Source organism: Porites lutea, chromosome 5 (genome assembly GCF_958299795.1).
Source record: "Porites lutea chromosome 5, jaPorLute2.1, whole genome shotgun sequence".
In the NCBI taxonomy this organism is placed as follows: domain Eukaryota; kingdom Metazoa; phylum Cnidaria; class Anthozoa; order Scleractinia; family Poritidae; genus Porites; species Porites lutea.
In genome coordinates, this window is record NC_133205.1 from 2,200,502 (window position 1) to 2,259,884 (window position 59,383).

At 38.2% G+C, this 59,383-nt stretch overlaps 6 protein-coding genes and 1 long non-coding RNA gene across 10 annotated transcripts in view; 5 read left to right on the forward strand and 2 right to left on the reverse strand.

Moving 5' to 3' along the window:
- Nucleotides 1-4,417, forward strand: part of LOC140936804 (uncharacterized) — a 6,186-nt gene extending 1,769 nt beyond the window's left edge. The window contains exons 4-5 of the mRNA XM_073386304.1: nucleotides 1,861-2,571; nucleotides 3,143-4,417. Coding sequence (XP_073242405.1) covers nucleotides 1,861-2,571; nucleotides 3,143-3,376 — 945 coding nt within the window. The 3' untranslated portion in view covers nucleotides 3,377-4,417. The remainder of the gene's footprint in view (nucleotides 1-1,860; nucleotides 2,572-3,142) is intronic.
- Nucleotides 4,418-6,015: 1,598 nt separating this feature from the next.
- Nucleotides 6,016-8,980, forward strand: LOC140936444 (uncharacterized). Of its 2 annotated transcripts, none has more exons than XM_073385918.1 (2): nucleotides 6,016-6,723; nucleotides 7,798-8,980. In XM_073385918.1, the coding sequence occupies exons 1-2, from the start codon at nucleotides 6,034-6,036 to the stop codon at nucleotides 7,942-7,944; spliced, it is 837 nt and encodes a 278-aa protein (XP_073242019.1). In that variant the 5' UTR covers nucleotides 6,016-6,033; the 3' UTR covers nucleotides 7,945-8,980. The 2 variants fall into 2 exon arrangements, with proteins under 2 accessions (XP_073242019.1, XP_073242020.1); XM_073385919.1 differs by having other exon boundaries at nucleotides 7,802-7,957.
- A 1,062-nt stretch (nucleotides 8,981-10,042) lies between these two features.
- LOC140936437 (prostaglandin E synthase 2-like) lies at nucleotides 10,043-40,309 on the reverse strand. Of its 2 annotated transcripts, none has more exons than XM_073385911.1 (5): nucleotides 39,828-40,309; nucleotides 38,497-38,690; nucleotides 37,590-37,790; nucleotides 37,194-37,308; nucleotides 10,043-10,295 (listed from the first exon to the last, which is right to left on the reverse strand). In XM_073385911.1, the coding sequence occupies exons 1-5, from the start codon at nucleotides 40,299-40,301 to the stop codon at nucleotides 10,161-10,163; spliced, it is 1,119 nt and encodes a 372-aa protein (XP_073242012.1). In that variant the 5' UTR covers nucleotides 40,302-40,309; the 3' UTR covers nucleotides 10,043-10,160. The 2 variants fall into 2 exon arrangements, with proteins under 2 accessions (XP_073242012.1, XP_073242011.1); XM_073385910.1 differs by lacking the exon at nucleotides 10,043-10,295 and adding an exon at nucleotides 35,438-36,216.
- Nucleotides 18,440-20,248, forward strand: LOC140936450 (uncharacterized). Of its 2 annotated transcripts, none has more exons than XM_073385926.1 (2): nucleotides 18,440-19,199; nucleotides 20,027-20,248. In XM_073385926.1, the coding sequence occupies exons 1-2, from the start codon at nucleotides 18,456-18,458 to the stop codon at nucleotides 20,042-20,044; spliced, it is 762 nt and encodes a 253-aa protein (XP_073242027.1). In that variant the 5' UTR covers nucleotides 18,440-18,455; the 3' UTR covers nucleotides 20,045-20,248. The 2 variants fall into 2 exon arrangements, with proteins under 2 accessions (XP_073242027.1, XP_073242028.1); XM_073385927.1 differs by lacking the exon at nucleotides 20,027-20,248 and adding an exon at nucleotides 19,587-19,972.
- On the forward strand, nucleotides 22,470-25,492 carry LOC140936465 (uncharacterized). The gene is made up of 2 exons (XR_012165385.1): nucleotides 22,470-23,219; nucleotides 24,273-25,492. It is a non-coding gene; the product is annotated as an uncharacterized lncRNA (long non-coding RNA).
- Nucleotides 29,104-33,375, forward strand: LOC140936445 (uncharacterized). Its single transcript, XM_073385921.1, has 2 exons — nucleotides 29,104-29,834; nucleotides 32,558-33,375. Exons 1-2 carry the CDS (start codon nucleotides 29,154-29,156, stop codon nucleotides 32,705-32,707), a joined length of 831 nt encoding a protein of 276 aa, XP_073242022.1. The 5' UTR covers nucleotides 29,104-29,153; the 3' UTR covers nucleotides 32,708-33,375.
- Nucleotides 40,310-40,522: 213 nt separating the features above from the next.
- On the reverse strand, nucleotides 40,523-51,191 carry LOC140936433 (dnaJ homolog subfamily A member 1-like). The gene is made up of 10 exons (XM_073385905.1): nucleotides 51,052-51,191; nucleotides 50,778-50,884; nucleotides 48,943-49,155; nucleotides 48,625-48,720; nucleotides 47,914-48,046; nucleotides 46,147-46,367; nucleotides 44,394-44,499; nucleotides 43,967-44,049; nucleotides 43,324-43,485; nucleotides 40,523-42,661 (listed from the first exon to the last, which is right to left on the reverse strand). Exons 1-10 carry the CDS (start codon nucleotides 51,074-51,076, stop codon nucleotides 42,593-42,595), a joined length of 1,215 nt encoding a protein of 404 aa, XP_073242006.1. The 5' UTR covers nucleotides 51,077-51,191; the 3' UTR covers nucleotides 40,523-42,592.
- Between the last annotated feature and the right edge of the window lie 8,192 nt (nucleotides 51,192-59,383).

Here is a 59,383-nt window from a genome sequence, read left to right on the forward strand (position 1 = left end):
GGTGGAGGGGCTTGAGTGTCTCCGTGATCCTGCGAACTCACCCGGCAGAGGCTTAGCCTCTGGCAGGTGCAACCAAGCCGGAAAGATCAATGGGGAGAGACCAGACAAAAGGGCAGCCAAAAATAATAGAACAAACAATCTAACAAAGAATCTTTTATAAATTCTTTTATATTTTTGTCTTGAAATAATTTCTCTGTTGAAATATGTAGGCCATTTGAATTTGCGTGGTACAAATGAATACCGATATTATACATTAAAACTAAATTACAATTCGTGAATTGTACTTATAACTGATAGGTCAATTTTGCACGGGCTGATAATATAATGTAGCGCTTTGTATTTTTCATCTACATAATCAGTTTACTTAAACGCCTATCTAAAGTTTGATATGACATTATTACCAGATGGCTTGGCTGGCAAATGATTTAATTAAAAAAAAGTCTGAGAAATAAGTAAAATCTAAAAACAAATTCAGTGAAACAAAGTACAATTAACTGGATAACGTAAATGAACAAAAGATGCAAAACAAAGAAAAACTAGGAACAATTAAAGAACACGAAAGTTAGAACTCAAACAGCCAATAATTTAAGGGCTTTGATTGTCAATAGTAAGAAGAAGATCTCTCTTACAAGAAAGTTGAAAGAATTAAAAAAAAAATAAAAGTTGCAAAAAGTTGCAAAAATAGGGAAAAAATGAAGAATTGAAAGAACGAAACAAACAAAGCAACACAAAGAATTTCCTCAAAAAATCCATGGCGGAATAATGGCAAAAAAAAGTCTGTCAAGAAGTTTATTCAAAATCGTGACTAAAAAAATGCAAAAAACAAATGAAAAAGAGAAAAATGATTTTAAAATAACATGAAAGAAAAGAAACTAGTTAACCTGTCTGAGGAAAATACTGTACATTAACGGTAAACAAAAATAGGAAAATAATTAAAAACAACCTAGAAATTCTATTGAGTCTCGCCTTTATTTGCTTACACCTCCCATCATATAAGCCATTGGCATTGATCTGTGTTCACACACACTAAAAGACTAGTGTGACCATGGCAATTCAATGTGGTAGTGAACGGTCTAACACGTTAATGCGACACAGCTTATTGCTTGTAACTTTTAGATTTAAAGGCACAGTCTAGTCTATACCTCGGTTAAAAGGATACTAACTGGATGAGTCTTTTTTTCGCGTTTAATTAGTAACAGGGAATATAAAACCCTCGACATGAACTGTGCAATTTTGTTATAGCATTCCGTAGTGCTAGATAAAGAAGAAAGCACTTGGCTCGGTCACGACTATCGTGCTTGACAAAGAAGAAAACATATCTAAATCTTTCACACTTCTATGAGAAATCAAAATATTTTCAGGGGCTTTTTGCTTAGGGTTTTTTGGGGGGGAGGAGACCGGGGGGTTGGCATTTTCGGTAATCCTGCACTAAGAATCACGTGAGTACTTTATCCCTGACTGCTGGGAAACCTGGGATGCTTACCATTTACACATAAACATAAAATTATAAAATTACATAAACTGTACAAAATTTGTCCAAATCAGCTGATTAGACTAAAAAGAGCGGGGAAATGGCCTCGCATCAAATAACAGCCCATACTTTTCGAAGCTTCCCAAACGGAACGGCGCGAACCCTTAACCGTTTTATTTTCCAAAAAGAAATGCGTCAAGTTCCCCTGGTTCCCCTCCCTAACGTCTGACTAATACGTACTATTGCTGCTAGTTGGTCATCAGGCTGGCCAAATGTCATAAGTATATTTTGCTGTTGGCGAAACGCCACTTGACTCACTTCCTTTTCATGTCTATTTTGTTGTATGTTATTGGTTGGTATCCCGCCAAATTGAAATGAAGGTATAAAAGGTCAGGTGTCTTCCATTCGCTTTCTTTCCAGCCGCCATGCAATCCGCCACGACCAAGACTTTGACAGACCAACTTCGACGAGATTATAGTTATGTTTTGTTCCAGATTTCCCAAAATCTGGGTCGAGAACATATAAACAAGTTTCGTCGCTTATGTACTGGACATATTTCGAACACTAACACTACTGAAATTACATCAATGTTTCATTGTTTTGAGCACGAAGGGCTAATTTCGTGGAAAGATATTAATTACTTGAAGGACTTGATGCGCAAAATTCGAAGGTTCGATATCGAAAGAGAAGTGACTGAATTTGAGATCAAAAGAGATCTAAAAATTCTTCTGGATTTTTATGCAAGGAAGAGGCAAGGTCAGGACCTAAGTTGTTGTTCCCAAAATGTTAGGAGAGTAGCAGGATATTTAACGAAGCTAACTGACAAAGTTCGGGATCGAGTTGATATCACCAACATTATTTCCTCCGTAAAATCGAGCAAAGACATTAGAAATGTTCTAGTCGAGTTTGAAGAGGAACTGGATTGTAGAAAGCAAAAATTTTCGTGGGATCCGGATGAATTCATGATGCTTGTTGTCATCGCTGGAGAACTCTTAGCTATTGCTTTAGCAAGCGAAACTCGTTCGGATCCTGTCATGGAGTTATATTCTACCGCAGCAGATGAACTCTGTCTCCGAATAATGGAACTCAAGGGAAATTGGGTACGTTTTAGTTAATCATCCTTATGAATTGCCCTTAATTCTCTTTTCTCCATGCTTGTCATTCTATATAATAACACTGTTAAATATCCAGTGTAGCCTCTTGCTCTATTTGGTTCGTACGTTCTTACCACACATACATACGAGAAACCGAAACACGCAGAAGTTGTTTGCATTTCCTATATGTCCTATTGTTATAGTGAATCAGACAGAAGGTAAACAAACTAGCAATTCATGCACTTTTATAATTAGTTACATCAGTTCAGTCTAGTTTAACTGGTATTCACAAAAATCAGGGGCACCCAACAGCTGTTTTCTGTAAAATATCTGTCAGAGACGCAAATATTGCGTAGAATTTTCTATCACTCGAGGAAGGCTAAAAATTTCTAGATGACCGTTTTGTTCATCGAGTCCTGCTAAATTCTCGACCCTTCTTACTGAAACTGTTTGCAGTCTAATAAGAAGAATATAGGTGTGCAAATGAAATGTTTCTAAGATTTCCAAACTTTCTTTTCAGGTTCTCTTACTTTAACTGCCAATTAATTATTGTTTCCTCATATCATTTATTTCGCAGAGAGAGTTCAGCCATCGAGTGGAGGAAAGGTATAATCAGTTTTACCGTCGACAGAAATTAGAGTCCAATCCTTGCTTGTCCATGCAAAGAAAAAGAGTGGAAATTCTTCAACATCTTTCAACGATCTTCTCACCACAGAAATTAGGTAGTTTAGTTAAAAACACTGGCTTGGTTCTACTCGCAGGAGCTAGCATTTCCTGCGGTCTTTTCCTGTTTCAATACACCCGTAAGTAAAGGACAAAATTGCGTGTCTGCTCTTGCAGAAAAAATGTACAGTTTTCATAAGAGATATAGTTGCTTTTTAAAAGAATAGCATATCATATATGATTCAAGTTTCCTTCCTCATAACGAGGCTCCTTTTATGGCCCTGACTGTATCTGTGTTTTGGCAGGTTCATATATTACGCTCGAGTCGTGACTGTGGTTAACGGACGGACAACTACTGTACACAAACTACAATATAAAAGGAAAAAATGAAAAAAAAAATGAAAAAATTTTGCTGAACGGAAGGAAGATCTAAAGATCTTATCAAAGGTTTATTAGGTAGCATCAACTTTTTACATCTATTGTTGATGCTTGCCGGTTGGAATAAGAATATGGCTCAAACGACCTCTTTAGCTTGTATGTTTTGTTTTCCCACTACAGCAGGTCATGTGATGATACTCTAGGAAACTGTTTCTGTTAAATTTCGTCTTATTCACATGCATATCTAGGCATAATTTATGAAAAGACGAATGGGAAAGTTCTTCTGGGACCTCTATTGGGAGAACATGTCATACAAATTAAATAAGTCTATTATGTTACGACTGTGAAAAGTAAAGACATCAACGCCATATGGAAATCTCGAAATCTGAGTAAAACGAAAAAAAATATAGATTTCGTGTTTAAAGAGGTCTAACAGAATTCACGAACCGTTTCACAAAAAGTGAGTCCATTTTCGTAACATGAGGTGACTGAGTTACTATTGTATTCGTGAGCGAATGGTAGGACAGAAATGACTTACTAGCAATAAAAAAATGTAATGAAAAAAAAAATACAAGAAAGAAAAAAGAAACACAAAAGTTGAAAACTTAACAAGAGGAATAAAAACCCGACATACACGAACGAAAAGTGCAAATCTGTGTGGCGGCCTGGATTTGCACACAAAAAAAAGAAGAAGACTGAAAAAAATCCAAAAAAAGGATTGTCATTAGTTATATGCTCAGAAGTTTTCTAGCTAGAGCATTATAAGTTCAAGGCTGACTGTAGTCAATAAAGGTTATGACGTTTTTAGAAATTGTGCTGGTTGTTTGTTATAATTAACACTTGTATTTGCTTCTGTTTTGGGGTTTGAGTCATAGTACTCAATGTTATTATACATGGCTACTTTAAATTTAAGACCAAAAAAGTTGACCCTGGTCATTTCTGGCCAGTTCTAAACTCCAGTGTGAAACAAGCAAAAAAATATGAAATTTTTTTTGTCCAGGAGCAAGGATCGGAAAATTCTATTCCACATTGAACAATTGAGTGTTTCTCAATCTCGGGAGGTACTCAACAAAGTTTTATAGGGGGAGGCTCCACCCCAAGGTCCAATCCCTTATTCTTTCGTATACCATTTTGGACAAGAGGCACCCTTTTCGTATACTTCTATTGACAAATGGTTCCCCTTTAACTTACTTAGTTTAGAACTTTGCATCCAATTTAACTGTTGTAAATGCATTGTATTTTAAATTTGAATGAAACCAGAACGTTTTCTCTACTATGCGTCTGTTGTCTAAAGTGTTTTTGTAATCACTAGTCTATTACAAGACCTACAACATGGTAACACTCTACGATCGGAGTTGATCACGACGTACATGTCTCTGTATGTGCTCATGAAATGCAACCTCATAACCTTCTATTTTCTGCGCCCGAATGCAAGTACAGAGAGGCCTTTCTTGAGCCGATACCCACCTTGTCCTCTTAGTAGAGGTATATACATCACTTGCATATATGCCGAATACGGGTTACCAAATCTCCCGGATAAAATGGACTTTTGAGCTTTTCTGTGCTTTTAATAGTTTGAAATTTAGCTCATTTATCTCAAAATTCGAACTTTTTTTATTCGGTGTACGGCTTCTGGGACATTTTTGCACGTATTTAGTCACTGACCAAGATCATCAAGATTATGATTATTTCGTCATTTTTACAAAGCGACTTTGATAGTATGTACTTCATGTAATACTTCATGTAATATCCTAAGCCGTTCCCATGTCAAAAAAGGCCACTACTCTGAAAATGACGCAAAGTGCGCAGCCTTTCTTGTGAAAATGAGTTTTATTTGTATGAAAATGAAAAATCATTTCCATTAATCAAAGGCTGAGCACTTAACCTCGTTGTGATACAGAGGCCCGTTGGAACTCGGACAATTTGTTGGCGGGGGAGTGCGTTGACATGGGAGGTGGGGGTAGGGTAGTGCAATAGAGAGAGTCTCCAGGTTTTAGATCTCCGGAGGTTGGCATCTCTGCACTCCTGGGAAAATAAACAAAGATCACAGTCCCGACGACTTCGACTCCGAACATTGCAACATCGCCTTCCTTTTAGGCTCACTTATGTCTCGCGTTTAACTAAAGATTGATTGATTGAGAAACTAAAAGCCACTCGCTGTTCCCGCCCCAATCTCCTCGCGGCTTCACCGCTCACTTAGCTTCGTTTTTCCCGCTCGCTAAACAATGACACCAGCTACGCAGGCTAGTCTGACCGGAGGCAAGGCGAGAGACTACTCACAGGCTAGTAATTCCACCCTACACATACGGTAATAACCCTTGATGACGTCAGGGAATTTCCCTGTTTAAAATAAATTAGTATTCCAAGATATAAAAGGACGGGATTAGTTCTTATTCCGAATCGCCGCCCGTTCGTGTTGACACCGCCATGTCTTCACGAACTAATTATAACACCACAATCAAAATTCTCCAACGAGCTTTCAAAGCTGTTCTTCTCCAGATTGTTCACAGTTTAGAGAAAGATCAGCAAGAGGAGCTAAGTTTTCTTTTCAACGAGTTTATTAGTACGACAAAACCTGATGATGCTTTAAACATTATATCTTCGTTAGAAAACGCGGGGAAGATCTCTTGGAGCGATGTATCTTTTCTAAAGGAAGGTTTGGAGGACGTAAAGAGGCTGGATCTTGTAGAGAAGTTGACGGTCTTCGAGGTCAAGAGAAATTTGACAGTTCTTCTTGATTTTTATGCAAGAAAGAGGCAAGGAATGGAATCATGCTGCCAATCTGTTCCGGATCCCATGGAAAGGGTCGCAGGATATTTGTTGAAAATTACTAGAGAGGTCTTTCAAGACGGATTCGATGTTAGTGAGAGGGTCAGATCTTTATTGGTGGAGTCGAGAGAAGATATCAAAAATCTCATGCTTGTGCTTAAAGAGAAGTGTGACCAAAAACTGTCTGACCCATGGAGTAAGCTAACTCTGTGTATCGTCATCAGCGGTGAAATTCTTGCCGTGGCTTTGGCGAATCATGAAGAGCCACACCAGAAGCAGGAAGTCATGAAGCTGCTCTTCACAGCAGCTGAAGATCTCTGCTCTCGAATATTGAAACTGGGAAATTGGGTAAGTTAAAGTGAAATTTACTAGTTGAGTACTCAACGATTTATACTATTTTACTGATTTCAGGTCTAGTTTTATAATAAATGGCAGTTTCATATTGTTTTTGTGAAGGATGTTATAAATCTTGGCCTATGAATAATTAAAACACATCCCTTGCTTTGAGGTGATTGGTTTTAATGAAACACGTGATGTGAATCGAAATTCGAAAGTAGATATGGAAAGCGGAACTCGTTACGACCTGCATGAGGATACAACACTACTATAATACTTATGTTTTTCCCTCACCTTTTGACGAGTTTATGATGAAAAGGAAGCTTTGACGGCACGTCCGTGAGTTAAAAAGAAAGCGGCTAAAATTGCGTCTCCCATGAACAGCTGAAACAGGAAGACGCTTGGTGTACTTTAATCCAGAGGTGTCGATCGTTACCCAGGGATCTGTCTTGCTTGTGACAGCCGAGCGTTCTTAGCGACGTTTCATCGCGAAGCACGCAGAATTCACAAAGGAATAGATTGTTCACCCACATCAAAGATCAAAACACTCCTTTTTTAAAAAGCTTTCTATTAGGATATTCAATATTTTATCTCGGTACATGTGAAATTCGACGTTTGAACCGGGCGGGCCGGCCTTAATTGATTTAAAAACATCTATTGTCAAGCGCCATTGAGCTCATAGAAATGGCGCTATATAAGACCCGGTTCAAACGTCGAATTTCACATGTGCTGATTTTAATGCGAGAGTTAAATGCATGTGAAGTGCGACGGTTTGAATCAATGAAATTCGACTCTTCAAGTTAAATGCGCCTTTCGCCGTATCTGCGACTGAAACAGTCGAAGATTCCACTTAAGTTCGACTTTTGATTTCAAACGTTGCATTTCACATGTGCCGAACTTAATGCATGAATTTTAGTAAATTATTATGATTCATTTAGAGACACTGGGAATATTGACGGCGAACAGATTATTGTCATTTTTATGAATGTCATTATTATCATGTTTATTATTGTTATTATTATAACTTAAATGTAAGATATGGCTGGAAATTCTTTTTGACCTACGTTTTGGTTTGCTTTTTTTTAGGAAGATTTTTGCAAGCATGTGACAAAACGGTACCATCTTGCTTATAACCAGAATGCAGTGTCAGATACAGAAGCCACCAACCTAACCATCGAAGAGCAGATAGAGGATATACTCCAACACTTGAAGCAGAACAACGTCTTCTCTTAGAAAGTCTGTTAAATCCTAGTGTTCATAAGTGACGGGGTTGGAGTCGTTTAAGTGCTTATGACATAGCGAATATTAAACATTGGCTGTGTAAGTTTAGTTATTAGCTCGACGTAATCAAATGTAAAAGAATCAGAACGCTTTCATCCGCTTCTGGTTCCGTTAGTTAAGGGTTATTTTTTCACTCGATTTTTGGCTTTGCGCTTTTAATTCTGATAACGACTCCAGCTCCATCGCTGGCGAAGACCATCCTTAACTGCTCGCTCTTTCTTCATTTTTTTTCATTTTGTTCTTTTCAGTAGTGAATAGTAAAAACAAAGAAACAAAAACCCGGAAAACACAAAAAAATTTAGAGATGTAAAAAAGACCGAAAAAATGAGAAAAAGAAAAAAAAGCCAACAAACACAGAAATATGAAGTCTTGAGAAAAAGAAAAAAAAAAAGAAAAAGAAATTGAAAGTTTCGAGGAACAAAGAAAAAAGGTATACAAAACTTTGTCTCCAAAAACAAAAATAAAACGAAGCAAAATATGGCGGTTAGTACATCTCATAAATAAAGGTTATTGAGGTGGTTTTGCTAATGAGCTGCCTTGAAAAAAAGAGAAAGAAAAAAAAAAGAAAAAAAAAACATACAAAACCGAAGTCTCGAGAAACAAAGAAAAACAAAGTTTTAACGAAAACGATATACGAAACATTGTCTCAAGAAACAAAGAAACAAGAAGTCTCAAGAAACAAAAAAAAAAATATGTATGGCGGTACAAAAAAAAAATGAAACAAAATATGGCGGTTAGTACATCTCAATAAATAAAGATTATTGACGTGTTTTCACAAATACGCTGTCTTGTTGTTTATTCAGTGTTTGTTTGCATATGGGGCTAAAGGGCGGATATTTTCCTTGACCCATCGACACTAACAATGCCCTAAGCAGCCATGCAGTGTTGAACATGGGCATAGCTACCCGTTCGCAGGAACGCACGTGCGCGCAAAACAAAACGAAAAACAGCAAAGGAGTTAAAGGGAAGGAAAATGATCTATAGCTGAAAAGAGTGTCATTGCCTGTGTGAACTAAACTTAATCTGCTTTCAAATAATGTCTCGAACCATAGTAAAGTGTTTCCTTGATTCCACAACACGCGAGGGCAACGGCTCTACATCCATGGGATATGTCTCCTCACCACACTGATTAGAAACAGTTCAAACTGAGTACTAGGCACCGCGTGGAAACCCTCTAGGAGACGGGAAAGGGTGGATTTGGAGAACTGTGCGTACCTCTAAAAAATTCCTTACTATGCCCCTGTGTGTTTATTTATCACTTACCACAGGAGGAGGGAAAAGTGACAATCCATGGAGAGGGGAGGGATGAATTACCCAAACGCCATTATTTCATAGATTATTCTTTTGTTTGCAATTGCAACCACAGCTTAAAAATGAAACCATGCTAAGCACCTGACCTCTTCAGCAACACGGTGAGTAAAAGTGGAAATAATTACCTAGATAATACCTTTCTGACCTTGTGACAAGTTTCCACCCCTCCCCCTCACCCCCAGCATGTACAAATTTCTAAGAAAAAAGAAAGCTCATGGTTGTCAAAGTAATTATAGATTTCCCTTATCCACTCAAGTATCTGCTTCTAAAAGCATATGACCTCCATTTGATGGAAGTGGTCCTTTACAACGATTGTATCACTGGCTGCATGTGGTGCATAAACAAATCAAGAGATGTTTTACACCCTTTGTGATTGGCTAACTGTTTACCGCCACTCTATTAGCCAATCAAAGGTAAAACCTTAAAAAGCCATCTTATTACCAATCAATAAATAAAAGAACACTTTTCAAGATCAAATAAATTACTTCCCTTGAAAAAAACAAAACAAAAGAAAACACAAAATGCCAAAAACAATCTAGACCATATGCTAGTAGTAATAGTAATGGATCATTATCCTTTACCTACAGAATTTTGACCAGGATTACTAGTAGATAACGCATGAAAAGCACAAATTTTGGCTTTGTCTAAAGAACTTAGACAATATTTCATGTCCCCTTTTTACATACACATGGAATCATGTGTGTACATTGTCCACAGTGATATCCTATTTCTACAAGTAGGTCATTTCTGTAAGATTTATTTACACTTTGCAGTAATGTTTGGCTGAAAACTGTCCATGGTCCTGTTGTCCAAGTATCCATAGCTGATATTTCTGCACCTTTACTGCCAAATAAATCTTAAAGAGTTTGAGCCCCAGTGTGCGTCTTGACAGTTTCTTTCACTCGGTCATACCATGGTTTCATTGTTGTGTGTGTCATTAGGTCTTGGAAAGCGTCAAGTCCTTCCAAGCCACTTAACACACCATACACTGCCTGGAAAACAAGAAGACTACCTTATTACAATGACATTTAATTTATAATATTACGTGTAGGTGAAATATGACAGTCCGGGTTAGTGCAGTCTTGTGTAGTACTGTTCTTGACAGTGACTGACATTTTGAAAAACTGCGAGGAAGTCATCGTCAAAGTCAAAGCAAGTTGTGTATTGCCAGTTGACTGTACTAAACTGATTGGTCAACTAAGTTGTGATGTTATTCCAATGTTACTTAGTTGCGACCTACTTATGACATGACTCCTGAGTTCAAACGATTAAACAAAAAATATAGCTGACAGACGACCAATAACATCGCGACATAATTGACCAATCAAATCTATAACCAGACTATAATACCATAAACTGACGTGATACAACTCACTTTGACTCTGAAGATGACTACCCTCAGGTTGTCGAAACGTCAGTCACTGTCAACAACAACAGTCCTGTTCAGGACTACGTTCACCCGGACGATCAAACTCAACCTTTTGAAATGACTCCTGGGTTCACAAAAAATATTATTGATAGTAACACCAAACATTTAAAAGGATTTGCAATTGGGCAGGAAAAGTTAACTATTATTACAAAAAGACAAAAAAAATGATCGTTGCAGTGAACGCAATTTATGCAATTGCGTAAAGAAGTTACAGGGGATGAAGATCTCTACTCTCGGATATTTAAAGTGGGAAGTTGGGTAAGTCAGTTAAGTGAAATTTAATTAGTTGAGTAATCAACGACATTTTAAACCTTAGGTTTGGTTTAAAAAAAATTTCATGATTGCAGTCCGATTTCGCTTTGCCTTTAATGTCGGATGCTTTCTTTCTATTTCAAGAAATTAACCTTAATAATTCAAACACACCCCGTGCTTTGATGCGGATTGGTCAGTCGAATGAGGCGTGGCACGAATCGAAAACCGAAAGTAGTAGAATCAAAGCGGAATACTTAAGGACCTACCTAATATAATAAAATTTTAAATTCTTTACGCTTGTTTTTAGAAGTATTAACTTTGTCCAAAATCCTTCCGCTCTCTTCTAAGCCATTCAAATTGAAAAGAAGACAGCTGAAATTTATATTAGCCGTAGTGCATGCTAGGTTCACACCTGACAATATACAGCGGAAAACTTTTGCGCCGCGACGAAAGTCATATACCGCTGGCCAGATAGGGCTTCAGTTCGTATATAAGAACGGTGATTCCATCGCGAATTCTGTAGCGGAGCGAAGCTGCGCTGCGCGCTGCCGATCTCAAAAGTGGATGGTTGCATACCTGGGATAGGTTCTGTGACAGACTTTGGTGCACGTATTTCATTCAGATCGTAACGAAAGGGAATAAGCAGAGCTACTGAGACGACTGTGAGGATTGGTGTGGCATGATATTCGATGTAGGAGAACGACTTGTTCCAGTTCTCTGCTATTGCTGTTCATTGTACCTAAAAGCTTTTTGAGACGGCACGAAAAGCTATCCGATATAGTGTGAAAGTGGCCTTTAAGGGTGGATTTACCTCCACTGTCGTGAACCACTGTCGCGTAATTTTCACGTGCGCACGAGCGTAAATAAAATAGAGGTGATGTATGAAAGGCCGCGCGTAAACGTAAAAGTTGAGCGAGATTCAACTTTTGTGTTTACGCGTGACCTTACATACATTGCCTCTATTTTATTTACCCGCGTTAAAATTTAGACTGCGAACAGTCCCTCAGGATGGTCACGCGAGCGAAGAAATCGAGCGAAGCGAGCGAAAGCCGAGGGAAGCTGGGGAGGAGGCGCCTCTCTCCCGTTTCCCTCTCGACCAATTCGCTCTCTCCAGTCCTGCAGAGCTTAGACTCGACTGAGTGAAGAGGGACTGCTCGCGGTCTAGTTAAAATTACGCAACAGTGAAATTCAACTTTTTAATTCAGGCTTGTTTGCAACTCGATCACCGTGATTTAGCCTTCCTTGTATGCTACCGGTGATTCTCCCCAACCGACTCAGAAAGTGGCCTCATCTGTTTTTATTTTCTTTCCCTCGTTTCGTGAGCTGAAATCAGCAAAAATCAAGCGCCTGTATCGATTTAATTTCTTTTTTTGTAGGTAAACGTTAGGTTTAAGTATCACGCGGTGCGATCAAGGTTTGCGTTTTCAACAATTTGTCAGAAAGAGTTATGCGCCCACGTGCAGAAGCGACACCATCTCGTTTACAATCAGGATAGCTCAACGTCGAATGCGAAAGCCTTTGACCTGACTGTTAAAAAGGAAATAGCGCGGAGGTAGTGAAGCACTTGAAGGAGACCACTCAGTTTTCTCGTAGAAGGGCTTGAGGGCGGAGTTTATTTTCAATGCAAAAAAAATGAAAGAAAAAAGAAAGAAAAAGAAAAAAATTTTGCTGAATGGAAGGGAAGAAACTGAAAAGAGGTTTATTATTTAAAACAATCATTTTTTTGAACCCAGAATTGATACTTTCCGCGCGGTTAGATTACGCTTGGGCAGGAGCCCATCAAATGGAGCCTCCATCTCCATTAATTTCTTGAGTCAACCCTTTCCCGAGTAGAGTTATAAATAGAACGGCTTGTTTCCCGCGAAAAGTGTCATATTTCGCGAGTCTCGTATGTCACCGTGAAAAAATAGTGCTGGATGAAGTCGAACTCAGAAGCCCGTCCTTCGACCGTTTTCCTTTTTTTACTATACGTCCATTTTTACAATTTTACAGCCGCCGGGATCTGGGTGTCATGAAATAAAAGTTAATAAACTACCCGACTGAGACTGAGCATGAAGCGATGGGACAAAGACAGCGAACTGAGGATCACTGAAAGGTTATCTTTGCGAGTGTTTTCTTTTTTACCGTCATACATCCCACATGTAAGCATGCCCTTCGAAAAATGTCGACGTCTGTGGACGATTTGGAACTTTTCGATGATCAGTCTGATCAGCGCCGAAAAAGTGCCAGGATCATTTGATTTTTGTCATCACCGTGGAGTGGATTTCGCCAGTCAAGCAGGCGAGCGATGACCTAAGTAGCAACTAACGAGGAATGCTTTAGTTCCGAAATTTGAGAAATTGCAGTCTTCCTTTACAACTGACTTATATTACCATGAGTGTTGCGTGATAAAACTGGCACTTGGAAAGTTGAACAGAAGAGAAATAGTTGCTCGACTGTGAAGCCATCTCAAAAGTTTGCTAACGGAGGAATTTGTGACATCGCGCTCCAGTCCAAAGACCCACTTATCTCAAGAAAAACAAAATCGATTGTATCTGCGCCAAAAGAATTAATTAAAGGACAATTCTCAGCAGTTAATGTAGAAATTTAAGCTCAATTCTTTCCTTCGAATTCGCATCTGTAGATCACTTTTCGCGAGAAAACAATGTTAAATAGCTGGGCCTGGCGTTACAAAACATTGCAGGGAATCATCACACTAGCTGACGGACAACAGGGACAAAACAACCACAAGTACTACAAGTATTTATTCAGATAAACGCATTTCAGAAAAAAAACCTTGAAAAGCTAGAAATTTGATTAATATTGAGTCATTTAGCCAAAATAAAAACCTTAACGCTTAAAAAAAAATGGCTAAAGCGAATCCTGTTAGAACTACAGACTGCAGGAAGTAGTTAATCATTACGCATGGAACAGACCAGCTTCATGGCCTCTTATTGTGAGACAAGCAGCCAAAATTAAGATCAACATAGCCAGAGTTTAAAACTCTCCACAGCAGAATCTACCCTTAGAAAGAAAAGAAAGAAAATATCTGAGGGATGAAAACGCTTAAGTCACGTTTCACTAGCTTATGATTGTGTTTGGCCTGTCAACACCGAATTTCCCGCTGTTTGATTGAGTACAATAGCACTGTCATTTCGTCGTTGTGATTGGCTCTTCCCACTGTCGGCGCGCGAAGTCTCCTCTGGGAACCGATCTAATTATAAATCTACTCGGGAAAGGGTTGACTCCAAGGGCTTGTATGGGAGATGGAGGCTCCATTTGATGTGCTCCTGGCTTGGGTCAGGTTGAATAACAAAAAATGGCTCGTGAAAAGTATGTTACGACGAAAAGTGACGACGTAAACATCATAAGCAAATGACGGAAAAAATCTGAATAATTGACGAGAAAAGAAATTGCGAGGTCGTGTAAATTCAAGAGCCATAGAACTTTCGAATGAACGTTTGAAAGTCTGATCACTTTCCTAATATTTGAGATGACTTATTATAGTGCGCGTTCTAAAAGAAAGTTTTGGCAAATGATAAGACGGAAAAAATTATAATAGTTCCAAGAGCACAAGAAACACAAAAGTTGAAAACATATCAAGAGAAACAAACAGCATAAACACAATAACTGCAAATCTAAGTGTCGGCTAGGATTTGCGGAAAAGTAGAAAAGGATTGTCATTAGTCGGATGCTCAGATGTTTCCTAATTAACTTAAGGAAACGTTTTATCCTCTTCTGTTTCAAGGTTAACTGTAGTCAATTAAGTCTGTGACGTTTTTATAAAGTGTATTGCACTGGTTGTTTGTTACAATAACCGTTTTATCCTCTCCTGCTTCAAGGTTAACTTTAGTCAATTAAGTCTGTGACGTTTTTATAAAGTGTATTGCACTGGTTGTTTGTTACAATAGTCGTTTTATCCTCTCCTGCTTCAAGGTTAACTTTAGTCAATTAAGTCTCTGACGTTTTTATAAAGTGTATTGCACTGGTTGTTTGTTACAATAATCGTTTTATCCTCTCCTGCTTCAAGGTTAACTGTAGTCAGTTAAGTCTGTGACGTTTTTATAAAGTGTATTGCACTGGTTGTTTGTTACAATAATCGTTTTATCCTCTCCTGTTTCAAGGTTAACTATAGTCAGTTAAGTCTGTGACGTTTTTATAAAGTGTATTGCACTGGTTGTTTGTTACAATAATCGTTTTATCCTCTCCTGTTTCAAGGTTTCACTGTAGTCAGTTAAGTCTGTGACGTTTTTATAAAGTGTATTGCACTGGTTGTTTGTGACAATAACCGTTTTATCCTCTTCTGTTTCAAGGTTAACTGTAGTCAATTAAGTCTGTGACGTTTTTATAAAGTGTATTGCACTGGTTGTTTGTTACAATAATCGTTTTATCCTCTCCTGCTTCAAGGTTAACTGTAGTCAGTTAAGTCTGTGACGTTTTTATAAAGTGTATTGCACTGGTTGTTTGTTACAATAATCGTTTTATCCTCTCCTGCTTCAAGGTTAACCGTAGTCAATTAAGTCTGTGACGTTTTTATAAAGTGTACTGCACTGGTTGTTTGTTACAATAATCGTTTTATCCTCTCCTGCTTCAAGGTTAACTGTAGTCAGTTAAGTCTGTGACGTTTTTATAAAGTGTATTGCACTGGTTGTTTGTTACAATAATCGTTTTATCCTCTCCTGTTTCAAGGTTTCACTGTAGTCAATTAAGTCTGTGACGTTTTTATAAAGTGTATTGCACTGGTTGTTTGTTACAATAATCGTTTTATCCTCTCCTGCTTCAAGGTTAACTATAGTCAGTTAAGTCTCTGACGTTTTTATAAAGTGTATTGCACTGGTTGTTTGTTACAATAACCGTTTTATCCTCTTCTGTTTCAAGGTTAACTGTAGTCAATTAAGTCTGTGACGTTTTTATAAAGTGTATTGCACTGGTTGTTTGTTACAATAATCGTTTTATCCTCTCCTGCTTCAAGGTTAACTGTAGTCAGTTAAGTCTGTGACGTTTTTATAAAGTGTATTGCACTGGTTGTTTGTTACAATAATCGTTTTATCCTCTCCTGCTTCAAGGTTAACTGTAGTCAGTTAAGTCTGTGACGTTTTTATAAAGTGTATTGCACTGGTTGTTTGTTACAATAATCGTTTTATCCTCTCCTGCTTCAAGTAGTCAGTTAAGTCTGTGACGTTTTTATAAAGTGTATTGCACTGGTTGTTTGTTACAATAATCGTTTTAGCCTCTCCTGCTTCAAGGTTAACTGTAGTCAATTAAGTCTGTGACGTTTTTATAAAGTGTATTGCACTGGTTGTTTGTTACAATAACCGTTTTATCCTCTTTTGTTTCAAGGTTAACTATAGTCAGTTAAGTCTGTGACGTTTTTATAAAGTGTATTGCACTGGTTGTTTGTTACAATAATCGTTTTATCCTCTCCTGTTTCAAGGTTTCACTGTAGTCAGTTAAGTCTGTGACGTTTTTATAAAGTGTATTGCACTGGTTGTTTGTTACAATAATCGTTTTAGCCTCTCCTGCTTCAAGGTTAACTGTAGTCAATTAAGTCTGTGACGTTTTTATAAAGTGTATTGCACTGGTTGTTTGTTACAATAACCGTTTTATCCTCTTTTGTTTCAAGGTTAACTATAGTCAGTTAAGTCTGTGACGTTTTTATAAAGTGTATTGCACTGGTTGTTTGTTACAATAATCGTTTTATCCTCTCCTGTTTCAAGGTTTCACTGTAGTCAGTTAAGTCTGTGACGTTTTTATAAAGTGTATTGCACTGGTTGTTTGTTACAATAATCGTTTTATCCTCTTCTGTTTCAAGGTTAACTGTAGTCAATTAAGTCTGTGACGTTTTTATAAAGTGTATTGCACTGGTTGTTTGTTACAATAACCGTTTTATCCTCTCCTGCTTCAAGGTTAACTGTAGTCAATTAAGTCTGTGACGTTTTTATAAAGTGTATTGCACTGGTTGTTTGTTACAATAATCGTTTTATCCTCTCCTGTTTCAAGGTTAACTGTAGTCAGTTAAGTCTGTGACGTTTTTATAAAGTGTATTGCACTGGTTGTTTGTTACAATAACCGTTTTATCCTCTTCTGTTTCAAGGTTAACTGTAGTCAGTTAAGTCTGTGACGTTTTTATAAAGTGTATTGCACTGGTTGTTTGTTACAATAACCGTTTTATCCTCTTCTGTTTCAAGGTTAACTGTAGTCAATTAAGTCTGTGACGTTTTTATAAAGTGTATTGCACTGGTTTTTTGTTACAATAATCGCCTTTACCAGCTGTTTCTGCAGCTTTATTTGGTATTATTTAAGGTCAACAAGGTTGCCATTTGCCTCGTCTTATGACTGATTTTTTAAAGTACAGTATAAAACAACTGCTAACAAATGGCTCTTGCTGGTAATGAATAATATATAGATCTAGCCTTTTGCATGCAGAGCTAAAAGCGGAGCTCTCTGTATCAATAGGGACTTAAAAATCCAACGACGCACTGGCGACGAGAACGTCGCTTAAAAGGTGAATTTGCGTTCTTTTGGTCTTTTTAGCGATTATTCGTACCCAAGTACTTTGCCATATGTAGGCGAACCCTCCTGAAGCTGTATTTCAGGTGACCACATCCAAGATCAGAAACTCAGAAATAAAATTTCGTCGTCGCTTGTTTACGTCTTCCATAAAACACGAAATTAGGCATTTTCATGTCGTAGTCGTGCAAAAAAGGGGAAAGATATGTAAAAAAAAAAGTGTGATGCACGTGCGAAGTCGTTGTTTTGCTTATAAAACCTATTGTTTTTTGACGTTATCGTTGTCGTCTGCGTCGTTGGATCTTAAAGTCCCTATTATTTCAAACCTGGAGGGGTGCGAAAGGGGTACAGTACTTTTTTTCGTGGAAAATGGTATATAAATTGGGTAAGGGGTTGGACCTCGGGGTGGAGCCTCCCCGAATAAACTTTTGTTGAGTACTCCCCGGGCAAATTCCATCCATAAAAATTGTTTTCAGCTGTTTTTATTTGCTCATATTTCAACTTAAAAATCTCACGTTTGCCGTTGCAGGTAAACATGATGCTTAATCTCTCTTATAGTGAGCTAAGCAACAACGAGGGCGACGGCTAGGGAAACGTCACTTAAAAAGTGAATTCGCGCGGCTTCATACAGTCTTTGATGATTGATTTCGATTACGATCGATTATTATCGATTATCGGTTTATCGATTAACTATGCGTCTGGAATGTTTGCAATCATGCCCAATTGTCTCGAAACGGCAACCAAACGAGAAATTTCCAGTCTTTTCTAAAGACTGCAAAATAAAATAGCTTACTAGAAGGGGTCAGCAGCTAAAGGCCCTGAAGCATCTCAGGCTATTGGTTTAGGCGACTGCCGAAGCAACGAGTCTTAAATAATACTGATAATACAATGGTTGCACCAGTTATTTAAGAAAATAACAAAAAACAAACATGACGTCAGGGAATTTCCCTTTGTTATATTAATTAATATTCCAAGGTATAAAATGACGGAATGTTCTCATTCCGACTCGCCGCCCGTTTGTGTTGACACCGCCATATCATCACAAACAAATAACACCATCATCGAATATCTCCAACGAGATTGCAGAACTGTTCTTCTCCAGATTGTTCACAGTTTGGAGAAAGATCAGCAAGAGGAGCTTCGTTTTATTTTCGGAGAGCTTATTAGGAAAGAACCTGGTGCTTTAATTATTATATCTTCTGTATCTTCCTTAGAAAATACGGGAAAGATCTCTTGGTCAGACGTGTCTTTTCTAAAGGAAGGTTTGGTGGAAGTAAAGAGATTGGATCTTGCACAGAAGTTGACAGAATTGGAGGTCATAAGAAATTTGACAGTTCTTCTTGATTTCTATGCAAGAAAGAGGCAAGGAATCAGCGAATCAAGTAGTTCTCCTCTTGATTCAGTGGAAAAGGTCGCAGGGTATTTGCTGATGATTACTAGAGAGGTATTTCAAGATGGATTCAATGTTAGTGAGAGGGTGAGATCTTTGTTGGGGGAGTCGAGAGAAGATATCCAGAATCTCATGCTTGTGTTTAAAGATAACTGTGACCAAGAACTGTCTGATCCATGGAGTAAGCTAACTCTTCTTATCGTCATCAGCGGTGAAATTTTTGCCGTGGCTTTGGCGAATGAAGAGCATCACCAGAAGCAGGAAGTTATGAAGCTGCTTTACACAGTGGCTGAAGATCTCTGCTCTCGGATTACTAAGCTACCTAAGGGAAGTTGGGTGAGTGAAAAATGATATTCAGTTTTACTTAAAATAAACTGAAACAGGTGTAGCTATTTTTTTTGTGTTTTTATTTTTTGTGTATTAAATGAGCTTCTCGAGCCTTTCTCACTGCATCACGGTTGCTGCATATGAGTTCAAGTGGGATTAGAATGACGTCGTTGATTGAATGTCCAGTATGACTAAAATGTAGAGAGACAGGAGTGCGATCATTGAGTTTCTTGTGGTTCGAGATGGATTGGCGTTCTCCAAATCGTTCATTTCGTTGATGTTAATGGTCTCTCCGATGTACTGACATTTACATTTGTTGCATTAAATTAAGTAGATAATTTATAAGATTTTTGGATTTGCAGGATAAGTAGTCAATGATTTTTCTTTGTTCAATAGTTGCGGTAAAAATGTAATTTGCTCGGCTTTCGTGGAGAAAGGGACAGGTGAGACAGCATGGATGGTTGCATTTGTAAACTCCGGCACGTTGTTGCGTGTGAGGTGTGTTGCTGTGTAGCGTGGAGTGTACCAAAAGGTCGCGAAGGCTTGCATGACGTCTGTAAGCAATAACGGGCTGCACAGGGAAGGAGTCCCCGATGCGCCCGCGATTCTGCCCAACTGACTGAAAATCACTACATCTGTTTTTTTTTTTCTTTCGTTCGTTTCATTGCTATTAATAAGGTTAAAGACCCGTAAGGTGAAACCAGTAGAAAGCCCAGTCAACAAGCGCTTGTATCAATTTAGTTAATTTTTCCAGGTAAACGTTAGGCCTAAGTATTATGTTGCAACCAAGGTTTGTGTTTTCAGTTAAAAATTGGTTCTTTAATATAATTTTCCAGGAAGAGTTATGCGACTAAGTGCAGAAGCAATATACCATCTTGTTTACAATCACTCTCAGGCTAGCTCAACGTCGGATGCGGACGCCACTGACCTGACTGTCAAAAAGGAAAAAGCGGAGTCCAGCACTTGAGGGAGACTACCTTTTTCTCGTAGAAAAGAAAGATGAACAAAAAAAAAAGCGAAAAACAAATGTTGCTGAATCGTAGGGAAGAAAGTGAACAGAGGTTTGTTATTAAAAACATCATTTTTTTTAATCCAGTGTTGATGCTTGCCGCGCGGTTAGATTACGTTTGGGTCAGGGTGAACAATATGAAAATGGCTCATGAAGTTACGACGAAAAGTAAGGACCTAAACACCATGAGGAAATGACGAAGTATACGAAAAAAAGAAATTCTGAGATTGTGTAAGTGTTATCACTTTCTTAACATGAGATGAGCCATTATTATTGTTGGCGTGATCCAAAGAAAGTTTACGCGAAAGGTAGGACAGAAAAAACAACAAAAACAAATTAAAGACACAGCAAAAGCGACAATAATAATTAAAAAAAATACGAGAAATACAAAAGAAACACAAAACCTGAAAACATATTAAGAGAAAAAGAAAGCAATAAACAAAATAACTGCAAATCTGAGTGGCGGGTAAGATTTGCACCAAAAAGGGAAGAGGACAGAAAAAAATAATAACAATAAAGAATTGTCATTACGTGAGTTACATACTCACATGTTTCCAGGAGTATTAACTTAAAAGATAAAGGCTGTGACGTTTGCATAAAGTGTATTGATTGTTTGTTATAATATTAACAGTTGTACCAATTTCCGCTTTTTGAAAATGTGACGGCTGTGCCTGCTAATAAAAGCATTATGGTTTCCATTTGATAGAAGTGATCCTTTCAGCGATTGTAAGATTGCCGGTATATGGTGAATTAACGAATCAAGAGATGTTTTACAACGCTTTGTGATTGGCTTATTTCAGGCCACTTTATTAGCCAATCCGGCAAAAGAATGACCTAAAGCAATCTTATTACCAATCAATTGTTAACACTTTTAATTAATTAAAATTAATTAATTAAATTACTCTCCTTGAGAGAAAAACGAAACAGAACAAAACAAAACAAAACAACGCCAAAAAAAAAAGGATTCTAGAGCATATACATTATTACCTGCAGGTAATAGTCAGCTGAATAGTATTGGAACAGCATCCTGTTACCTACAGAATATTGACCAGGACAACTGGTAACACTAGAAGTAGTTTACACATGAAAAGCACAAATTTTGGCTGTCTAAACAACTTAACTTAACTTAGTACGGTCTGAAGATTACTATCGAGGCCAATAAGAAAGTAGTAAACTTCCTTGACGTCACACTTAACCTGGCTAACGGAAAAAGTACTTGCCATACAACAAACCAGGAAAAATTCCACCCTACGTCAACAAGAAATCTAACCATCCACCCTGCATCATCGAAAACATCCCAAAGTCCATTAACAAAAGGCTGTCCGAAATCTCTATAGATGAAGATTCCTTTAGCAAAGCGGCGCTTCTTTATCAGAAAGCTCTCGATGACAGTGGGAACAATCTCAGTTCCTACGGCACAGTCTCCGAAATCTGGAAGAGGGAACCGCCATAGAGACATCATTTGGTACAACCCCCCTTTCAGCAGTAACGTGGCTACTATCACAGCCAATTTTTTCTGAAGCTTCTCAAACGGAATGACGCCATCCATTTTATTTTCCAAACGGAATTTCTGGTTTTTTAATATAAATGGAATAAAATTACCCCTGGTTACGGCACCCTGCACCTCCCTAACGTGTGATTATTATTACTCATTGGCCTTCCGGCAAAATGAAATAAACACTGGTTCCCTGGATTATTTTTAATAAACGTACGTCAAAGATGTCCTCCTTTGGTAAGCGGTTAAGATTCTAGGGTTTAAAAGGACGAAATACCTTCCTTCCGGACGGACGAACTTACAAGTCTGTTTATCATGGCAAAATCACTTATGTCCAGAAATGCACGCAACGGCGAAAATTGCAAACATGGCAAAACTTTGCGTGAAGTAAGGCGTTCGGATATTTTACAAAGAACTGCCTGGACAGAAATCGATGTGAGATCAAGAGACAGACATGAGTTCTTCTTGATATCTAATGGGAGAAAGAAGTAAAGAATGGTGTCATGCTCCGCTGAGATCGTCTTCGCAATCAAGTGCATCCTAATGACGGCTGGGATATGAAACAGTTAAGACTACGTTATTTTTCTGAGAGGCTGGAAGTAGATAAAGATTATAGTAAATTAGACAAGTGGTTGCAACACAGACTCGCGTGGGGGTGTTGGTGAATCCAGCTAAGGGATCCGGCCCCAACAAACATTCTGATGATTTTACATAACTACATTACTGTAAGTACGTTTTGCTTACGTTTTGCTGTTATGGGAAACGTCACGTCCTTTTCGTGTCTATTGTGTTGCATGGTATGCAAAGTTTCGGGGTATAAAAGGTCAGGTGTCTTCTATTCGCTTTCTTTACAGACGCCATGCAATCCGCCACCACCAAGACTTTGACAGACGAACTTCGACAAGCTTATCAGTATGTTTTGCTCCAGATTTCGAAAGATCTGGATAGAGAACATACAAAAAGGTTTCGTCGCTTATGTACTGAATATATTTCGAAGACTAACACCGAAATTTTATCAATCTTTCGTTGTTTAGAGCATGAAGGGCTACTTTCGTGGGAAGATTTTAATTACCTGAAGGACTTGATGCGTAAAATTCGAAGGATGGATATCGTAAAAAAGGTGACAGAATTTGAAATCAAAAGAGATCTAAAAATACTTCTGGATTATTATGCAAGAAAAAGACAAGGCCAAGACTTAAGTTGTTGTTCCCAAAATGTTAGGAGAGTAGCAGGATATTTAACGAGGCTAACTGACAAAGTTCGGGATCGAGTTGATGTCACCAACATTATTTCCTCTGTAAAATCGAGCAAAGACATCAGAAATGTTCTGGGCGAGTTTGAAGAGGAAATGTATTGTGGAAAGCAAAAATTTTCGTGGGATGAATTCATGATGCTTGTTGTCATCGCTGGAGAACTCTTAGCCATTGCTTTAGCGAGCGAAACCCGTTCGCATCTTGCCATGGAGTTGTGTTCTACCGCAGCAGATGAACTCTGTCCACGAATGATGGAACTCAAGGGAAATTGGGTACGTTTTAGTTAATCATCTTTATGAATTGCCCTTAAGTCTCTTTTCTGCACTTTTCTCCAGTGTAGTCTCCAGTGTAGTCTCTTTGCTCTATTCGTTCGTCGTACCACACCAACGAGAGACCGAAAGCGGAAGTTGTTTGCATTTCCTTGGTCCTATTGTTATACTAGTGAATCAGATAGAAGGCAAATACAATAAACAATTCATGCCTTCAGTCTCAGTCTAGTTTAACTAGTTTTCAAACAAAAATCAGGGACACTCAACGACTGTTTGGGTGTATATATAAATGCAAAATTTGCAATAAATTTACTATACGGTTGTAAGAAAAATTTAGCCAAAAAGTCACTTTCAATTCCCTATTAATTTTTCACACTTCACTCCCTAGATTAGGCTATTTTTCGTAGAAAAAGGAAACCTGAAATATTCGGATCCAGAAATGTGATGGAGAGAGGAATCAGAAAAATTATTACTCTCGTAAAATGCTAAATTGCACCTTAAATTTTCTAGAAAATCATACTGAAGATCTTGTAATTTCGAAGAGACTCCAGTTCCCCAGAATGACCGAACAGATACAAATTCTATAGCGCCGCTTATAATGTATTTAGGAGGAAACCGTCTTGGGTGCCCCTGAAAAATATCAACAGTTCCTGCACCGATTGCAAAATGCAGGGTACATATTGTAGCTATCAGATTATCTTCACTGAGTCAATGTTTACAATGCGGTAGAATTACTTATCATTGCTCGATCTCTGTGCAGCTGTGCTCGAGTAAATTTTAGACGGCTGCATGTTATGTTAGCAGTTTATTCTTCAAAATCAGCTACATGCGGTGCGTATGAGGATTAATGGTAAGGTCAAGCGAACGAAGCAAACGCGCTAAGGATAACGGCCCTTCGGCTAGTTCGCTAATTCTTACTGAAAAGAGACTGTTTGCAATCTAAAGGAATATAGCTGTGCAAATGGAATAGTTCTAAGATTTCCAAACTTTCTTTTCAGGTTCTCTTACTTTAACTGCCAAGTTAATTATTGTTTCCTCATATCATTTATTTCGCAGAGAGAGTTCAGCCATCGAGTGGAGGAAAGGTATAATCAGTTTTACAGTCAACAGAAATTAGAGTCCAATCCTTGCTTGTCCATTCTTCAGCATCTTTCATCTATCTTCTCACCACAGTAATTACGTAGTTGTATAGTTAAAAACGCTTTGTTACTTGTAGGAGCTAACCTTTCCTGCGGTCTTTCTTTCAATACGCTGGCCAAATAAAGGTCAAAATTGCATGTCTGGTCTCGCGGGAAAAATGTACAGTTTTCTCGGAAGAGATATAGTTGTTTTTTTTTTTAAAGAAGAACGTATTATGTGTTTCAACAAGTTTCCTTCCTTGTAATTAGTGGTTCCTTTTAACCCACCGGCTATATATATATTTTTTGTCAAGTTCAACTATTATGCTTGAGCCATGACTATGGTTAACGGACGGACAACTATTGTACACAAACTACAATATAAGAGGAAAATATAAAAAAAAATGAAAAAATATTGCTGAACGGAAGGGAAGAAACTGATCAAAGGTTTATTAGATAACACATCAACTTTTTACACCTATTGTTGATGCTTGGCGGTTAGATTACGAATAACAATATGGCTCAGTACACCTCTTTAGCTTGTATGTTTTGTTTTCCCAATACAGGTCATGTGAAAATACTCTAGAGAACTGCTTCTATCTCTGAATTTTGTCTAATTCACGTGCATAGTACGCATGATTTATGAAAAGACACAGGGACATGTTCTCCTGGGACCTCTACATGTACTGGGAAAACAAAACATTCAAGCTTAAGATGTCTATTATGCTACGACTGCGAAAAGTAAAGATGTCAACATCATGCGGTGGAAATCTCGAAATCTGAATAAAACGAAAAGAAATTTAGGGTTCGTTTTTAAAGAAATCCAACTTTCGTAACATGAGATGAGTTACTATTGTGTACGTGATCGAAAGGAAATGGTAGGACAGAAAGGACTAGCAATAAAAAAAATATAATAAAAAAATACAAGAAACTCAAAAGAAACACAAAAGTTTAAAACTTAACAAGAGAAAGAAAAACCCGACATAAACAAAAAGTGCAAATTTGAGTGGCGGCTTATGGATTTGCACACCAAAAAAGGACAAGACTGAAAAAAATCTAAAAAAAAGGATTGTCATTAGTTATATGCTCAGAGCTTTTCTAGAGTATAATTAGTTCAAAGCTGACTGTAGTCAATAAAGGTTTGTGACGTTTTATAAAGTGTGTTGGTTGTTTGTTATAATTAACAGTTGTATTTGCTTCTATTTTGGGGGCTTAAGTCATATTATTCAACTTTATTATACATAGCTACTTTTTAAGATCAACAAGATTGACCCTGGTCATTTCTTAACTTCAGAGTAAAGCAAACAAAAGAATATGAAATATTTTTTGCCGGGAGTAAGACAATTTCGAATCCACATTGAATAATTGAGAGTCTCTCAATTTCAGGAAGTACTCGATCAACAAAGTTTTATACAGGAAGGCTCCGTCCCAATGTCCAATCCATTATTCTTTTTTAAAAAAATAGCTAAGATAGAACGCGCGTTCTGATTGGTTAAAAACCTAAGGTTTATTGTGCCGGTAAACCGGTAAGCTCATAGAAAACTGAAACATGCTTTAAAGTCATTTTATAAAAGCAATCGACCCCACGGCTTTCTGTGGCCTTACCGGCGTGATAACCCACTTGGGATGTTGGAAGAACACTCGAAAAGCTTGTAAATCACGAGCCGAAACTCGCCTTTGGCGCGTGATTTACAAGCTTTTCGAGTGTTCTTCCAACATCCCAAGTGGGTTATCACGCCGGGAAACCCATACAAAGTGTGGTCTATTGCTTAAATATACCATTTTGGACAGAAGAGGTACCCCTTTCGTGTACCTTCTATTGACAAATTGTACCCCTTTTACATACTTAGTTTAGAACTTTGAATCCAATTTGACTGTTGTAAATGCAATGTATTCTAAATTTAAATGAAACCACAACGTTTTCTCCACTTTATCATAGCCACGAAATGCATCTGTTGCCTGAAGTTTTTTTGGAATCACTAGTCTATTACAAGACCTACAACATGATAACACTCTACGATCGGAGTTGATCACGACGTAGATGTCTTTGTATGTACTAAAGAAATGCAACTCCATAACCTAGTCTTTTCTGGGCCCGAATGCGAGTACAGAGAGACCTGTCTTGAGCAGATACCCACCTTTTCCTCGCTGTCTTCTTAGTAGAGGTGTATAGATCACTTGCATATATATGCCAAGTACGAGTCACCAGATCTCCCTGATAAAAGGGACCGTTGAGCTTTTCTGTGCTTTTAATAGTTTGAAATTTAGCTCATTTTTCTCAAAATTCGAACCTTTTTTATTCGGTGTACAGTTTCTGGGACACTTTTGCACTTATTTAGTCACTGACCAAGATTATTTCGTCACTTTTGATGGTATGTTCCTCATGTAAGACTCCATATAATATCCTAAGCCGTTCCCCTGTCAAAAAATGAAAATGACGCCAAGTGCACAGCCTTTCTTGTGAAAATGAGTTTTATTTGCATGAAAATGAAAAATCATTTCCATATCAAAGGCTGAGCACTTAACCTCGTTTTGATACAGAGGTCCGTGGGAACTCGGACAATTTGTGGGCGGGGGTAGTGCGTTGACATCTCCGAGGGGGGCGGAGGGGGGTGTAGTGCAAAAGAGAGAGTCTCCAGATTTTAGATCTCCGGAGGTTGGCATCTCTGCTCGCCTGGAAAAATAAACAAAGATCACTGTCCCGACGACTTCGATTCCGAACATTGCAATTACAGGCAAAATAAAAGGAAGTAGCTGGAAGTCTTGGACAACTTTTGTGGAAAGCCCCGAGAAAATCTAAACCACGGCATGGAGTTGTGTGTTTTCGTTCATACTAGCTATCATTTGATTGATGTGTTCCCACTCTAACAAAATTGCTGGCTTGCACGTGACGTCACGGCAGCCATGTGGTCAAGAATGGTCATTACAAGAACAATGGTCAAGAACAAAAGCATTTCTCTCGTCTGGGAGCTAAACTCTACTGTCATGTAAATTCTTCGAGAAAAAATTCTATCGTATTGACCCCCAACATGGCCGCTTTGGCATGTGGTTGCGAACCAGAACATCCCGCGTAGTTAACGGTTTTGCTGCGCGCACGCAAACAGAGCTAAGTGAGGGGCAAAGCCGCTCCCATTTGGCAACTTTTGTCGCCCTCTCTTGATTGGAATTAATCAGACATTATCAGATAAGTTAGAAAATGCCAATTACTATGGACGACATAATATACCCAGAACTCTTTTTAAATTACCCAAGTATACCAGTTATGAGGAGATCTTGCCACAGTATAACTTAGGCACTCTCAAGGATCAAGTATAGGTTTCTGGTCCAAGTTTTCACAATTGTGTTCGAAGGCTATCCTAATTATAATATATAGATCTAGCCAGGGCTTAAAGTGAAGCTCTCGATAATATTTATAGTTTGCTCAAGCAAAATATAAAATCGTGTAATGCTACGCGGCGAAGGCAACGAGGACAGTGAAAAAACAACAATAGGTCTAATTAGCAAAAAAGCAACTTTTGCACGTGCAGAACACCTTTTGTGTACATTTCTTTGCCGTTGTTTTGCACGACTACAACGTAAAACTCCCAGAAACGTCCTAGTTACACGATAGAGGAAATGTCGTATGTGTTCTTGTTACCTTTTCTTTGAGTTTCCCTGGCCTGTCGCCTAATTTCTCTTTCTCTATATTCCATATATGAGGATATGACAATTAATTAATTAATCTAATTTAGACAACAAGGATACAGAAACAATTTCCGCTCTCTGTTTTCGTCGTTATTGACCCTTTAGTTTTCTCCGCTTCACAAGACGTGGGTGGCTATGCGACTTCCCGCAAAAATAACCTCGAGTTACATTATTATTGGGTTGCCATACCTGTTGATTGAGTGATTTTACATTGGTATGCCTGTGGTGCTGACGTACGATGTGTGGGCGGGCGGACGGGCGTACGATCACATGATTACCAAAATTTCTGGAATGGGTAGATTACCACATTTTCTTAGGTATGGGGCTACGCTTGCTCGCGAAGCGCGCGAGTGTAGCTCCGCTATAAGTATGAAAAACCGTGTATACAATATTCGTGGTTATAGTAGCAGACTCAATCAGCCGGCCCCTAGTACTACTTTAAGCACAAATCTTTCTTTAATATTGCATTCCGACTCTGGAATAATCTACCTCCATGTTTAGGGACGCCTCGAATATTAAGAATTTCGTTGCCAGGACGAATGTCGCTGCAATTTCTGCTCTAGTTAATTTGTCTAGTTTTTAAATAAAATAGTAGTTAATTTTATTCATTTTTAGATCCGTATTATTATTATATATACACGTACATTTTTTAAGGAGCCTTCTTTTAAGGCTCACTTATGTCTCGTGTTTAACTAAAGATTGGTTGATTGTCGAAGGAGAAAAATAAAAGCCTCTCGTTGTTTCCGCCCCAATCTCCTCGTGGCTTCACCGCTCACTTAGCTCCTTTTACGCGCTCGACAAAAAAAGATACTAGCTACGCAGGCTAGTCTGACGAGAGGCAAGGCCAGAGACTACTACGCAGTGTAGTAATTCCTCAAAGAACGTGAGCCTAACAACCTCGTTCCCATGGTTCTCTCACGAGGTGGCGTAGGTCAGTTGCATACCCGAAGAATACCTCGGCCACAACGATATGTCGTTTTCATATCGGGCAACTTCGGAGCGAGCCAACACACTACACATGATAACCCGTGATGACGTCAGGGAATTTCCCTGTTTATAACAAATTAATATTCCAAGGTATAAAAGGACGGAATGTTCTCATTCCGACTCGCCGCCCGTTTGTGTTGACACCGCCATGTCTTCACAAACAAGTAACAACATCATCGAAAATCTTCAACGAGCTTACAAAGCTGTTCTTCTCCAGATTGTTCGCAATTTAGAGAAGGATGAGCAAGACGAGCTTCGTTTTTTTTTCGACGAGCTTATTATTAGGAGAAAACCTGGTGCTTTAAGCATTATGTCTTCGTTAGAAAACGCGGGGAAGATCTCTTGGAACGACGTATCTTTTCTAAAGGAAGGTTTGGTGGAAGTAAAGAGACTGGATCTTGTAGAGAAGTTGACGGTATTCGAGGTCAAGAGAAATTTGACAGTTCTTCTTGATTTCTATGCAAGAAAGAGGCAAGGGATAGAATCATGCTGCCAATCTGTTCCTGATCCCGTGGAGAGGGTCGCAGGATATTTGCTGAAAATTACTAGAGAGGTCTTTCAAGACGGATTCGATGTTAGAGAGAGGGTCCGATCTTTGTTGGGGGAGTCGAGAGAAGATGTCAAGAATCTGATGCGTGAGTTTGAAGAGAAATGTGATCAAGAACTGTATGATCCATGGAGTAAGCTAACTCTTTTTATCGTCATCAGCGGTGAAATTCTTGCCGTGGCTTTGGCGAATGAAGAGCATCACCAGAAGCAGGAAGTAATGAAGCTGCTCTCCACAGCGGCTGAAAATCTCTGCTCTCGGATATTGAAACTGGGAAATTGGGTAAGTTAAAGTGAATTTAACCAGCTGAGTAATCAACGATTTTTACTATTAATACTGATTTCAGGCCTAGTTTAATAAATGGCAGTATCTTATTGTTTTTGATCAAGGATATTATAAACCCTCGCTCATAAATAATTAAAACACACTCCTTCTTTGGGGTGATTGGTTTTAATGAAACACGTGATGTGAATCGAAAATCGAAAGTAGATATGGAAAGCGGAACGCGTTGCGACCTGCGTGAGGATACCACGACACTATAATATTTTGGATTCTTCGGGCTTCAGTAGTGTTAGTTCCCTACCTTTTGACAAATTTTACGATCAAAAGGAAGCGTTGACGTCTTGTCCGCGAGTTAAAAAGAAAGCGACTAAAAATGCATCTCCCATTAAAGGAAACAGCTGAAACAGGAAGACGTTCAGGCATGCAGTCTTGGTTTACATCAAGCTAGAGGTGTCAAAAGAGTTACGCAGGGAGCTGACTGGCTTGTGGTAGCCAACGTTCTTATGATCCTTTCAAGTCAATGCAAAGCAGGATTCGCCAAGAGATGGATTGTTCCCCCACATCAAAGATAAAAACACTTCTTTTTAAAAATGCTTCCTATTAGGATGTTCTCTCTTGGATATTATAATATTTTATCTTTTAACTGTCGGCTTATCTTAAATATATCTTATTGCGACTTGAAAACCTAAAGTAGATTTTTCAAATTGGTGTATACAGCAATTAACAGTTTTAAAGTTATTAAATTTAAAATCAACCATAATTGTCAAGCACCATTGAACTCAAAGAAATGGGGCTATACAAATTTTATTGTTATCACTATTATTATTATTATGGTGAGATCCTCTCCAGTTCTTTTTCTGGGATTCTCCGCTACGTCACGGCGGCAATCCCGCACCTTAAAGACACTGTAACACTTTCCGCAAGATATGGGCAGTATCGAGGATGGCTGACAACTGTGAACTTCCAAAAATATCTGGTAGACTCAACCTCCCATACCAGGCCTTGCATTCCCCAAGATAGTTCCAAGTGCACCAATCAAGATCGATATGATGATTGCCGTGAAGGACTGAATCTGATCATCTGCCACTCTTTCGGCCAATTTTGAAATAAAGGAAAGATTGCTGATTGGTCGATAGGTTTTAAAAACCAAGTCGAGACCTTGTTTTTTTTAACAGTGGTGTAACAACTGACTCTTTCCAAATGTCAGGGAAAAATCCTGATTCAAGCGACAAGTTTATCGTAGTTGATAATATCGGAAGTAACTCACCAAGGCAATCTTTCAAGATATTAGTGGGAACAGGATCAAGTAAACAAGATTTTGTCGGCGCTCCAAGCACAAGTTTCCTTAAATAGTCCATGTCTACATGACGAAAAGCAGTAAAGGACGAAAAGCAATATGAGAAGAATGGCGGTTAACAGTGCTGCACAAATTCTTAGTTGCATCCGATATTTTCTTAATAAAGAACGACCCGATGTCATTAGCCAAGGCTAACTTATCGCCGTGAGGTGGAAAAGGCGTACCTGCTGTCTGATCATTTATTCATCATACAGTTTTTTGTAGCAGCCAAAAGCTTTCATTGATCACCTTAAATGTTGCTGACAAAATCCGTTTAAAAATTCACGACGAGACTTATTCATAGGAAAGACAACTTTATTCTGAAAAAGTCTGAATGTTCTCCAGTCATATTCAGAATTTGTAGACCTCTAGATCTGACTAATCAGACAACCATGGAGCGTGAGCTCTTTGAGTGATGGATCTCTTCCGCCAAGGAGCGTGTTTGTCGGTGATGGACTTTTAAGTGGTATTAAAACAGTTAACGAGATCAACAATTTGTTTGGGAGTGTTAAGTAGCAATTCTGAAGTACGGAGATCATTCTTAAACTTTGGAAGATTAATCGATTTAATTTTCCGAAACCACACTTCCTTAGCAGTGGATGCTGACTTATTAGAACCTTTTAAGTTGAACAATACTGTCGCGTTGTCAGATAAAAAAAGAACCTGAATTCGGTGCGTCTTGAATGATACTGTCCATTTTTTCTGGTTATGATTAGATCCAGTGTATGTCCTTTCACGAGTTTCAAAGTGCACATGTTGAACAAGTCCCAAAAGTGATTCTGCGGTGGATTCACCCCACGATCTGCACATGCATTGGTGTCTCAGCTGTCTTATCTATGCTGTGCTTGACCAAATCTGTTCTTACAGCTTGTTCTTGATCAGCGAGGATCAAGCCCTCTGTTTCCCTCTTTAAAAAGCCATTCTTGAGCCATCTCCAGCCAGGACTCCTTTCCAGCCACATCTGAAGTTTGCCAAGCAAACTCTCCATGTAGGGCTTTTTCCCTCCAGTTGCTTAGTTTCTCCTCTTTCCTTCTCCTCTTGTAGTCTTGAAGATTCTCTTCTTCACTGAACAAGCACCTTCTCCTTCAAAACAATCTGCGGCATCCACTGGCCGTGTTATTCCTCAGGTAGCCCATGCAAGGATTTGCCCTCCTCCTTAACGCACTCCAACTAACAATATTAATATTAACAACAATAATATTAATAATAATAATAATAATAATAATAATAATAATAATAATAATAATAATATTATTATTATTATTATTATTATTATTATTATTATTATTGTTATCATTATTATAACTTTGAGGTAAGGTGTAAAATATGGCGGGAAATTCTTTTTAACCTATGTTTTTGTTTGTCTGTTTGTTTTTTTCTTTTTCAGGAAGAGTTTTGCGACCATGTGACAAAACGGTACCATCTTGCTTATAATCAGGAGAACGCAGTGTCGGATACAGAAGCCACCAGCCTAACCATCAAAAAGCAGATAGAGAACGTAGTCCAACACTTGAAGCAGACCAACTTTTTCTCGTAAAAAAAGGCTGTTAAACCCTGGTGTTCATAAGCGACGGGGTAGGAGTCGTAATCGAATTCGTAGGAGCCCTTATGACCTATTGAAAATGAAACATCGGAAGTGTAAGAGGAGTGATAAGCTCGACCTAATCGGATATGAGGAAACAGAATGCCTTCATTCGTTGTTCTCTCTCCATGGTAAGCTCTACGCTTTTAATTGTGATGACGACTCCAACTCCACCGCTGGCGAAGACCATCCTTACTTGTTCTTTTCTCATTTCAAGCGGTCCACTTTAAAGTAGTGAATAGTAACAACAATTGAATAACAACAAGAAAAAAAAAAAAAAAAAAGAAAAACACGCAGAAAATTTGAGATGTCAAAAACACCGACAAAAATTGTCCAAAAAAGAGAAAAGCCATGAAACACAGAAATACAACGTCTCGAGAAAAAAAAGATGTTCAAAACTTTGTCTTCAGATACAAAAAACACAAAGTTTCAAGAAACAAAAATATGTGTGGCAGTATATACAAAAAGAAAACCGAACCAAAATTTGGCGGTTATTTCATCTCATATAAATACAGGTTATTGAGGTGTTTTCACAAATGAGTTGTCTCGAAAAGAAAAAAAAAATGAAAAAAAATACAAAGCCAAGAATCATACAAATATGATGTCCTCGAGAAATAAAAAGACTCGAGAAAAAAAAAAAGGAACAAAAAAAAAAAACAGTCTCAAGAAAAAAAAGATATTCAAATCTTTGTCTCCAGAAACCCAAAGTGTTAAGAAACACAAGTGTCAAGAAACGCAAAGTGTCAAGAAACACAATGTGTCAAGTAACAAAAAAAAAAATGTGTGGCGGTACACAAAAAAAACCGAAACAAAATATGGCGGTCAGTACATACTGTACATAAAGATTGAGGTGTTTTCTCAAATGAGCTGTCTTTAGTTAAAAAAAAGATAGAGGAAAATAATCCAAGGCCGAGAGTCATACAATTACGAAGTCTCGAGAACCAAGGAAATAAAAAGTTTCTACAAGTAAAAAGATGTACAAAATATTGTCTTAAGAAACAAAGAAACAAGAAGTTTCAAGAAACAAAATATGTGTGGCGATACGAAAAAAAGGAAACAAAATATGGCGGTTAGTACATCTCATAAATAAAGACTATTGACGTGTTTTCAAACAATGAGCTGTCTTGTTTTTTAATTCAGTGTTTGTTTACATATGAAGCTAAAGGGTTATTTACCTTAACCCACTGACACCAACAATGCCAGCCAGTGTTGAACATGGCCGTAGCTATCTCTACGCTACAACGCATGTGCAACAACAAAGCAAAGGAGTAAGATAAGGGAAATAAGCTATCGTTGAAATAAGTGCAATTGTCTATCATGTAAACTCCTCTTAAACTGCTTTCAAATTGTCTCAAACTATTGAAGATACGGTATTTTTCCCCGATTTTGCCACACGCGAACACGTGAAGGTAAAAGAGAACTTTAGATTCAGGCACTCGATTTAATTTAAATCTTTTTTCGCGCGAATAATAATTATTCTAAAAAAATATACACCCAGGAACGCTTCGTTTTAATTTGTTTCACCAGAAAAGTTGACATGGTCATTTTCATTGAAGTTGGTTAGGCCCTTCTAACATTTGATAACTTGTTTCCGTCTCTTTCTCCCGCCAAAATGACACTGGTTCATGCGCTCGCACTACTTAATATGGAGAAAATCTCGTTCTCGTAGTCCTATTCTAGAATCTAAAGGTCTCTAAAGTTGGTCCTATGTCCAAGAGGTGTTTACCTTCCCATCCTGATACGAAATATAAGAAAAGCGAACTGTATACATTTGTCCGCGTTGTGAAACGGGGTAGGACGGATTTGGAGAACTGTGGGTCTTCTGAGAATGCCCCTAAATGTTTATTAGTCATTTACCACAGGAAAAAGGAAACATTAGCAATCAAAGGAGGTTTGCCCCAACGTCATTAATATATTTATAGATCGTTCGTTAGTTTGCAATAGTAACCACAGAAAAAATTGCAAACAGCATTCTAATGAACATCTTGAGGTTTAAAAGGTTAAAAAATGAAACCATAATTAGCACATCAACTCTTGAGTATCACGGTGAATAAGAGTGGGACTAACAGTTTCGACCCTGTGACAAGTTTGCACCCCTTCCACCATGTACAAATATCCTTAAAAATAAAAAGCTTTTGGTCTCCAAATAAATGAATTTCTACAGACTGACGATTTTCCCTTAGCCAACCAAAGGTCTGTGCCTTAAAACACATGATCTCATTTGATAGAGAAGGTCCTTTCAGCGACTACACGACTATATATTTATGCATCAGGAGATGTTTTACACTGCTATGTGATTGGCTAGTTTTCGGCTACTTTATCAACCAATCAAAGGAAAACCTAGAGCAATCTTTGTACCAATCACAGTGCCGGATCCAGACCTTGAGATAAGGGGGGTGGGGGTCATCCAGACTCTTAGATAAGAGGGGGTTGGGGGTGGCCTCCAGAAAAATATTTTTCAGCCCTTCAGGCCTCAGTTTGGTCTAAAAATAAGGAGGGGGGGGCAGGCCAAACGGGCCCCTTCCCTGGATCCGCCACTGAATCAAATATTAATTTAGAACACTTTTTTCAATCAAATTAGGTTACACGTACTTTCCTTAGGTTTAACACAAAAAGGCCAGAGAATGAAAAAAAAAAACTTAAAATAATAACACTGGTCACAGTAGAGGATTTAGTACATATACAGGTAGCAGCATTGGATCAGTATCCTTTACCTAATAGACAGAGTATTTCAATTAATTAATATATGTGTACATGATTAACCTGAAATCAGGTCTAATTTACTTAGCAGCTTTCAAACATAACATAGTCTCACTAAAACTAGGCCTGAAACAAAGTCTTCCATATTTGTACTGCTGCAGCCAGATTTGTTACTGCCATGCTGATTGGCTGTTGGAACAATGCCACAGGATCAGATTGGCTGTTGATATCAAATTAAGTTCCTTGTGCATTTCTTGAAAATCTTTGTGAATGATCTGGCAAAAATTGTATACTAAAGTGTGTTAACGGAAGTTATATTTATTGGCTGTTTTGGCAAAATGTCAATAAATCAAAAATAGTGGAAGTAGACCTTTCATAAAAGATCTGTAACAGGCTATCTTGCTTTTCATTTTGCCTTGCCTGCTGGAATTTTATTAACCGAAGCAAAATGAAAAAAGAGCCTGATCCCAGCTTAGAACATTATCCAAAGTGAAATCCTACTTCTTGGTTATATTTGTAAGTTTTATTTACAGTTTTACAAAACATCATGCTTGGCTGAAAACTGTCCATGGTCCAGTTGTCCAAAGATCCATGGCTGATACTTCTGCACCATCACTGCTGATTGATTCTTAAAGAGTCTGCGCTCCAGTGTGTGTCTTTACAGCTTCTTTCACCCGCTCATACCATGGTTTCATTGTTGTGTGTGTCATTAGATCTTGAAAAGCATCAAGGCCTTCCAAGCCACTTAACACGCCATACACTGCCTGGAAAACAATAACAATATTTAATTCATAATTACAAGTAGGTGAAACATTGATCGTCCAGGTGAACATATATGCCAACCGGGAGTCTCCCGGACATGGCACTGATCTCACGCTCTCCCATACAGGTCACCAAATCTCCCAAATAAAATGGACTTTGAGCTTTTCTGTGCTTTAATTGAAATTTAGCCCATTTTTTGCCTCGAAATTCGAACTTTTTTATTTCATTGTACAGTTTCTGGGACACCAAACATTCAAAACAATTTGCCGATGGTTGGGTAAAGTTAACTATTATTACAAAAGACTATGAGCTATGTTATGAACACGCTATATTAAGTTATAAATGCAAACAAATCATCAGATAAATGAAGAAAGATAGTAAATTTTAAGCTCAATGAAGAAATGAGATCAGCAATGTGAAGTAAAAATTTACCATCTTTATTTTTCACACTCAAGACTATTTTGACATTGCTGATCCTACATGTAGCAGTACGCAGGATGCATGTCATACATGAACCTTGTATATGGCACAGCTCGCCATGAGTCCTTCGCTGCTCAGTGGTTAGAGCATTGACCTGTGTACAGAAGGTTAGAGGTTCAATTCCTGTCAAGGACTGAGACTTTTTCTTAGTCCAATGCTCGTGACATGTTGATTACATAATTTCTCAAATCATAGGATGTTTAATAAAGAAAACACAAGTAGTAAACTGATTGATTGTACCACTTCAGAGGTACAAGAATATTGTTCATACTGTAGGTCAGGAGTTCCTGAGTGCTTATTTACCAACAAACATGTTGCATTATCTTCTAATATAATTTCTGTTAATAGTATAGCAATACCAGGTCAGCAAGATTGGGAGCACTGCCTCCTATAAACTTCCTTCGTCCAACAGCACGCATCCATTTTTCTGCTTCCTCATACATTGCATCATACATTACATTATCTTCTAATATAATTTCTGTTAATAGTATAGCAATACCAGGTCAGCAAGATTGGGAGCACTGCCTCCTATAAACTTCCTTCGTCCAACAGCACGCATCCATTTTTCTGCTTCCTCATACATTGCAGCACGAACATCACTTTGTAGATTGTATCTAAGAAAGCAAGGATCCAAAAATAAACATCACTAAAATCACTGAAAAGGCTAACAACCAAACAAGCAATTCAATTCCAATGAAATTTCTCAAACATAACACAACAAGTCAATGATAACAGCATCAACATTGTCAGAAAAACAAAAGGCAAATGACTGAAACAGTAACCACATCTACATCACATGTTCTGGTAAACAATGATTTTGTTGTCATCCTCTGCAGAACTACAATGTGACAGTTCTAATCAGGAAAAAAAGTAAAAAAAAATGAACTGTACTCACTTATTTTTCACATGTTTTCCAATAAAGTACATGACAACTGGTCCTGCGAGGTAAGTTGAGTATTTCTCAAAAAGGCTGAAGTTGCTCTGTTTGGTAAAATACTCAAATGCCTGGCGGGCCTCAGATGCTGTGCGGTAGATATTTGGTGAGAGTGTGTGAACAAATGTATTGTCAACCCATTTCCTCCATTTTCTTTCTTCTCTGAAATGAATTGCGTTCTGTTAATTTTAATAAAAATTGCAAGTTTTTTTGATTAATCATGAAATGGTTCATCCTCGGAGACCCAGGGGCAGATAGTGGGGGCGAAGGAAAGTCTAAACAGGCGGGAAAATATGGCACAAAAAAAAGTAACGAACGGCCAGAAGAGCCCCTGGGGACAATGTCTTACCAGACCAGTTCCAAACGGTCGCCGCCATTCTGGCTTCTGATTGGTGCCAGAAAACTTGTGTTTTTCCGGCACCAATCAGAAGCCAGAACGGCCATGACCATTTGGAACTGGTCTGGTAAGACATTGTCCCCAGGGGCTCTTCTGGCCGTTCTTTATTTTTTTTTTGTGCCATATTTTCCCGCCTGTTTAGACTTTCCCTCGCCCCACTATCTGCCCCTGGGTCTCCAAGGATGGAAATGGTTATTCTCTGGCTCCAAAATAATCCATTTCCCCCTTGGACAGTTTTTCTTTGTTTCCCTGCAACTGATCTGAAAAATTCCAGTTTAGTTTCACACTTTTCTGCCAATATGTTGGCCTTTTAGAACTTCCTCCTCCTCTGAATTGTCAGTAACCTGCTGGCACTAAACATTAAATTTGGAATAATTATGGATTAGAAAGGTAGACTTGAGAGGGAAGCATTCATACAGCTTCACATTTTTGAGAGTCCTTCTAATCATAACATTTATGCCTTTCACTTACTTTTCTCTTTCCATTAATTTTTTGTCCACAGCTTCTTTGTGCATGATAAAGTATTTGTTAGCATATTCAGTCTTTTCTTTTCCATCATCTCCTTGCATTGTCATCTCAGGGTAATAGACTAACATCTGTTCAACAGAATCTTGACCCAGCATAAAAGAACGAAGAACACTGATGATCACTGAGGAGTCATTTATCTGTTGATGACACAATAAAATTTTATCTCCAACTTATCTTGATATATATTATGTTTTGAACTGAAAGTATGGCTGAAACCTCATTTTAAGCAACCACTACTGTAATAGCCTGCAATATATGACAGCCTCTCTTAACTCCCCCATTGTCCAGCAAGAAAGACAAATGCACTTAGCCGGCAAAATTCTACTAATAGACCTTGTCACGGTTTTCGACACCATCTTGACGAGTAGGCGAACGTGTGAGAAGTTACAATGTTTGTAAGAGAATCTAATGCCAAATAATTTCCGGAAAACGGCTGTTCTGAAAAAATATAAATTGTAAACTAAAGCTACAAAGCAAAGGATTGTACTAAAAAATGTTTTTTTGGAGGGGAGGGGGGTACCTGTACTTAAGTTTCTTCAGACGCTTGCTTTAGATTTTACATATATATTTGTCTGTAATTTTTGAATCCCAGGACTTTCTTACAGACAAATGTATAGAAAATTTAAAAACGTGGTTTTAGGTCTTCTAGCTCATGGAATGCCCTCAATTCTTTTCAGTAGAATCCTTAGGAGTGAGGCTTTAGTTTACAATTCATATTTTTTCAGAACAGCCATTTTACAGCAATTATTCGATATTAGATTCTCACACAAACATGGTAATTTCTCATGCGTTTGCCTACTCGTCAAGATGGCGTCGAAAACCGTGACAAGTTCTATTAACATGAACAGAAATTTTATTTAATAACCAAAAAAATATTGATACACGTCAATAGCCCCCGACTTCACTATGTAATTCTGGCTTGATAAACAATGAAGACATGCATGCATAAAATTGAGAACATGCCTTTACAACCCTCTCATCTCCTTGACAGAGGAGCCAATCTGCTTGTTTTTCCAGTAAAATCATCTGTAGTTATATTCGCATAGGAAACCGTGCGCGTGTCAAAAGCTCTTGGATGGTGCTGGGTTTGGCATATGCCCGACCCCCAGGAAGCACAAAATTTCCTAATCCCCCACTCCTGGGACTAATAAGGGCAAATGGCCCGCAGTAGTCCCCCCGGGGGGGGGGGGGGGATCGCTGGGCGCAGCTGGAATTGGATGATACGGAATATTCTTGACTCATCTACCATCTATCATATAAACTAAAATACTAACCTGCTTGCCATTTGCAAAAATAAACGGTACTTTCCTGTACTTGGAGAAGCTGATTTCTTTTTTCCATAGCGGGTTGACCTCCACGATAGTGTAATCAATTCCATAATAATCAAGAAACGCTCGCACTTTTCCGCAGAAAGGGCAGTTTTGATATTGATACAGGGTGACTGTTAATTTCGGCACTCCTGGCATAAAACCTGTGCCTGATTCGCTCTCGGAAACTTTGATCGGTCGAGCTTTTGTGTCATTACAAAGCACGCGGTACGTAAAAACACCACTGGCAGCAAGAGCTAAGCCACAACTGCCAGCCAAAATAGCAGCCAATCGATGGTTTCTGTCAAAACCGTTTGACCTGTAGGCGCCTGAGCTAAACACACGTCTTTGTGAACAGTTAAATCCCCGGTTAAGAACGGATTTGCTAAGCGAAGGGTGAACGTTGAGTTGGATTAGACGAAACACTCTTCCTGCCGCCATATTGCTGTGGTTATGCAATGTATGCTAGTTCCCATGGCCTTTCAGCCGTTTGGAATGAAAGGTCGGCAATGCGTACTTCAGTTTAGGGCAACACAGCTTACAAGATGTGAACGGGCTCTGGGGAGAACAAGAAGGGAATGCTCGGTACTGCACAGAACGAAACCCCTTACCACTAAAAAGATTGTAGCAAAAAAAGAAGAACTCACACACAAAGTCCAACATTTGGTTAACTGCAAAGAACATTTTATTTCTGTTATTAACACCCGTTTAATTGCTGTTGCTCATGGCTTCTTCTACAGTTTGTATGCGTTTTTCCAAGAAAAAAAATATAAAAACCCTCACAGTTAAAACAAAGACATCCACATGCGAGTCTCACGATAAGAAATAAAATTATATAAATTAAGTGTGGAAAATCGTGTTGAGAACACAACAAAAACCAATTTTTATTTTATGTTAAGGTTTGGAGTTATCCACCAAAAATTTGCACAGGTGGTTGAAAGCACCAAGTCTGCTGCCAAAAGCGACATGGATCAAAAAAGGCAACAATAACACTATCGTGACAGCTATTCTTGTTCACTTTAATCTAATAAGTGTCCCCAATAATCAACAACGTTTGTCTAAGGACAATACTTTAGTACCTGCTGCTTTTGTCAAACTCATTCCAAACTTTTAACAACAAATCAATAATATATCAAAGATATTAGTTCATATTATTGAAAATGCTGTACCTACTATATGAATAGTTTCGGGCAAAAACTGATGTATGGTCACAATCATGAGATTTCTTTAGGTTATGGCAAAATGATCGCAAGTAATACTATTTTGTTTGCAGGTAAGACAAATTTATTTGATATCATGAGCTAAACATTGTTACATGGAGATAATCTTCCTAAGTGAGTTATGACCAGTTCACTTGGCTGTTTCTATAAAATAATATTAAAAAAGTACGAGATATCTAACTGGACTGGGGTAACTAAAGAACATACTGTGAAATACTCCTACAGCTAGATATTTGAAACTTAAATGCTTCATAAAAGAATAGAGAGAATGAAATTAATTTGTGGCATCCTTATCCGGGTATAGCTGACTGGATTAGTACTGCAGTCTATTGGCTGAACTAATAAATAAATTCTTTTGTTTAGTTCACTGTGGCGATAGTCCATGCATGATCAGCAAAAGTTCACTTTATTATGATTTGGCAAAAGGCACGGAAGCAAACTGTTTTGCTAAAGTAATTTCACTACACTGCAATGAAGTCGATTCCCCTCCCCCGCCCTTTTATATATTTGTTAATCCTTCAATCCTACCCTGCATTGCCACTGCAACTTTAAAATTGGTAAACCAGATCCTATGGTGCTACCATTCAAGTGAAATCTCTTAAGCAAAGATTTTGCATAGTAATGCAATGTATTTATTTCTAACCAGTACACAGATGGAAGTATAGTTTGAGATATTAATCCATTTCCATATAAAGAATAAGAAATCCACAGGCTTTAATAGTTTAAGTTGTGGCAAAACAAAATTGTAAGTGACCAGTCCTCAGCCATCTTCATAATGCGCACATCATGAGCAGCGTGGGGGTAATGGAGAAGACCTAACTCATTTCCTCCATCCCATCAACACCCTGTGTATCAATTTGCCACTTTAGAAACAAGCAGAGAACTGGAGCCAAAATGCATTGCCCAATTTTTTCTGGCATCCTCCCCATCCTCCCCTCCCCTGTCCCTATTTTAAACCTATCAACCTCTCCCTTAAAATCAGTTTTTGACTCGTCCCAACTCTCTGGTAGTGTTAACGCCCACGATGGCAGGACAATGTTATTCCTGAAAACAAATCATGCATCATGCTCCAAAATACGCCTGCTTTGCAGGCTAGGGATGCGCCATTTTTTCCCCTGTCCCTAGTAACAATCAAAGAACAGGGTGCAAAGAAAACCAGTTTTACAGCCTACCATTCGGGCAAGCTGTAGCTAGCATGTACTGGCCCACAAGTCATTTCAACTAGCCCCAAAACCCTTTTTGATTAGCAGGATTGATTACAATCCTTCTGCAATTTGAATTTCCCCCCCAAAAAAACAGCACTTGCCCCTTGGGCAAGTTAAGAACAAAAATCACTAGCCCGATAGCAAAATTCACTAACCGCGGGCTACTGGACACCACTTTCTTTGCATGCTGCAGAAGTCTTTGACCTTTCTTAACTTGGCCCAGTTCTCATTTCTAAAGTGGCGAATGGGAAAAAATTAAACAGAGATGTCTGTGGACAAGTCAGTTGTTATAGTGAAAGAACCATTGTTATTGCGACTGGCACTGAACTCCAGCCCTTGGGTGACCATAGTCTTCATCCTCATCATAAGCATTTCCCTAGAAAGAAAAAAACTCCTGATGAGCAATTTGGCCAATGGTATGTAAAGGCTTATTTCACTACATCACCATTATTTCAAGACTTGTTGAGTTGCTAATCCTTTCCAATCAAAAGGACAGATTAAGGCACACAATGTGATCTAAACTGCTATATAAACAATGTCTTTCCAGTGATACTTTTGCATGGTACGGTGTATATGTTTATCAGGGGTTTCCTGAAAAATATCTAAGATAGGGAGCAAAAGTGTTAAAAAATAAAACTAAGTGAAGATGGGAGGAAGTGTCCGGAATCAATCAGGTTATACATGTACACCTGCATAACCACCATGTTGAGTTCCACAAAGAAAAGCTCCTTTCCAGAGTCCATCTCATTCCCATCCCATTGTGTGGGACAGCACATGAGTGAGTGTTGACTGGGACAGTGAGGGAAGTTTTGACAACCTGAATGGTAGTCGGTTCCAGAGTCAAAGGGAGCTGCAGCTCATCAGTTGATAGATTTTTATTGGAGTAGTGTATATGTAGATACCTTGAGTGCCCCCCTCCTGCTCCCTAATGCATTCACAACTAAGATGCAAACTCTGTAACTGATTTGTGATTCTCACACAAAAATCCTTGATTCACCCCTTTTGACGCTTTGGTGGTAGTACTAATTTGTTTCTTACCGCTTGACTTCTGCGCCGTCTGGATTCCTCTTCGGGATCTAACTTAACAAGGTCGACTTCTTCAGCATCCTCTGGAACTATTACTTCTTGCCTTGGCGGAAAGAGCTGCTCCAGTTGAGAAAGGGAAGCTGGTGTGATGAAGCCATCAGGAGGAAATTTAACCTTTAGAATAAGAATAACTTATCAGAGAAGCTGGAAAGTTGTGAAGATACTAAAAAACTCAAACCAACACATGCATGAGAATTTTTCCTGCTTTTCATTCTATTCTTACTTCTACATGCACCACAATCTGTAGGTTAGTTTTCAACTTTACTTCAGTAAAAAAAGCAAAAAAAAGCAAAATTGGTTTGAAAGTGGAAACAAATTAGGTTTTTTTCCTCTTTTTTCTTTCTTTTGCTAGTATATAAACAATAATGTTAAGGTAATAATTATTAATGTTAAGTAAAATTTCACAGAACAGTTTTCACTGTTTAATGATGAACCTACTCTAAGGTGATTCAAGTTAAATGCAATACTATTATAGCAACGATGAGCCATATTATTTCCGTGGTTTAGCTGCCTATATTTGGTGCCAATAATCTGATTTGCTTGTGTATTGTAAGCTTCATATCATCGCAACCATCATAATGTGTGGTACACATACCTCAAATGTGATAATTAGTCTGCCTTTCTCAAATGGGCTTCTGTATCTTGGCATTCCCTCATTCATGACACACTTTACGTCACCTATCACAAGCATTTTTAAAACATTACATCAGCATTAACGTAGTGACACAAAACAAAGAAAACAAAGAGCAAAAAAGAAAGGCTTAGAACTCATGAAAGTGGTTTGTGCAAAGAGTGAATAGGATCATTTGATGGTTTTCACACTGTTCTTGATTAATGTTAGCTGTAATTAAACAGGAGTATTACATCTGCAGTGAGTAAAATACATTTTCAGGCTGAAGCAGCTTGTACAATGGTTTCTGGTTAGCTTTTTGCTGGGGTTCTAACTGTGGTAACCTACTGGTAGGTTGATTACCGGTTTAGAATAAGAACAAATTTAACCTACAAAACATCTTCCAACTCACCTGGTTTTATCACATCTCCAGGAAGAGACGTAATGACTAGTTTTCTTTGGTCCAGCATGTCTATTGTTCTTTGAAAACCACAGAGTGCTTCTACCAGTTCAAGTTCCTGTTAAGGAATAACAACAAAGATACGCAGCCTATTAGGATGAGCAATAAACCAAATTGTTCCATGCTATTACAAGAATGCAATTACTATAATCAACAAGGAAAGGATGCAAAATAAAATAGCTCATTCTCAAAGAATAATGCTGAACAGATGACCCCCAAAATCCCTTTCATTCACTTAAAGTAGATTTTATCCATTCTATTTGATTTGTTTTGAAACTTGCTAAAAAGGGTTGATTAGATAGCCTACCACTGGTGTGAAAACTATAGAAAAGAAATAATAACCATTAATTTTGGCCTTTAAATCACGACTCAAAAGTACATGTATAGTTCCCCTGCCAATAATTATTTAACTTTAATAATAGATTAATAATAATAATAATAATAATAATAATAATAATAATAATAATAATAAGAGATTATAAGAGAGATTAATAAGAGATTGAGAACAGAGTAGATAAATCTGCCTCTGAAAATGCTAAAGCCCTGAAACACGTGTTTAAGTCCAGGATGAAGTCAATGAAAGAAGAAAAGTGGAAAAACAAAGCATTGCATGGCCAGTATCCAAAGATCCTAGAGAAACCTCATGTAGACACAGTCACTACCAACAAATGGTTGTCAAGTAATTTGAAAGGAGAAACAGAGGGACTACTTGTTGCAGCTCAAGACCAGGCAATAAACACCAGAAACTACCAGAAAATAATATGTGGCCAGCAAGTGGAGAGCAAATGCAGATTGTGTTCGCAACATGAAGAGACAGTGGACCATATTGTATCTGGATGTGAGGTATTAGCCAAAACAGAGTACATCTCCAGGCACAATAATGCTGCAGCATATCTCCATTGGAGCATATGTAAAGATCATGATATAGAGATTGCAGACAAATGGTACGAACACGAACCAGAGACCGTGATACACAATAAAGATAACAACATCACCATCATGTGGGACATGCCAGTCAATACTGATAGAACTATAACAGCGAACAGACCAGATATCATCGTTAAAGATTCAGTGAATTCCACCTGCAAACTTATTGATATGACTGTTCCATCAGATAGAAACATCGCACTGAAGGAAACTGAAAAAAAATGCAAGTACAAAGGCCTAGAACTAGAAATACAGAGAATGTGGCATATGAAAACCGTAGTGATCCCTGTGGTTGTTGGTGCGCTTGGTACAGTGAAGAAGGGTATGGTAGAAAACATCAAGAAAGTATCAGAGAGAGCTAGTATGACAGAGATTCAAAAGATCTGCATGCTGGGATCTGCACGAATCCTTAGAAAGGTGCTCAGTGTATGAACAGAATGATTGACTTGAGTGACTGACGCTCTAGGTGCATGGTTTGCGCCCGGCTGATGCGCAAAAAGAACACCAGCAAAGACTGTGATAATAGAGATAATAATAATAATAATAATAGTGTTTATTACAACTACTAATAATAATGGCTGTCCACTGAACTCTCAATCAAGTAGTTTATCTGAGATGTGTTCCTTTAAATATCATTTTTCTTCAGATGCTGGGAGTCCGCAGAACAGAGAACAGAACACCCAGATCTCGACTACAATGGAGGTCAAAAGTGTTGGGAACTTTCCAGTGATTTAGGTTAAAACCTTGATTAACCTGAATTACCATTATGAATAATTACCATTTTTCTGCGTAAATCCATATCATTTCTTTTGTACAATGGATGCTCTTTCTCATCAAGGATGATTATAATGTCACCAGGTTCAATACCAGGCTCCTGATCACCTTCACCAGAAAATGTTATTTTTTGTCCGTCTCTCATACCCTTGTCAATATGAACTTCCAGAATTTTACGTTCTTTGACTGTTTTCCTGCCTTGACAATTCTTGCAGCGATCTTTCTCTAAAGAATACAAACCAAAATTACAAAATAATATTAAGCAACTGGAAATTTACTTGAATGATGCTGCAAAAATAGATTCATGTTGCTGCAAGATTTTGCACTAGAATTGAACTGGTACAGCAACAGGGATGAACTCATGCTGGTTTGATAGTACTGTGTAAATGTTTCAGGTCCAAATTTTATTCAGGTTAAAATTTTGTTACCTACTGGTAGGTTGATTCTCAATTTCCTTTGTCTCTGGGGCCTAATTCATGAATAATTAGGGCTAAAATGAAAAAAAAAAAAAATCTTTTACTAGAATCGGTATGTCTATTTGGAATTCTATTCCACTTTCTGTTAAGACTCTCAACGTTTCTAATTTTCGTGAAAAAATTAAATCACTACTCCTTAATGTTCTAGGTAATGAAGATAATTATTTGAATGTTAATTTTTTAATAGAATATTTTGTGAAGTTAACCTAATATGTTGTATATACCTCCAGTTGTAATTTTAGTCTTTTTCAAATAACAAAATCCCTTGTACTTGAATTTATATGTAAGGTGTTTCTTTCTGTATGTTTTTGTATTTCTTCTTTTCTTTTTTCTTATGTAATTTAATAACGCCTTTAGTTAAAGTCTTGTCCTGCCTAGATAAGCATTGTAGCTATTTGCAGGACATGAAGTATTGTAAACTTTATATTTCTTTAAATAAATACGTTGTTGTTGTTGTTGTTGTTGTTAAAAGACAAAGGAAATTGAGAATCAACCTAGGTTAAAAATTTTTTAACCTGAATTCATTTTGACCTGTAACATAAATAAAGACAGCTATGAAAGGAAACCAGGGTGAAATCATGCTTGTACAAAAGCCACCTCAGTATCACACCAGCAATTGCTTACTTTTTTTCCGGAAAAACTCACTCACACACTTGGTGTTACAGTGGCTATATGTTGTGGTTCATAAGAAGTCCTCCATGCAAGAACATCCTTACAATAATCTTGTAATTTTGGAAAGTGCTACAAAGTTACACAGTTACACTACAGAAACACTGCTGCAAACATTTCACCTTGGTTTGGGTGACATTTCCACATAATTTTTCCAAAACCCATCCATTTTGCAATCAGCAACAACAAACCCCCCTTCACCCTCCCCAAGGGAAAAAGACCATCCCCCCAGCTCCCACTCTATACATGGTAAAAGACACACATTCTTTAGTTGCATGTGAGTCCTGCTAATTAGCAAAATAATATAGTGGAAATTATAAAGAAAATGTTAACAGTATGTTTTCTTACCAAAAAAAAAGCCACAGGTGAAAATTGCGTAAGTTTGTGTGGTTTGAAAATTGGTGAAATATCACAGGGACATTTTTGCATGGACACTTCAATTTGTTCCCAGTTTCTATTTAATTTGCCTTTGTTTGTGAGAATGGTAATGTATGATGAGTTAAAAAACAAAAAAATAATAATAAATTATAATGAAGTAAAATTTGAACCAGAAACAAAATAATTCAACCACCCCAGCCATGCCTCTAGAGCTGCAGCCAGAAAAAGATTAGAAAATGTAACATTACCTGGTATTCGCTCCCCACTGCCACCACAGTCTCTACACTGTGTATGAATTTGCTGCACCATTCCTGGTCCAATCTGGTGGATTCTGATATACATCCCACTACCATGACAGGTATTGCATGTTACAACAGAACCCTGGAAATTACAAAAAGGTAGATGTAACGTGACATAACCAGCAGAAAAAAAGCTGACTGATATCATAGTTCATAGCCTGAGAAAACAGCGGACATTTCACAATGCAAACAACATCTGAGGAATAACCCCAGACTACTCAGATGTGAGTAGTGCTTCTGATTGGTTAAAAATAGTCCTTAGTGAAAGGCCTGTAAGCTGTTGTGGTGTCCCTGTCATCAATCTTCTTTTTTTATGGTCACTACATTATTTTATTATTACGAGTCTTCAATAACATCGCAAACAATAACATTGGGACTTTTACCAATCAGGTCAATAATCACAGTTTAATACCATCAACCGACATGATACAAATCACTTTCACCCTGCAGATGACTACCGGACAGGTTGTTGAAACATCAGTCACTGTCAACCACAACAGTCCTATTCAGGACTATGTTTGTCTGGATGATCATACTCAACCTTCTTTCATTTGTTATGTCTAACGTTTTATCACGTTATTTTGTTTTCTACAGGGGAAGGTAATAGTATTAAAAGTAAAGTAAAATAACCAAAAGTGATTAACAACTCCCAGCACCCACCTTCTTTCCTCCTCGTCCCTCGCACTTGGCACAAATAACATTTTTCTGTAGGGCCAACTGCCTTGTTGTACCATTGTACAAGTCTTCAAGAGAAACCTGCCAAAATATAGAGCACAACAATAATTTTATTTTAATATCATTGTCTAATCAAACAACAGCTATGAAAAAATATATTATTAATGAACGAAATGATTAATAAAGATTCAAATCTTTAACAAATTATTTAAACATGAAATCTTTCTAAATTAGAAATGCATCTCAAGAAAACTGTGAGAATATTGTGTATTGATGTACACATATTAAGGGTTTAAACATTACCTTGAGCTGGTGAATCATATCCTTGCCCTTTCTTTCTTGTCTCCCTCTATGTCGACCATGCCCAGTTCCAAAGAACATGTCGAAGATATCCATAGGTGAATGAAATCCCCCCATATCAGCTCCTCCACTAAGAGCTTCCTCTCCTCCTTCATCATAAATTTGTCGTTTCCTCTCATCTGATAGGACTTCATAAGCATGGGATATCTGCTTAAACTATGATCAAGGTTTAATAATGCTATTAATATCATTGAAAAGACCAACGCACTTCTTGCATGAGATGCTTGTTATGAGATAGCTGAACTTTTAATGCAAATGTCGTGATTTAACACTTCACTATTAGATGTAGCCTTGTGTTCTTGTACTTATAGTTACTAAGGGAAGTTCATTTTTCATTCTTTCATGAGAACTTATTTTCACCAGCTATGAAACAAAATTAATGCGAGAAGTAAAAAACTTGGAACCCACAAAAAAGGAAGGACTTCCATTTTTTTTCTGAACCCCCACTGTGGATGAGCAGATTCCTACCAGGTCACTTTTTTGCCAGAGCCCTTTGACAAAAAAAACCTTTCCTACCCACCACATTCTTCAGAGTTTGCAAATTTTATTGATGAGTGGAGTCAGTGTGACTTCTGCTTCACAAATTTTGGAGTCATTTTGGAATATTTGGAGACAAGTATCACAACGAAAAAAGCCATTTTCAGACTTTCCAGCATGTGGTCCTGCCACGTATACACTATCATGAGGGATACACTTAGTAGCTGTGGCGGTCCGCTGACCTGGAAAGCTCAAATCCATGATGGTGGTCATCGAGTAAACTTTGATTGTAATTTGGCCTCTTCCTGTTTTATCGTGCAGTATAATTCTTTAATTTCGACGACTTAATTAAGGTTTACAACGTTTACAATTAACGTAAATTGTACTTGTTGCAAAAAAGGTAAGGACAAAACTGTGTTTGTTACCGAAAATTTCTGGAGTCGAAGTGGCTCCCTGTTTGTTACCGAAAATTTCTGGAGTCAAAGTGACTCCCTCTGTAACCTCAGTGGAGTCATCTGAACAATTTTGGCGTAAAATATGCCAAATTTGGCATATTTGTGAACCCTGTTCTTTATCCGTTCCTTTAAAAACGGATCCCTATTACTATTCTGCCAAGGATATTCATCCATAGGGAGTTAATGTAATACGAATAGAACCCGGAATATGATGACAATACTTTTTCCAGAAATCCTCACAGAATATTATTATTATTGCATTATCATTGACCATATAATTTATGAAGGAAAAGTGAAAATACGCAAGAGACAAAGCACCCAAAATAAATGCTGACTTAAGTTTTGCTGTAAAACTTTTTGAACAACTTCCAGTTTATCGTGTAACTTGATCATTCCACTCATCTACGTAACCATGCCAAAATTCCAGGCATTCACACTGTAAGACGTATTTCAGCATTTTCTGAATTATTGTTAATTCAACGATTTACAACCATTGGTAATACGGATTAGGAAGATTTAGAAGGATAATATAGGAAGATTACAGTATATCTAAACTTAAACAAAAAGGTAGTAAAATGACTTCCCTGCTAGCGTTTAGTTGCATCACAAAAAAAATTAATCATCTGCTTCCACAAATTGAATGCAATCTCTATAAATAATCTACACAAGCAAAGACCACACTACTATCTGTAAGATACAGAACTCATGTCCTATAATGCGATAGAGAGTCTAAGGGGCATAGTTTCTTTAAAAAAAACACAGAGATTACCGAGAAATTCACTTTCTATGGACGCAGAAAGCGAAACTGAGGACGAGGGTTTTTGAAACTACTGAGAGCATACATACCTTGTCTCCGGCGTCCGGATTTTTGTCTGGGTGGTACTTCAAGGCAAGCTTGCGATAAGCCTTTTTTAATTCACTCGGGGTAGCACTCGGCGAAACATCGAGAATATCTGAGAAAGAAATTACAAAATCGGAATACAGCAGTCGATCGATGTTCAACCCGGCACATGTGGTTGTCATGTAACACCCGGCCAGCAAACAATCTGGCTTTGTAGAAAGGATTTGGAACAAATTTTCAATTAAAAGGAATGAGTGAAAGCAGATGTAGATGACTTACCGTAAAACGTTGTTTCTTTCACCATAACTTGGACTAATTTGATGTTAAAAAGGAAGAAGACCCGAGGAAATAGCGTCGATCACAGATGCACAATTCGTTTTCCGCTGACTCTCGCTGACGCATGGGAGTTTGGGAGCCCGTTACGCATGTCGCAATAATTGACCCCAGTCCCGACCGAGTGAATGAAAGGGAAATGCGAAAGGGGAAGTTGATTCCGGGCGCGCGAAAAGCGCGAAAACCCTTCTCCCTTCTCCCTCGCGCGGGGTCTCACGCCAATGCAAATTGCCTTCGCCTTCCGAAGGATATTGAAATATAGGCATCGTTATGCTCTGATGTCTCAAAACCTTTAGTAAAAAATTACTGTTATACTGGCTTCCATTGAACTCAACCAAGAGAGCAGTATCGATATCCGCTCTCTCTATCCTCGGCCTCAGTTCAGTTAAGAAATCAGTGCAGATTAGGTGGAGCATTCGTCTTTATGTAGCTAAGTTCACAGGACGAAATTTCAAGAATCCGTAAATGGAAACGTAGCGTAAACACGTTAAACCGTTGCGGAAACGTGACGGCAATCACATGTTTCCGTTAGCGGATACATTACGTTTACCCGTGTTTCCGTCGCTGCGGTTCCGGCGGAATCGTACCACTTTTTTATACGTTTCCGTCAAATTTCCGTTTAAGCAAACACGTGTTTCCGCAAGCGTAAATGCTTGGCATCCTTACGGAAACACGCGAAAACGTTCCGGAAACAAGTCAATTTCATGTTTCCGTCAACGTAATCGGATGTAACTATTGCGGAAACACGAGTTTACTAGTTGGAAAGTGGTGTTTTCAAGTTATTTCCACCGTGAAAAAAGCGCTTTTTACCATCTTGGGTGGTTTTCCCGCCATCTATATGGTAACAAAAACCTATTCTCTCGACATTTTTATTGCACAAAATAATACCAAAGCAATCTTTCCAAGTACTTTCTTTATTCTCCTTGCTTCCTAAATTGACAATCAGGTCTTCTTATAGTGTGTATTCATTACATTGGTTAAGTTAAATTACATTTTGAGTGTGAGTGCCTATTCATACTATCAATGAACAAGAATAGTAAGAGGCTTCCTTTGAGAAATCCACTAGAAATTTTCTGTAACACAACGTAATGTTTTTTTCTTGTAAAGAAAATGTCAAATCTGTTAACAAATTAATAGCCTTTATAGCAGATAGTGATAAACACTTTCATGCGCAGCTTACGGCTAGAGATAGTTTTGGTTGTCTATAATATTTCAACAAAGTGGAATATGATTTGTCGGGTGAATGTACATTGTAGTCCTGAGTAGGACCGTTGTTGACAGCGACTAACGTTTTGACAACATGGTGATCATCATTTTCATGGGCATTGTCAAAACATCAGTTCCCGTCAACAGTCCCACTAAGTACTATACTAACCTGTATGATCATATACCACTTATTACTTATATGACCATTCTGCTTGAGGATAATATTATATGGTATCATGAAATATTCTTACTCTTCTGGCATGGTGGTCTAAACTACACAATTTTCTATGACCAGTGCAAAGATTCAAAGGCAAAAAAAATAGATCTACAAACAAAGTATGGCCACAGTTTTACATAATACAAGTCTGCTAAAACCGTTTGTGTTTCATGTATACGTTATAGGTCACTTCTATGCTGAAGTCATTACTTAGTGTCTTTACCCAATACACAAAATGCTCGACTTATAGAGTTACAGTATGAAGAAGATACATGCATCAAGCCAATTTCATCAGGAAGCACAAACCATAATAATTCTTGGTCATTTATGCAGTCATAGCATTATTTTAAGGTTGAAAAAGTTGGCCAAGTTTCAATCCATGATCATCTTTGTCATACATACTAGCAAGAAGTGATGGGAAACAGTCCCAATGCCTCAATTAAGTATTAAATAACAAAAGTGGACCATAATTTTTGGCACTTAATTTATGCCAAGACACATTTAAGCCTCTCAAAGAACAAAATATAGCATAACCTAGCCCTTTTAAAGCAATATAAAATGCCTTTCTGGAAAAGATGTCCACAAAGTTCTAATAATTATTATTATATTGTTATAAATGATTATGCATTATTGACCAACATTCGGTCAAGATGGCTGGGTATTGGCCAAGCTCTATTTTGTGAGGCCAATACCCAGCTGTCTTCACCAAACAAGCTTGATTGGTTTGCTCACTTGAGTAGCCTATTAGAACACACGATTTGCTTCATCTTGCCGGCTCATGGATTCAACCATAAAATTGTAATAAATAATTATGCTTTATTGACCGGGTGTGAGGTTAAGATGGCTGGATATTTGCATCTTTATTGACCCTGCCTTCCTCTTACAAGGCTGTGCTCTAAGAAAAATTGAAGGCAGCCAAGCACTCTGAACTTGTGAAATCTAGTGTGCCCAGCAAATGATTTCTATGAAAAAGCAAAGATTTTCTAGTTGCCCGAGAACAAAAGTTACAGATGTAGGCACCACGGGCCACAAAGCACAGCCTGGTCTTGGTCAATAAAAATGCAAAAAATGAATGAGGCCAATATTCAGCCATCTTGAATGAACAAGCTTGGTCAATAAATGAATTATTACATGGCCAAGAAGAGAACTTTTACTTGTGGGACCAACGCGGGAAATCCAAAGTGGGCAAAATGGGCTCATCTTGCCCGCTTGAGTAGCCAATTAGAATGCAAGGTTTGCTTCATCTTGCCCACTCAAGGCAGCAGTTGGACATTTTTTGTCTTTAGTATGGAAGTAGTATTTCAAGATTAACATTTTCAGAACTTGACTAAGCATAAAGCACAGTAACTTCAAGACTGAAATTAAGTTCCTTGATGCAGCCTCCTTGCTTTGAGAGAACAACATCACATACCAACATCACGTATCAAGGTGATCTGCCTGTTGTATGAAAAACAAAACAAAGTGCTATTTAAGTAAAACACAGAGGCTATTCCCCAGGCTATCGGTCGGGGGGGGGGACCTTTCAGCAGTAAGGTTACTTCACTAATGTAGATATTCTCATAAGAATAAAACATACTAAATGAGTAATATACATATAATTTACTGGCCGCCTACTTCGACAACTCAGCCGTCTACATGCACTTCAAAACTTTCTGACAACCCTGATTAATCACATTACATTAACATACAGTTGTGTTTCATACTAATAGCTAGTACACTATGTTGCTCGCAACCTTCAGCATTAAGACAGTGGACCAGGGGGTTACATGTAAATGTAGACAGAGGCTGTCTATGATTCCCAGTGTCAGTGACAAAAAGGCCTATTTTTCAAGGGCACAACCTCCCCCAGGTTGCACATTATCATCTACACGTACAGGGTCAATACCAGGGGAGGCAGGGGAAAGTAACATGGTCTGGGAGCAAGAAATGATGTTCTCACAACTTGTAAAGCGATCACCCTGGTGGGCACCAGATAATTTACTGCAGTAAATGTATACTTCTGGTGTACAATGTATTACACAAAACAAAATTCCTATCAAACTCCCCCGAACAAAACAGTTTGGCCATAAAACAATATCAAACCAGTTTTTTTGAGAGTTTTTTGCCGGAACAAAATTGAAACAAACCAAATTATATTGGAAAAAAAATCAAATGTGAAAACTGAGTCAACTCAACAAGCCAGGGAAATCTGACAAGTCCTGGATTCAGAATATGCTACAATTGAGGCCAATTAAGGAGTGAAGATCGAGTAATAATTGAGATGATTCTCAAGATGATTTCAACTTGCAGATTTAAAGACTTTTTCCTTGGTAAACAAAATGAATGTATTGACATTTTCACAGAAAATGTTTATTTTAGAATTTAACTCTGAAATGGAAATAATAAAAGAAGCAGGACCTTGCATCGCCTTAAATGCTTTCACACTAGATCAATAACTAACACACTTGCCATCAACTGTTTAGAACTGAAACATTTGATTTTGTTCCATTCAAGTATTCCTTATACGAGTTCCACTTTGTTCGATAACCCAACTCAACGTTTGACTGACTTCAAAAATCGAATGATCTATTCAATTTTTTTTTGTGAGTGGGTTTTGTTGAATGGCTGAGCTACATCAAACTCTTTCATTTGAAAGAGTTTGATCTAGTTGAAAGCCAAACATTCAATGTGATATGCTGGATATACATGTACATGTATTTCCTAAAGTAAATATTCTAGCAGTGAGAGGTGAACCGACAGGGAAAATAAATCAATAATTGACAAAAATTTTTTCACATGTTGTAATTGTTTCTTGGTATTGAAGTTGCAAGGGAAACTAAAAAACAATTGACAGTCACTACAACCATGTAATGTCTTAACTGACAACAATGTATGCTGAGCTATGAGTGTGGATATCAGATTACTGTAGTTATGATGCTGATAAAAAACACTGGAAAAAGTGTCAAATGTAGTCAAACAAAGTCTACTATTCTATAGAGCTTATAAATATGAGCTTATAATTCTGAATAAACAAATTCACTTCTCAACATTTCACTCTGTTTATTACAGTCAGTTCAACAACTTAAATTCAAAGTTTAAAATCCAACAAACCTAGTAAACAAAGCAAAACTATTCCTGAAAGTTCAGTTCCTTGAATTATAATATTGAAATCACTTAAAAGTGCCTGTTTCACAGTTGTGTAGTAAACTGTTGTTCACTTTGTCTATATTGCCAATGATGTGTCCTTATGCCGTAATATGTTGTCTGAAAAGCAGCATTATATCAATACACTAGCTTGTGAATAACCAAATTATAATAAATTTCCCTTTTTCAGTTTTTATCTCAAAACCACCAATCTTTGGTTATTCAAAGAATGATCAGTAAACAAATCTGCTGGTTGCTTTGCAAGTTGTGGGAACATTGTTTGGATTTCAAGAGAACATAATTATTTAAGGAGTACCCCCCTCCCCCCTGGTCAATATGATGCTTGCATACAACTGCAGGGTTATACAGGATAAATAAAAGTGGTTTTACTAGTTTAACTCCACTGCTGGTTTTGCTGTCCACTGAAATGAAGACTTAAAAGGGGCTGTGTCACAATATTCAGTATTGTCTGGATCACTCTTTTACAGTCGATTTCAAACTATTTACCACGCCACGTTGTAAAGTTCGTTGGGAAATTGGGTACTACATTATGAAGTAGCCAATTACATGGCAAGTTAGGGAATCAAATTGCGAACTTCAAGACATAGTTGTCAACTTTGGTGTGACTGAACTTCACAAGTTTGCTCAAAAGTAACTTCACTTCCCAGTTGTTTTAATCACTGAGCTCTCGTCAAAGAAGTGCCTATTCCTGGGATCACAGTTACTGAAAAAAAAATACTTTCTTCAACTTTTTCTTGAGCATTCTCAGTCAAGCATTGTTATATTCTTATTATAAGTTCTCTTTTGGAACTATTTGTCAACTTTTTGCACGAGTAACCGAGATCACGTGTCAATACATGACTCAATGAACCTTTGTTGCTCAACAACCTGATTTTCAATTAAATGTTTTTGTATTTCCATAGCATACATACTTGGACTTCGCTGTTTACCCAACTCTGTGTAGGGGCTTCCGAGACATATGAACCGATCAACAATATCTTTTTCCGTCTTTCTCAGTAAATTAAACCTGTGCACTATTTGGAATGGTTTTGAACCCCAGTGATTTTGTTACCTCTGCGTCTTGCATCACTCACACATAAAATTCCTCAAAGACGCAAAAAAATTCATGGCACGCATCCTGTAGGATACAAAGGATGATCGATCGATTCGAAGATTTTTTGGTAGAATATCCTGTTTGTGTGATTTCTGTAGCTGTTGTTTAAAGATGTATATTTATTTTAGTCTTTTTGTGCTTTAAATATATAGAAGGACTATATTTTGATTTCAGTAAACTGTAATAAGAGTTTTGGTGTCTGTCTCCAGATTAACTGTCTGGTTAAAAGGCCCATACCAAGCATTTTCAATTAAGGACTCCCTGTTTTTTGAACTGGGACTCACTGGTTATGAGATGAGTCCCAGGACTCACCATATACTATTTGTAACAAAACCACTGGAACCCTCTGACCATTTTTCTACAATCATTTCACAGGCCTCACAGCGCAGCACCTTGCTCTGTTTAGTAAAATGATTCAGGTTCATTATGTTGCAGTTTCCTGCTTGGGAAATTACTGTACTTATCAATCACAGCTTTGTGTCAACAAATATGTCTCCCAAGCATTATATCAAATGTTACAGACCACAAAAATGAAATATGGAAAACTGTTAAGCTTACCTCGTCTTACTATCTGTAATCCCCGTGACAATCCTCCGCCTTGGATAGCTTAGCACGGTAAAACACTCCAACTTTCAAATTATGCTTGCTCATCACGAGGTTTTTGTCTCACATTCTGCTCAACTGTGTCAGAAGAGTCGCTTTACGAGGGAAGCGATCGATTACTGAAGGCCGGTGGGTCGACAAATATACATAACAACCCTTAGATGTCTTGTAGTGCCATTAGAAAGCAAAAATATACCGATTCCACGCTCCTAGAACCTACAGAAGCTGGCAAATTTGAAGTCGCGGCAATCACTTTCAAAATGGACGCCAAAAAGAATGACCGCAATGAGCATGAGCAAAAGAAAAGTCCGCTGACCAGCACTCCGCTCTCTTCTAGGCCCCATTCCCTCTTATTTTCTCTCTTGTATTCTCCGTCTAAGAGTATTTTATTTTACGCCAGTACTGATTGACATCAATCTGGCAAATATCGAAAGCTGTTGGTAATCTCTGCGATTTTTATCATTTAGAATCGAAAGCAATGCCAACCTCGCACGCTTCACAGTCTTTGCATCAATGCAACGCGCGCGAGTAATGCATGAGAACCGTTTATAGCCCGATCTCAAGAGTAAATTTACCTTTATTCACCTTAATTGTACGCAAAGGCAAATTTTCTGAAACATTGATCATGCGATCTTGGACATGGTTTAAAAAAAAAGAAAAAAATGCGTCACCTGAAACGTAACGGAAACAAGAAAGAACGGAAATGTGATAACAGAAATGTGGCGGAAACATGATCGTTCGTTTCCGTCGCGGAAACGTGACGGAAACACGTCCCGTACATGGAAAACTAGATCACCATGTTTCCGCAGGGCGGAAACGTGACGGATATAAGCAACTTCCCGTTTCCGTCAAGTTTACAAAATACGGAAACACGTTATTTCGTCCTGTGGTTGTTGCTGGGCTTGGAGGTACCTTAGTGATGACTAGCCTGTGTATTATGTACAGCCGCCCCCTTCCCTCACAGGCTAACTTATGACCTGACCAAAAGTTGTTCATTCACTTCACGCCAGGCGTTTAAATCTAAATCTAAATCTAAATCTAATACTATGAAGATCTCCCACACAGGATAGCTACGGGATATATGTGCACAAGGAACGGTCAGCGGTCAGCGTTTATTCAGTCAATGGCTTTTACTGATTTAAATCGTTAGTGTCTTGGTCTCGCATAAGGGAGGACTTAAAGCAGTCAAGAGAAAAAGCGTTCCGAATGTGAGGGGGCAGATGATTCCACTCTAGGACAGTGCGAGGAAAGAATGAAGCTCTGTAACAGCTCTTGAGCACTAGGATATTCCTGACGTAGTCTTGACCTTGGGATTGTCTAGTAGCACGCCCACTCCTGACCAGGATCTGAATGAGGGGCTGTTTACATGATACCGGGGTGACTTTCGCGCCGGAGTGAGTTCACTCCGGTTCCCTCTCATGGCCCTACATTTGTTTACATGATACCACCAGAAAATGTCATGCCGGCGCGAGTGACCCCGGCGTGAGTTCAACCCGGTTGTTGGACCGGGACGAGAATCTCACTCCGGTACGAAATCTCGCAACGGCATCATGTAAACGCGAAATGACCACACGTTTCGGTGTGAAATCGGTCTGCTGGTAGACTGGAACGGGTAGCGCATGCGTAATGTTTGTGATTTTGAATCTCAACATGAAGTGTATCTTCAAATAACGAGATATGAAATGACCCAGTCATAATGTAAACGCGATACGAAATAGAAAAGTCATCCCGGTATGAAACTCGCGCCTGTTCGGTTTTCACTTGTAAACACTCCCTGACTTTCAACGCCGTCTACAATTAAAGGCCGTGGGCAATCTTGTACATGAGGGATAGGCGGCGCGCTTCGAGGCTCTGCCATCCGAGATCGCATATTTGCGTGACACTGGATTCTCTTTTGTTGTCGCCTTTTACGAAGTGTGCGGCCCTACGCTGCACTTTCTCTAGGGTTGCTACATCTCCTTTTTCGTAGGGATCCTACACAGAGCTGCAGCCGTGACTCTATTTGTGGTAATTCC

What these genes read in the sequence shown, in the direction of transcription:
- LOC140936444 (XM_073385918.1), top strand. Translation starts at nt 6,034, where the DNA reads ATGTCTTCACGAACTAATTATAACACCACAATCAAAATTCTCCAACGA. An exon ending in TATTGAAACTGGGAAATTGG is followed by an intron (nt 6,724 to 7,797) that starts GTAAGTTAAAGT and finishes GCTTTTTTTTAG; the next exon opens with GAAGATTTTTGCAAGCATGT.
- LOC140936450 (XM_073385926.1), top strand. Translation starts at nt 18,456, where the DNA reads ATGACGGAATGTTCTCATTCCGACTCGCCGCCCGTTTGTGTTGACACC.
- LOC140936445 (XM_073385921.1), top strand. Translation starts at nt 29,154, where the DNA reads ATGTCTTCACAAACAAGTAACAACATCATCGAAAATCTTCAACGAGCT. An exon ending in TATTGAAACTGGGAAATTGG is followed by an intron (nt 29,835 to 32,557) that starts GTAAGTTAAAGT and finishes TTTCTTTTTCAG; the next exon opens with GAAGAGTTTTGCGACCATGT.
- LOC140936437 (XM_073385911.1), bottom strand. Translation starts at nt 40,301, where the DNA reads ATGGCGGCAGGAAGAGTGTTTCGTCTAATCCAACTCAACGTTCACCCT. An exon ending in TTTTTGCAAATGGCAAGCAG is followed by an intron (nt 38,691 to 39,827) that starts GTTAGTATTTTA and finishes TGTCATCAACAG; the next exon opens with ATAAATGACTCCTCAGTGAT. An exon ending in GGAAAACATGTGAAAAATAA is followed by an intron (nt 37,309 to 37,589) that starts GTGAGTACAGTT and finishes TTGCTTTCTTAG; the next exon opens with ATACAATCTACAAAGTGATG.
- LOC140936433 (XM_073385905.1), bottom strand. Translation starts at nt 51,076, where the DNA reads ATGGTGAAAGAAACAACGTTTTACG. An exon ending in AGGGACGAGGAGGAAAGAAG is followed by an intron (nt 48,047 to 48,624) that starts GTGGGTGCTGGG and finishes TGTAATTTCCAG; the next exon opens with GGTTCTGTTGTAACATGCAA. An exon ending in CAGTGGGGAGCGAATACCAG is followed by an intron (nt 46,368 to 47,913) that starts GTAATGTTACAT and finishes TGTATTCTTTAG; the next exon opens with AGAAAGATCGCTGCAAGAAT.